The 72,089-nt window shown below is 38.6% G+C and overlaps 1 long non-coding RNA gene across 1 annotated transcript; it reads left to right on the forward strand.

Annotated features, from left to right (window-relative positions):
- Positions 1-5,759: 5,759 nt before the first annotated feature.
- LOC131480366 (uncharacterized) lies at positions 5,760-23,690 on the forward strand. The gene is made up of 3 exons (XR_009245439.1): positions 5,760-6,034; positions 22,859-23,011; positions 23,603-23,690. It is a non-coding gene; the product is annotated as an uncharacterized LOC131480366 (long non-coding RNA).
- Positions 23,691-72,089: the final 48,399 nt, after the last annotated feature.

Raw genomic sequence — 72,089 nt, forward strand, 5'->3', positions numbered from 1 at the left:
CATGAGGTCACGGAGGTATTAATATCAGCATCACAAATAATGCTAGTTAAAGATCCACAATTCAGATTACAACCAACCTTTCTTGTAAGCCAGGGTTACATCAAGTGATAGCCCATTTTTTTGCTGATAGAATACTGACAGATTGTCTCTAGTTCTGTGGTAAACTGAACTGATGCAGGAAGCCACTGAGCATTTTAGCAAAGACGGGCTGCTCTTATCCCAGCTCCCCAGTTGCCACCATCTTTAGAGAATTGTCCAGTCCTGATTGGTCCCCTGCTAGACTTTTGGTGTTAAGTATAATTTGTGGTTATTTCATAAGTTTAAAACTTGAGGAATTTGGGAATGCCTTTTTACTTTTATTATGAATGTTTGTAGATGGTTTGGTACAATTACAAAAAAAAAGGTCTCTACTCTGTTTATTTATGATTTGTCTCTTTTTGGAAACAATAATCTTTCTGCGCCTTAATCTAAACTGAACTACAATGTTCCAATAAAACAAATCACAACATAGAAAGTAAATTTTCTCTGTATAAATAATTAACTCTGTAAGATTTATTGGCCTTTCTTTGTTTCCCCCTTTCTCTGAGTGGTGTAATCCAAATAAAATGTTGCATATATTCTTGTCTGATAAAATATTCATAAAAGAAACCACTACCTTTGAATTTGGATGAAGAAACCATGAAGAAAACATGATCATGTACGTTGACCCTTGTCTAAGTATGACCTGAAGCCCATTAGCGGAAACCAACTGTCTACAGGGAATCTACCTTTATTTTTGCTCCTTGGTTCTTGTTAAAACTTTCAGTGCCTTTAAACCAGTATGTAAGGATTGTGAAGCAAGCACAAGCAAGTGCTGTGTGTGTTTTCAGCATGTATGAAACATGATGATAAGTGCACCAAGATGAGGCTAGAAAATCATGTTGATCATGTGGGAGGCTTTGAGGGCACTTGGGAAAGAAGTTCCTTTCTGTCCCAGGTCAGCACACTAGCAGTGAGTGTTGCTGTTTTTTTTTTTTTAAGATTTATTTTATTTTTATTGAAAAGGCAGATTTATAGAGAGAATTCGATACAGAGAGAAAGACCTTTTACCTGCTGCATTACTCCAAACAGCTGCAATGACCGGAGATGATCCATTCTGAAGCCAGGAGCCAGGAGATTCTTCCAGGTCTCCCACACTGGTTTCAGGGTCCCAAGGCCTTGGGCCATCCCCTACTGCTTTCCCAGACTGCAAACAGTGAGCCGGATGGGAATTGGAGCAGCGAGGACAGGAACCGGCATTCCTATTGGATCCCAGTGCACACAAGGCAAGGAATTTAGTCACTAGGCTATTGTGCTGGGCCCAACACTAAGATTTTGGTCTCTCTGTTTTGGATCTTTGTTGCTTGGAGGTAAAAGGCATCTGTCTCTACTCTCAAGGCAAATTTATGACACATCTTTTGGTGTCATGTGTTTATGTTCTTGTGCAAGATAGTAGGGTTGGCTGTGACATAGACTAAAAGATTCAAGCTGTATCAAGGCCTTTTGGTACTTAGCTAGGAAACTCAGTTTGCTTCAGAATTGATTCTGTTATAAGCATTATAAAAAATCTCAAAGATTGTAACAATGGCCAGTAAGTGTTCTCAAGAGAGGTGAACTCCTCTCCTCTTTTTGCAATCCATAAAAATTTCTAATAAGTTACTGTATTACAAGATTGTTTTGCTATTTCTTCAGGTATGTCCATTCTGGGGGAACAAATAAATCTCTGTGCCTTGGCTAATTTATATGATAAAATATCTCAGTGGTGAAACCACCTTTGTCTATAGGGGAAAGCCTTTCACTAGAGTCACTGGATCATTTCTGGTTGACTAGAATTTTCCTGGCATGGTGTTACTTGTATATTTAGTGAGTAGTTGACACATCACTTATCAAGCAAAAGCCTAAATCACTTATTTTGATATCATGTTGTTTTTATTTTTTTCATGTGACAATGTGCTTTATTTTTCCAAACAGTGGTGAATATGGAAGGTAGCAAAATAAAAGTTTTTCACAGTGTAGGTTCCTTGTTTTTTTTTTTTTTTTGCTTGAATAGTTTAATTCAGAACATTTGAATGTCTAGGACTCAATGAACTGAACAGCGTTAGATCTAGAATGAGACCCTTGTTCTGCATGTAGTCAGACTTCTTGATTCTTATTCTGGGGGCTTGTTGTCTTGGTGAGGCTCCCTACCAATAACTGTCTTCTTCCTGACAGAATTGTAAGGGTTAGGGCTCATTACAGTGTTAGCTTAAAAGCTGAATTAAACTAGATTAGAACAGCAAGCCTAAAGAGGATCTGAACCAACAGGAACTGACATGGTCTTCGCAGTTGAAGTGTCAGCATTTGACTGCCTGGTTGTGGGATAAACACATTTTAGTGTTAACGTCAGGGTTTTGAGAAATTCTTGTTTCCTGACCTGGATGAGTCCCTGTATATTTCAAGAGACTTTTCTCTGTTTAATTGGTGATTGAGAATGATTGAATGAATGTCTTAGTTCTAAGAAATGATTGCCTTCACTGGTTAGACTTAGTAAACCCAGTAAAGAGATATAAGATTTTGTGGAAGTGTGTACATTACATATTTTTAAATTGTACATCTAGAGAGAAAATTTAGAAACAAGTGAAGAAAGGAAAAGTTAATTTTAGTGCCCAGAAATGACAGTTGTGAATATTTTCTTGCATTTGCTATAGGTGGTCATTTGTACACACAGTCATAAACGTGGGAGCAGTCTGTATTATATTTTGTAATCTGACTTATTATTACTATTTAAAAGCAAACAGGGACTTATTCTATCATTTTTCAATCTTCAGCAGTCTTATTTCTAATGACTGTGTAACACTTTGTTTTATGAACCATCTTGCTGGATATTTAGCATGTCTACAATGTTTCACATCTGCCAAAAATGCTTTGATGAGCATCCTTATTCCCATCTTCGATTTTTTCCCCACTTAGGATGGCTTCCAAGAAGTGGAATTCATTCCTGCTACTGGGTTAATGGATATAAATATTTCCATGACTTGAAGAAAGATTTGAACATTTTACAAGAGGGTACAATAAAAGTTAGATGCTCTTTTTGAGACACATAAATCACAATCCAGATTAAATGGTTGACTTGAAAGCATTGATGTTTTTGGGTGGAACTCCTGGGAGTCTATGAAACAGAGTAATGTGAGGAAAGAATAAAGCACTGAACCACAGCCTGAGAGGGAGTATAGTAATGTGACAGAGAAGGAAACTACTGACTTGCTCGTCCTTCAGTGAGGTTGGGCATGTTGACAAAGATGCACACATCTGATGGTGTCATCTGTATTGATGGATTAAGAGCTGCTCCACAATAAAGTGGGCAGAAGATTAGTCACATAGTATTGACTATATGACATTAAACTTACACACACTTAAGAAATTCCAGCTTCCACCCACTGAGATTTTGTGCCTCACAAACTATAGAAATAGAATTTTATAGCTTTGTAGACGCTAGCTCTGAGTTCCATTGGTGATGGAGATTTTATTAAAGAGGTAACATGATAAAATGCACATCAGCTATCAGATATTATGTAATTGATGACTTGTTTTTTCATGTTATTTTAACCTGCGGTTTTTTTTCCCTTTTTAACCTATACCTTAACCAGTGAAACATGATGTGAGTGAAACATGCTGTGTAAACATTTCACTGTTTACTGCTCGATATGCAATCTGATCACACCTCTAGCTTGGTGGACTGTAGCTATGGCTTTCAATTAAATTACCCGACTGACATAAATCTGATTTTGGACTGATTTCCATGTGTTTAAAATACTAAACTACTATTTACCAATCCCCAAATGAGGAATAATCAAGTTATTCAAACAGCAGTACAAATGCTTGTATTTAACTATAGATAGAGCCAAATTAAATAGAAGTACTTCTTTATGAGAAATATGTACAAACATAGCTCAAAATTGTTCACTCTGTTCTATTCAATAGAAAGTCTTAATTGATTTTTACCACCGTTATTTGAGACATTACTGAATTTCTAAATGGAATTAACACCTCCTTTGACTTGAGCTCCCCTAAAACAGTATCTGTTTTGAATGATTTGCTAGATCATCAAGAATGGCTAAAAGCCCACTCACTTGATTTTCAGTCTCAGTAATCTATGCTATTTCTTTTGGTAACTTGTTTATAGGCAACCCATTTTGAAAAGCTGTGGACTTGCAGGATCAGGTATTGACTTCAGTTGTCTTGTTTTCCAATTTTCTTGCATAAACAGATATTTTAAACTGACTATTTAAATACCTGCTACATATTGCAGTTCATAATTTATTAACTTTTCAAGCAATCTGAATGTTTTTGATTTCAAAGAAATGCTCTGAGATTATTTTCTTTTATTTCTGATTTATTTGCAAAGACAGCAGGAAAATATCTTATTCTCCAAATCTCAGTCATATGTACTACAATTTGTAGTTGCAACTTGAATGCTCCAGGTTTGGGAATAATGAAGGAAAAGAGTGAGTATCATTAAGAAATGCTAACTGAAACCTTTTCACAGGTTAGTGCTTTTCACTATTCCCCACAAATTAGAGCAAGTAAGAGAACTGACCATAAGGAGTGGAGATCATAACAGAAAAATACAGCCTCTCTCAAGCATGTGAAGGACTCTTCCTGTTTAGTGCATTTATCTGTTGAATTGTGTCTTTCACAGTTGCCAGTGTACCTGAAAACAGAGCCTGGAATATCACATGAAATTCTAGACCGTTGTCTCAGAAGTTGTGCATGTTACTTTCTTCAGTCTCAGCTTATTGGTCAGAAGTAGGCACAGGGATTTAACTAGCCAAAAAGGAGAATGGGAAATCACTTGATGGTTTGTAACTGATGAACATGAATGTCTTCAAAGGTCAAAAAGGAGAGAGAGATTCCATCTGTTGGTTCACTTCCAAAATGCCTCAGAATCAGGGGCTGGCTGGCATGGTTACATTCTGGTAACCAGCATCTCAATCCTGACCTTCGACATGGGTGGCAGGAATGCGTGTACTTATCTGCCTCTCAGCACCTGCATTGTCTGGAGGCTGGAACTAAAGACCAGAACTGGGAGTCAAACCCAGGCACACTGATATGGAAAACAGGAATTTTAACCAACAGCTTAACTGCAGGACCAAATGCCGATTCTGGCTTCCCATTTTTAAAAGCACAAAATTGTATACACAGAAGGGTTTCATTTAATAGCAATGATTATGATGAAGAGGAGATGGTGGAAATCAAATAGTATTACCGTGCACTGGGCTCTGTGCTTAGGTCCTTTAGAGGCTGTATCCTTTTAAAGACTTACAATCTGGGGATGTACAAAATAGACAATATTGGCTTTATCATTTCACTGGAAGAAACCAAGGAATAACAGATTTAAGAAACTTGCTCCAAATCACATAGCAAGTAATAACAGAATCAGGGTGGGAAGGATGCATTGACTATCCAGGACATGAGGTTAAATTCGGTTGTAGCTTTTATCTACAAACTACATTGAATCTGTTCTTTTTGTATGAATGCTCTCTTACTGTGAAAAAGTATCAGATAGAACAAAATTTTAACATTATGTAATAGTGAAAAGTACCTGCTTCCCTATAACTTCATCAACCTGGAATTGGTATCAGCTTTGCTTTCCTGACATGTGAAAAACTCTTGTGTGAAATACTGTGTCAGATGATATTTCCTGAGTTGTGAATTAGAACATGAAAAGAAGCAAGAAAAATGCTAGACGCTTCTGGGAAATGATACGTATTTTGTAAGAACCTCTTGCATCCTTACTGTCTGAGAGGAAGGATTTGCCCTGATGAGTAATGCATCTTTGCTTCTACCTAACTGTGCATGTGTCATTTATTTGAGCAGATTCTTTCCAATGTCATCAGCAACTTCATCAATCTTCAACCCTTCTGTTACTTTTTGCTTTGAGGATTAAGGACAGAGAACTGGAAGAAGTATTTCCTGGTGTTCATGATGAAGATCAGGTTTATCTGTATGCTGTGGCCTGTGATATGAAAGCCACAAGGTAAATGTAACCTTAGTGTGTGCATACATGTGGTGTGGAGAGGGCTTCTATAGAACAGGATCAAGGCAAAGGACAATCTCCACTAAATCTAATTTAACAATTATTTTCTGTTTGCCAGATTCTATGCTAAATGATGGCATTACAGGAAGAACAAAAAAGAGATAATATCTTTATGTTGCAAGCTTATAATGTGACGTTAGAGATGCAAAACAATTATCCTACTGCAGAGATCAACTGAGTCAAGGCACTTGCTCGAGTAGTACAGGCTACTGTAAAAAACTGAGTAGTAATGAATTTCTGCTCTGAGAAACTGGACGATGTTTGATTAAAGCATAGACAATGAGAAGCAGTTAAAAAGCTTCCAGAAAGAATCAACTTGATCCTTTTAAAAGATGGTTGAGGGCCCGGCACAGTGGCCTAGCAGCTAAAGTCCTCGCCTTGAACGCCCCTGGATCCCATATGGGCGCTGGTTCTAATCCTGGCAGCTCCACTTCCCATCCAGCTCCCTGCTTGTGGCCTGGGAAAGCAGTTGAGGACGGCCCAAAGCTTTGGGACCCTGCACCCACATGGGAGACCTGGAAGAGGTTCCAGGTTCCCGGCATCGGATTGGTGCGCACCGGCCCATTGAGGCTCACTTGGGGAGTGAATCATCGGATGGAAGATCTTCCTGTCTCTCCTCCTCTCTGTATATCCGGCTTTCCAATAATAATAAATTAAAAAAAAGATATGGTTGAATGCAAGGAAGATATTGTTTGGAAACTTATAATCAGGGTACAGAGGGACTGATGATGGTTAAGGCTTGGGTGTTGGTGATGGATATTGACAAAAGGCACATCCAAAATGCGTAGGAAAGAAAACCTGTAGTGCTTGTTGATGGCTTAGATTTTAATGAGGGGAAGAGTAGTGCTAAAGATTATTCCAGGCTGTTGACCCGTCTACCATTTTGGTGGTGCTGTGCTTAGATATGGGGCCACATGGATAGGTCTGCATTTGGAGATAGGAAGGATATTATGAGACTGGTTTTAGACAGATCGAACGTTCAGTGCCTTGGAGACATCACAAAAGCAGCAATCTCATTGTATTCCTTGTTGAATCTCCACATCCAAGAGTCATCCTGCACATTTATAGTTATTAAATATTGTTAAAATTGTTGAAGAAATGTCTTCTTGATTATTTAAGTTACTCTGCCATTCTTTACAACATTTTGATATTTTCATCAAGCAGACTTTCACACAACTCTTACTACTGATTTTCATTTTTTTGCTACATATATAATAAGATTCCCTCCTGATACCATATATATATATATATATATATGTGTGTGTGTGTATATATATATATATATATATATAATATATATAATTTTTTTGATGGCAAGTGCAGTGGAACAGCCTGTATGGGAACCTGGTGCTTCCAAGTTAAGGATTTAGACACTGAGTCATCACACTGGGCTCATGATGGTATTATTTTCATAAAATTAATTTTAAATAAATGTAACTACCTACTTAGTGTTGATTGTTCTAATGGAATTTTAAAGTCTTTTCTCCTGTTTCTTTTGGTTACAGAGTCTATTCTTTGAAAACAAAGATAATTTTGCTCCCTAGTACTTTTTAGTAGGAATACTATTAAATATTTTATCTTTTAGTCCCTTTCCTATTATAAGTTCAACAATTCTGATACACTTCCTTTTTAGGTGAGCTGGTCTATACTTTCATACGACAAAGTTACATTCTGTTTCACAATGGCTATGTCTAAATCAGTGTTTAACAACTGTTCTTTCCAAAGTTGATTGTCTTGACACCCCATTAAGAGATCAAATGCAAAGTATGAATGAATGATGTCAATACCTAAAGGCATTTCATTCATTCAGTCATTCATAAGAATTTACTGGCAACATGGTGCACACCAGAAACTGTTTTATGTTCTGGGGATACGATATATATTTTTAAAGATTTATTTATTTTTATTGCAAAGTCAGATATACAGAGAGGAGAAACAGAGAGGAAGATCTTCCGTCCGATGATTCACTCCCCAAGTGAGCACAACGGCTGGTGCTGTGCCAATCCGATGCTGGGAACCTGGAACCTCTTCCGGGTCTCCCACATGGGTGCAAGGTCCCAAAGCCTGGGCCATCCTCGACTGCTTTCCCAGGCCACAAGCAGGGAGCTGAATGGGAAGCGGAGCTGCCGGGATTAGAACCGATGCCCATATATGATCCCGGCGCGTTCAAGGCGAGGACTTTAGCTGCTAGGCCACTGTGTTGGGCCCTCAACGGTAATTTTTTTAAAGACTTATCTTATTTTTTATTGGGAAGTCAGATATACAGAGAGAAGAGACAGAGGAAGATCTTGCATCCACTGATACACTCCCCAAGAGATTGCAACAGCCAGAGCTGAGGCAGTCTGAAGCCAGGAGCCCTGAACCTCTTCTAGGTCTTTCAAGTGGGTGCAAAGTCCCAAGTCTTTGGGCTGTCCTCTACTGCTTTCCTATGCTACAAGCAGGGAGCTAGATGGAAAAGGAGGTTGCCGGGATTAGAACTGGTGACCATATGGGATCCAGGCAAGTGCAAGGTGAGGACTTTAACCACTAGGCTGCTGCGCTGGGCCCGATAGGGCAATTTTATTTATTTAGTTTTTCACCGTTTAATTTTTTCCTTTATTTTTGACAATCTTTACATGGTTAATTATGGCACAAAATTCAAGGGCTACAGGAAAGTGGGTAAGACTATTATTTCCACATTCTCTTTTTTCTGTATCTGGGGTAAAGGGGGAAATGAAGGGAGAAGCCCTAACCAGCCGCCCACCTATCCCAGGTCCCCAATGTGGAGCAGGCTCTGAGAGTCTTGCTCAAGTGGTTGTGATAATTCAGCAGTTATGAATTGCCGCCACTTTCGCCATTCCAAGCACGATGAAGTCGCTGCAGAATCCAGTGACTGACATAGCCCACCGTAGAGTCTCCATTTATCTAGTTTTTCACTGCCAACATATGGCTGGGGTAGTTGATTGATTGGTTCTGTCCTCTGTTGTGGTGCCAGGTGTCGTCTGCAGGTTTCGATAGACTGCCATATCCTCCATGTGCACCTGATTATGCTGTCCACTGTTCTGTCTGAGCCTCTCAGGAGGCTCGGCTCTGGCGTTTGCACTCCATGGTCAGACCATGGAACTTGCACTTTTCTTCATGGTTGCGGTTCTGAGACTGGCAGTTCGATTGGGGAGATCCCCAGAGAAACTTTGCCTGAGATGATCCCAGACCAGATTCTGGTATGTACTTGCAAGTAGAGGGCCCGGCACAGTCCATCACCCTAATCAGCTGGTGGTTGCAATTGCTGGGTCAGCTCTGTTTCCAGCACTGTCTTCCATTGAAACCAATGGGTGTTGCAGTCCAGCCTGATTCTGCCCAGCACACACTCGGCCCTCACATAAACCAGTGGGAGCTGCAACCTAGTCAGAGCGACCCACAATAACCCCCACCAGATCCGCCCCCCTTCCCTAGTTCCCATGCTTGCCAGTATGTACAGCAGACTAGTCCAGCCTGTCCTACATCCCATTCAGCTCTCATACATATCAATAAGCATTGAAGCCTAGTTCAATCCAACCAGCTCTACTGTCCGGTCCACACCCATGCTGGTGGGTGCCATTCTGTCCACTCACCCCTGCCCCAGTCCTAGTTTTCATGCTCTCCAATGGGAGTGGAAACCCAAGAGGGAGGTGCCCACTATTTCCGTCTTAGGCCACTTCCACTCCCGGATCATGCACTCTCCGGATGGTTCTGTAGTTTAACTTGACAGATTGAGCCACCAGTGCCAGCATTTGCTATCTGATGCTGCGGCAATGCCCAACCAACCCTCACCCATTCTGCTTTATGTTTGCACCAATAGCGACAGTCAGCTAAGCCTGGCTCTTCCCTGATCTGGCTCACATGAGGCTCACAGGTGTTGTAGCTCTGCCCGGTCTGGTCTGTCCCCATCCCAACTCATGCTCTCCAGTGGACGAGGTGTTCCAGCAGGGGGGCCCTCCACATTCTCCCTACCAGCTTTACTCCCTCCCTCCCTGGTTCCTACTAGCGCTGCGTCCCAGTCTGGTATGGCCCGCATCACCTCCCCCTTTTTCTAATGGGTGCTGTTGTCTGGTCCTGCCCACCCCAAACCCAATTCCAGCTGGTGAGGGTGACAGTCTAGCCCAGCCCAGCGTGCACCCTATTCCAGCTGTGATGTGTATTGGTTTGTGTTGCGACCATACCTGGCCCTACCCCCACTGGGGGGTGCAAGGTGAGGACTTTAACCGCTAGGCTGCTGTGCTGGGTTCGATAGGGCAATTTAAAAAAAGGTAAAATCCCAGTCCCAGAGTGATGGCTCAGTAATTAAATCCTTGCCTTGCATGTGCCAGGGTCTGTATGGGTGCTGGTAGGTACCCTGGCTGCTCCACTACCCATTCAGCTCCCTGCGTATAGCCTGGGAAAGCCGTAGAGGATAGGCCAAAACCTTGGGATCCTGCACCTATGTGGAAGACCCAGAAGAAGCTCCTGGCTGTAGTGGTTTCTGCTTAGGGAGTGATCCAGGGAGTGATCTCTCTGTCTTTCCCTCTCTCTGTAAATCTGATCTGCCTTTCCAAAAATAAATAAGTAAATAGTAAATTCACTGCCTCGTATGGTAAAGCTTACATTTTTTGTGGAAGTTGCAAACAATAACCTGGGCACAAGATACATTTTTTTTAGTTGTTGGAGAGTAGTGGTTGCTAACAAAGAAAAATGTCAGTTGACAAGCAATATTACATCAGGGAAGGATAGTGACAGCTTAGGTAGGATGGCAAGTGAAGGACTTAGTGAAAAGAAAATGATTTAGAATAGAAGTCTGGTCTTTCCAGGCATGCCATCTGGCCACCTGGGAGGTGATTCTAGGCAGGGGAACATGTTTTATGCAACTACAGGACAAAGTTCTGGAGTAGTACCATGACATGGTGCCTGTAGCCAAGAACTGGGGGCGCAAGCATAATGCAGACGAATGTAGTGAGTATGAGCAGTGGGGTCGTGATAGATAGTGTAGGACATTGTAGACCATGGAACAGACATTAGGATTTTTCTCTGAGTAATACCAAAAGCTATTCATGGTTAACAGTGGGAGGTAGAACACATAACATGGCTTGGGACTGAAGAAATCACATTAAAAATGGACTTAGAAGGATATGATAGCTGTTACAATTATTTCAGCACAAGAGGCAATGGTGACTCAGGCTCACTTGGTAGCAATGGAGGTGGTAAGAAGTGGATGGATTCCCAGCACATTGTGATTTGATTCTCCAATTGATTAGATAAGAAGTTGAATGGGAAGAGGAACATTAATTATATACTAAGACTTTTGGCAAGAATAACACAGGATGAACCCATTCTTAACTGTGATGGGAAGGCAGTAGAAATATTTCTTTAATGTTGGGGAGAGTTTGTTAATAGGAACCATAGTTATAGCTGCAGGGTTTTAAGGGTAGGCATATGAGCTTTGCGGAGACTCACTGCCCCATCCCTTGCTCAGTTCTGACACATAAATTTCTTACTCTGGCAATCTGCTCATAAATGGGTGATTTTGGTGGAAGCAAGATGAGAATAGAGAGGGGAAGAAAAATACCTGGATATGTAGTTCTGTGGAAGAGATAAACAACTTTGCCTAGTACATAGTATTTATTGCTGAATTACAGAGTGCATTATATTTTATAAACAACTATGTATCTTCTCTTACCTTCTATTTTTAATTTTTTTTATTTCTACCTATTTAACAAACACTTTCTAAGTTGCTCATCTCAGTCAAATTCTGTGCCAGGAATTGGGATTAAAAGGAAGTATGATTTGGTTCTCTCACTGAAGTTTTTCTTATCCCAGAGGGGCTATATGCTTTAATTAGTGATGAAAAATGTTATTGTAGGAGGGTGGTCCCAAACTATGAGTTTAAAGAATAGGGGATGAAGAATTGCAAGATTAGCTTGGCTCCTTCGTGACATAATTCTGGGATTCTACTTTATTTGTATCTTTATTTTCCTTCATGAATCAGGAGGTTAGCTACTAAAATTGCAGAGTATTGTATCATAAGACTCTGTTGCCTGAACTGAATTTTCTTCAGGACTTGCAAAATCTTGGGTCATGGGATTCCAACCTAAGATTTAAAAAAAAGTTCAAAGTTTCTGTTCCTTGTTTGTAATTCTCCTAAACACAGTTATCTAACTTCTTCTCTAAGTATCGTGACAAAGCAAAGTTTTTTTTCAAGAGAGGTGCAGTTCTAAATTGATGGAGGCCCTTTCAATCTTTGTAACCAGGTGCTTGTGAAGGAGCATGGCTTACAAGATTTCAGCAGTGAACAAATCAAGGAGAGCTTCCACTGTTGGCAATGAGTTGGACACCTGTGTGTGTTGTACCTTTATTGCTTTTCTTTTGAAAGAGTTCTATGAGCAACATCATTCATATGGACAAATGCCACATGTTTTCTGTAATGTTGAGTACAAATAGTACAAGCATGAAACAGAGAGCTTGTGACTTGATAGTTGTTTTCAGTGCTTGTATATACTCCTGCGGAGCTGTGTTCTTTCTGGTTGTTACCTGTTGAACATTATTGGTGAGTGGTGGATTAAGTCTTTGACTAGAGGGTTGACTGAAGTTATGTTTTTGTTAAAATTAAAGAAAATGAGAAAGGAAGGATGGAAGAGGATTGAGCGAGGGAAATAGGGATGGAAAATGTGATTAGCTTAGAATTTTACCTGTGAAACACACAAATCCTGTTCTCTTTGTATTCATAATATATTTTTTAATTTGCTCTTTTTTATTAATTGCATTGCATTATGTGACACAGTTTTATAGGTACTGGGATTCCCCCTACCCCTCCCCAAACCCTCCCCCCATGGTGGATTCCTCCGCCTTGTCGCATTACCACAGTTCAAGATCAGTTGAGATTCTTTCATTGCAAGCATATACCAAGCATAGAGTCCAGCATCTTATTGTCCAGACAAATTCAACGGCTTGTTGGGGAGACCATCTCTGGTCTGAAGGTAGAGCTGGCAGAGTCTCATCCCCATCAATTAAAAGCCCCGACATAACATCAGCAACAATTTACAACGTTATGGAATTTTTGAAACCAATTTCTTCCTCTGTTTCTCTTGTAGAGGAGAGATCAAGCATGGCGCAGCATGCCCATGTTTTGTAGCAAGATATCATTTGAAAGAAACAAATCATCTTTCTATTTTTAATTTAGTTGTATTGATTGCATTGAAATCATAAAGGACGGCTTGTATGCTTTTTTTCCCCCCAAGCCTATGATTGTTACATCTTAGACTTATTTTCTCTTTGTGTCTTTTGATTTCTGAAAAATTAACTAGAAGGTAGAGAAAAGAAGGGAAAACATGGCAACAGGTAAATTCCTGAAGTGGTGTTTTAATATTATTTGTGTAACAATAATTGCTTTTGATTTTGCTAGTACATGGAGTCTGTTTGGGTGGTGGTTTTGTGAGGACGAAGCATTAACTTCGCGTGGGGGCAGGTTAGGGATTTCAACCTACTAGGTTGTGTTTGGGGAAGTGTGACTTTGCTTCAGTGCCTCACCACCCTTACAGAGCCCACACCCCTGTAGCTACCAGGAATTATAGAAGTAGTGGCTTGATGTTCTTGCTATCAAATTCTCCTCCCACCACCTTGCCATCTGGAGCTAACCTATGACTTCTGTTATACCACCCACTCAGTGTGCCTATCTTGGCTGGAGTCACCTAATTTGTTATTACTGCAAATGAAATGATTTTGCACTTGTAGCAAAGAATTTTCCTTGAGCACTGCAGAGTGTAAAAAATAGTGATATTAAGAAATCAGTTATTTAAAAATGTGTACTGCTATGAACTTGAGGTGTATTATAAATTAGAAAATGGAGCAACTCGATTTATTTTTCCTCTAATAAATGACAATCAAAGACATATTATAAGGTTACTCCCTAGAAACTGCTTTTCTAATTAATGGCTTCTAAATAGAAACAAAAATATTCTATTTCATGTTATTTTAAAGGTTTCGATTTCCTTCATACCTGTAGTGGTGCTTATGGAGAAGTTGTAAGTCACAGAAGGTAAAAATCCAAATATCAAACTGTTACTACTGGAGCATCACTTTCTCACCTGTTAACTGTGAAAAATAATGTAAGTCTTACAAAAGTATGAAAGTATGATGGTTAAATACACAAAAACCTTTAAGCAAAGTTTCTGATGCACAAAAATTGGACTTTTATGATAGCTGACATTATTATATAACAGTGCTGTCAAACGACGTAGGTGCTACAGAAGGGCAAATTCTGTTCTCAGCCAAGGATTCTTATGCATTATCTAAGTCAGTGTTTTAACAAGTGTTTATTGAATAGAAGAGACTGGATACATACTTCCAAATACATGTAAAATACTTTGAAATAATATGTGAAAAATTTTATAATGAATTTATTGCTTAAGCAGTCCAGAGTCAATTGCAACTTGGTTTCGTTTATAGTACACCTCAAGTTTACAAAGCAATATTATCTCTCAAGGGCAGTCATGTAGACTACATGTAATCCATTGCTATCTGTCAGTGTCCAAAGTGTTCTTGTGTGTCCTGATTTGAAGGGTTTTTTGGGAGGGTGGGGGATGAGAGGATTTTTATTCCTCACAGAGCCAACCTTCACATTTAAAACACTTTTTTTTTTATTTGAAAGAAGATTTGATCAATTTATTGGCTGCCTTGGCTCCAGAAAACTTTGGAAGCTTACTAAAATCAAATCCTCTCTGTAAAGAGAACAACTTGCCACATGTGACATTTACAATAATATGAGGCAGGTTTTCATGGCAAGTCCACAAATATTCCTTGAGCAATCAGTAGAGTCAACATGCAGTTTTCTAAAGTCATAACTTGGCAGGGGCTGCCACTTGTTCATTGGTTTGAGATCTTACATTTTTAATGGATAGTTACTTTGTAGTTCTATGGCATCCAGGCAGATTCACTGCTAGGAACTAACACATTAAGAGTTCTGGGGTGCGTGTGTTCACTTATTCTAATTCTTGCCCACAGTCACTTCAGGTGACACCTTCCCCAAATCAGAATTTACTTTAAGAAAAGAAGGATGGAATGAATGAGATTGAGAGCAAAAGAGGGAGAGAGAAGTCATCAAAATGAGGAAGTGATTCCTTTAATTATCAGAAACTGGAGCAAAGTAACAATGGCTGAACTTCACCTCCCTGTGTGGGAATGAATCATCAAAATAACCGGTGGAAAACAAAGTTGTGCAACCTTGACCAGCATGTGTCACCGGCTGGCAGAATTTTTAGAAAGGCAGCAGTTTGGGTTCATCACTGTGGTTCATGATTGCACACACCTGTTTGGGGCATGGATTTTGCAACCCCCCAAAAAGGGGAAATTGAACTCGCTGCTCCTCCTGAGCTGTGCAAAAAAGCAGAAAACCACAGCTGCTTGAGCAGTTAACAGATATCAGTAAAATACCCGTGTTACATAATTAAGGATAACGTTCCTGAAGCATATGGGCTAGAGGTATTATGCTCTCATTAAAACTTTAGGTAGCAAATAATTTAGCATGTTTTCATTCATTTCTGAGGTTGAATTCTATAATAAATGTTTGTAATTAGACATGCTCTAAGCAGTTTTTTAAATAATACATGAAGAAGATGGTTGATGAACTATAGGCAGCTCTGAGGTTTATGTATGAGTGACAAAGAACCACAGAGATGAGATGTGAAGGATTTCTGCTCATTGACTTGATAACAGGTCACTTTGGGCAGGTTTAGTAAGAGGGGAAGAGGCTTCATTTGTTCTCCCAGCCTGCCAGCTATCTTAGAGAAACAAGAATTGATGATTTTGGGATTTTTCTTTTTAACCACAATATATGTGTAGTAGTCTACATCACACTACTCTTGGACAGAAATAAGTGCTTTTGATCAGAACAATGTAAGAATCATATGCACTTGATTTCAATGGGGATAGATCAGCTTCATAATGAATGCAGCTAAACATGACCCAAATTAGCCTTTTCAAAATTAAACCCTAGCTGAGAGGTTATTTATAAATTGGTGAGGAATTGGAACAGAAATCCCTTGAGAGTCCCCAAGGCAGGTGTTTGCTCTCTGGGGTAGTAGTAGGAAACCTGCCCCTAAGATGAGGTTAGTTGCAGAAAGAATTCTTATGGCTCTGCATCGTTGTTTCTTATTCAAGTGAGGTGTTTAATTGCTATCTGTTCTTACCTGAAGTGAAAAATGTGTGATCTAGAGAAAATGAGCTTGGACAGCCTCCCAGGAAGTCCCCAGTGCAAGGATGTGCATTTGAAGATCATTAAGATGTTTGGTTTTCCAATGCACAGAAATAAGAAACTTGTAGCAGAACAAGCATGACATTTGGAATGGCTTCTAGGACATACTTGGGGAAACTGGCAAAATGGATCTAGCTTTCCCTGATTTGTCTGCTTTGTAGGTACACGGGGCTGCCAGTCTGACAGTTTGCGTTGGCAATAAATCACCATCAGATATTTTGTTTCAAAATTGGCACTGACTTGGTGAAGGTAAGGGATTGTCAATTCATTTTTATTTTGAGGCCAGGCGATGATAACACACAAAAGTCACCTGGAAACTTTGGCCCACCTGGAGAAGCACGGCTGACCTCTCTGCAGCTGTATTTTTGCATTAGGACAGTTGCAGAGATAAACCTGAATCTAAAGATCTTGACCAGAATGGTCCCCACAATCTGGTAAGGCTGGCCACATCCCTGATGGAAATCAGGCTGGTCCTAGAATAATGATTTAGGAAGGGTACCATACAAATGTCATAAGCAAGAAAGTGGGTAACTTTGCGTTTTATTTGGTGGGAAGCACTTGAAGCCCACTCATAGAAGCCCATGAGCTGTGCACTTTAAAAGCCACCTCAACATTGAAGAATTGGTGCCTTTCTCTTCATTTCTGTCTTATTTTGCTTGGAAGTTCACTTGCAGCGTTGTGGTACACTGAATCAAAAATTTGAAAGAAAAAATATATTGAAATGAGAGATCATGCAACCATTATCCTTGTATCAACAATTACTATGTAGTCATTTTTTTTTTTTTGAGAACAGCTGGAATTAAAAGGGTAAGATGAAGAGAACAAAAAGTTTACAATGGTCCTTTCTTTCTCTTGTAATGGAAACAAGTCAAGATGAATTCCCTTGTTTTCATTTGTGTCATGATGCCTTGATTATTTTCAAAGCTTCACAATATCCCCAAAGTTTTGGGCTTATCCATCAAAAAATGTGACAGGGCCTGGAGCGGTAGCCTAGTGGCTAAAATCTTCACCTTTCAAACAATAGGATCTCATATGGGCGGGGATTTGTGTCCTGGTAGTCCTGCCTCCCATCCAGCTCCCTGCTTGTGGTCTGGGAAATCAGTCCAGGATAGTCCAAAGCCTTGGGACCCTGCATCAATATGGGAAACCCAGAAGAGGTTCCTGCCTCCTGGCTTCAGATTGACTCGACTCTGGCCATTGTGGCCACTTGGGGAGTGAATCAGTGGATGGAAGATCATTCTCTCTGTCTCTTCTCCTTTCTGTATATCTGATTTTTCAATGAAAATCAAAAAATCATAAAAAAGTGACAGTTAGTGCCTTAGAAATATTATGACAATAATTTTTTATTTAACAAATCACCAGTTTTTTTGTCTGTTTATGATGTTTACAAACTTTTTAAAGATTAATTTTATTTTTATTGGAAAGCCAGATATACAGAGAGGAGGAGATACAGAGAGGAAGATCTTCCATCCAATGATTCACTCCCCAAGTAGCTGTAACAGCTGGAGCTGAGCCAATCCAAAGCCAGGAGCCAGGAGCTTCTTCCAGGTCTCCCACACGGGTGCAGTGTCCCAAGGCCTTGGGCTGTCCTCAACTGCTTTCCCAGACCACAGGCAGGGAGCTGGATGGGAAGTGGGAACACTGGGACATGAATCAGTGGCATATGGGATCCTGGCACGTGCAAAGTTAGGACTTTGGTCACTAAGCTATGTCGCCAGACCCTATGTTTACAATCTTAATTTTACTTAGTATTTTATCAAGAGAACTATTAGAAAAGACTTGGTAAAGATAGAGTTGAACTAATTTAACCATGGCCTCGTAAGTAAATTTGCTTGCTTCTAGGATATATTCAGTTTATTTTTGTTATTGCACTGGATTCAAGTTGTCCTTCGGAGATTCTGTATTTCCTTTCTTGGATTTCATTTGCATATAATTTTGATGACACTATCTACCAACAAAGTAGGGAAACTACACCTGTGGGTTTCTGCTTGGTGAAGTCACCAAAAGTGACACAAAGGGGCAAGAGGCAAGGAGGAAATGATCCAGGTCAGGTGCTGAAGCATTGGGCAGTGTTCCTGGTATTCAGGATATGGTGATGTTTAAAGAAGTGTGGTGTCAATTACTCCTAGCATATGAAGCATAGAATCCAACAGAATTCTGCTTTGTTTTAAAATATAAAATGCTTCAGCAGATATTTATAAAAGTCTTGTTATCAGTGCAATGGGATCTGAATACCTTGTATCACTCTGTTCTATAAGCTGTTGCTGAAGAATGAAAATACTCATAAAATGTTAACAAACAAAGAAATGCAAAAGTGACAGCCTGGCACCATAGCCTAGTTGCTACAATCCTCATCTTACATGCGCCAGGATCCCATGTGGGCATGAGTTCAAATCCTGGTGGCCCCACTTCCCATCCAGCTCCCTGCTTGTGGCCTGGGAAAGCAGTCGAGGACGGCCCAAAGCTTTGTGAACCTGCATCTGCGTGTGAGACCTGGAGGCAGCTCCAGGTTCCTGGCTTCAAATTGGCTTTGCTCCAGCCGTTGCACCCACTTGAGGAGTGAATTACTGGATGCAAGATCTTCTTTTCTGTTTCTTCTCCTCTGTATATCTGACTTTCCAATAAAGTAAAATAAATCTTTAAAAAAATAAAGAAAGGCAAAAGTGAGAGACAAGCAGAGAGATGGAGTGTGAGAGAGAACTCCCCCAAAGCTGTGATTAAAAAAACTCCACGCTTCCAGTTTGAGCACACCTAATGCCTTACTCAGTGTCATATTAACAACTCTTCACTCGAGGAGCTGGTAATATGGCACAACGGGTTAGGCTGTGCCTGCAATGCCAGCATCCCATCTGGACACTAGTTCGAGTCCTGATTGCTTCACTTGTGATCCTGCTCACTGTTGGACCAGAAAAGGGTGGACCGAGTGTTTGGCCTCTGTACCTGCCTAGGAGCCTGGATGAAGTTTCTGCCTCCTGGTTTTGACTTGACCAACCTTAGCCATTGCAGCCATTTGGGAACTGGGCTAGAGGATGGATGATTCTCCTTCTCTCTCTCTCTCCCTCTCTGTGAGTCTTCTTTCAAATAAATAAAATAAATCCTTTAAAAAAGTTCACTCAATAAGACCAAGATGTAGCATATACAAAACTTAGGTTAAAATTATGAAGTATCTTGGGTGGCCTCCAAATGATGCAGATAATTAGCAGGTGTTTATATATTTTTATTTTCTCACAGGTACTGTTTTGGAAACAGTCATGTAAAAATTCCATCTTGGCATGTGTCTCTTTAACATTTGTTTGGATTTAATATACACATTAATTTGCACTGAAATATTCTGATTTGGATTTTTCATACTTGATGGCTCTGAAAGCAAATATGTGACTTGTTTAGGGGTTTCCAGTTCATCTCTTAATTAAGGACGAGAAGTTTCTAGCATTTGTCTTACAGTTCTTAAAGGGATGCTTATGTTTGTGTATTTCTGCGTGAAGAAAGTATTCATTTACCTCGTGGCTTCATACTTTTTAAATTTGTTTTGACTGTTGTGTTAAGAAAACTCTTTTCATTTTGAAGTTTTGAACTCAGGGGCATAGTTTATTTAAATAAAATCAAGGAGGGATGAGATATATTGAGGATACAGAGAAAACAATATATTTTTTTAAAAAGGCTATTCATGAAAAAAGTAGTGAGTGTTCCGAGTTCTTTCAGCACAGAAGGGCACATTCGTGCAAGTACATTCTCGCACTTGCTCACTCACTTGCTCTCTAACTCAAGCAAAAATAGTCTCTGAGGAAAAGATCTTCAAGGCTGGTGCCAACTTCCCCAACATACCCCAGAATTTCTTTATTTAGAACCTCCCATGTGCGTTTTTTAAAAAATATATATAATCTCTGGAATCTCAGGGATTTTCCCATCCCTGTGCATGCTTGAGGCATTTCAAAGCATGGTAACCCCCTGCTGGAATCATCTAGCTCTTCTGTTTTATTGTTCAGATATGGCCAGTTCTAGCGTAAGAGGAAGTGGCAGCTCCTATGACACGTGAAGGTGAGATTCCCAGTTTGCATCCTCTGCCTCTGAAGATAAGTGTTGGGGAGAGAGACCGACTCTGGGAGTCATCAAGGACTTGATTAATGTCTCCAGGAAGATGGAGAGAGTATAAGAAATAATTTACATCAACTTTTTGTGAAGGTGGGAGGGGTAGTGTGTAGAAGCAGTAATAGAACTCCTGTTAACCTTTGTCAAAAGCCCAGGATAAGATAAAGTTCTCACTTCATTTTTTTGCCTTAAATTTTGATAGTCATTCACAGAGAGTCTGAATTTTGGTAATATGTGTACTTTCAACACAAGTGATGATAACTGAAATCTCTTTTGGACTGGACTGTGATAAGCTGTGAAACAGTTATGCTAGTATTGTCCCTTGTACAGTGTTTGTGAAACATTAATATGTAGTTTAAAATTATATTACATTTACATACTGTGGCTCTGATATAAACAGAGTGCGGCCCTTGCAATAAGGCACAATGTGCAGTCACAGAAATCTCTTTTTCACTTATGAACGTCTGAGTCTGAGTCTCACACAGACCACACTTTTGTTTGACTCCAAAATGTGGGTGCCAAATGAATCTACTGCACTAGGCTTATGAACACTACTGCAACTGTGCAGCCACTATTTCTCTACTGGGAGAATTGTTTCAGCAGATAAACCATCTGGCTTGAAACACAGCCTTCTTTGAAAATATTTCCCATTATGTTAGCTCTGAAACAATGTGTACAACTATGCTTCGGTGGAGGACATGGTTAACAGAAATGCAATGTCAAACAATATCTACTCTGTAATCTTTTCCTAAATGCAAAAAAAGAAGCAATCAAAATGCAAGATTTTAATTCTTTAGACTCCTTGTGAATGTAAAATAAGTGAAGAAAATTCAGGGAAACATTTAATAAGGAGCCATAACAGGAAAGTGTTTAACATAGTGACTTCCTCCTGTTAGGATCAGTCATGGAGAATGTGGCTCCTTTTGTTTGTAGGTCTCAAGGAGATGGTGTATTAGTACTTGGTTTTCATTAATTTCCTTTTTACTACTTTCAAATATGAATTGATTCTATTTGGTGGGAGAATTGTTGCAGGTCATTTATAACTGGAGATCCTGAAGGGGTCTGTGGAAATTCTATGTGACTTGTGAGTCAAAAACACTATGAAAAAAATTCAACAAATCATATCAGCTAGAAAAAGGGGTATGTGATAGGAATTGGTAAAGTCTATAACCAGACAAATGGAATTTAAGAAACCAAGTCAAGATGTGGTTACTATCACAGAAGCAAACTGAAAGAGGAATGAAATGTTCACATTTCTACCTGAGGTGAGCATTTGAGCAGTGGCGTACAAGCCTCTCAGGATATGGATACATCCTGTTTCAAGACCCAGCTCTAAATCTGATTCCAGTTTCCAGCTAATATACGCCCTGGGAGGCGACAGGAGTGACCCGTGCTGGGGGTCTTGGTACTCATGTGACTTGAGATCCTGACTCCTGACTTTGACCTGGCCAAGCACTGGTTGTTGCAAGCATTTGGAGAAGCTGAACTTGTAGATGAGATTATCACACTGTTTTTGCTTGAAAATAGTCTAAACATCTAAATTTCAATTCATTTGTCATTATATTAAAAGTGAAGACTAGGGCCCGGCGTGTAGCCTAGCGGCCAAAGTCCTCACCTTGAATGCACTGGGATTCCCTATGGATGCTGGTTCTAATACTGGCAGCCCCTCTTCCCATCCAGCTCCCTGCTTGTGGCTTGGGAAATCAGTTGAGGACAGCCCAAAGCCTTGGGACCCTGCACCCGTGTGGGAGACCTGGAAGAAGCTCCTGGCTCCTGGCTTTGGATTGGCTCAGCTCCAGCTGTTACAGCTGCTTGGGGAGTGAATCATTGAATGGAAGATCTTCTCTGTATCTCCTCCTCTCTGTATATCTGACTTTGCAATGAAAATAAAATAAATCTTTTAAAAGTGAAGACTAGAGTGACTGTAAAATAAAAGAACTATAAAAATTAATCACAGCTGAGTCTGTCACATCAGAAAAATCTATGGGGAGATTAATAGGTTGATGTAATTGTGAGAATAGTCAACATATTACTAAAGTGAAGTGAAATAGTACCAATTCCTGGGAATTAGCAGAATGTGTATAGGATGGGAAAAATCTTAGAGAACAGAGGCGTTTGGCAATTGATAGGGAAAAATGATGTCATGTGATTATAATTCCCATTAGGCAAAAAGAAAAGGATTCACAGATAAGGAACACTGAATTGTCCCTCTTATCACAAAAAGTCTGATTCATCAAAGATTTCATATTTTTAGTTTTTACTAGATGAAGTTTTTCTTTTTAGGTTCTTCTTTTGTTACTCTGGCGTGAGCTATGCAAGCACATATCACTCAACGAATTTCTCAAATGCACACCTACAAAGAACCGTTTTTTTTAGGACTTACACAGATGAGTGGACTAAAGTCCAAGAGTTAAATCATGTTTTTCTTTGTTTTATAGTTTTATCATCCTTGATAACCCGGAAGTTGCATTAATCAAAGGCTTTGTGACACATTCTGTGTCCTGAGTGGTGGTGATTCAAGCCAAGGGACTGATAAGGTGCATGAGCCAACCAAAGGGCCAAGCGAATCTTCATGAAGGTTGGCTTCTAAGGTATTATAAATATAGATAGGAGACCAGACGTCTGTCCTTGCAGTGACAGGAAGCTTGTGTTTAGTGATGAGAACATTCAGCAGAGAAAAACATTTTGGTCCTCATTATAGAATCAAGTGGTAGATAGTGAGTGGAATATACATTAATCTTCTTATGTTTATATTTTATATTTACCTTAGAAAATTGTAAAAACTGCTTATCACGTTGGAGCCAGTATCAGTGGCTACAGAAAACAGACTGGTAATTCTATCATTGTTTCCTCCTGAAAGAGAAAGGATACTTAGATTTTTCTGCATGCTGGGAAATGTATGATATAGTCTAGGAACTCTGGAATTTTCTCAAGGCCTTCAGGACCATTAGCTACAGGAGGCATACTATTAAATTCTATTGTGCCTGTGTTTATGACTGGGGAGTGAACTCGGGACTATGTCTCTAGCAGGCAAAGAACCATCAGCAAATTAATGTATTGGAGTTGTATGAAGTCTTCTTTGGTAAAGGTTAATTATCACTCGAAAATTGCAAGGTCTGCTGCCAGGAGGAGAGCACTTCATGCAGGAGCTTGTTTGAATTTCATTTTTTCCTCTTCACCAGAGAGGAGATACAGTGCCACGTAGCAAGAACCACCTGGGAAGGAATTTGAGGTCTTGTAAAGCATTCACAGGTCAGCTGAATTTCAAAAAATTCTAAGCCTCCTATTTGTGTGTGTGCGTGTGCGCACGCATACACGTGTGTTTATGTGTTTCCATGTTAAGTGGCCAAAGCTCTGACCACGTCTAAAAATACATCAGAAGAATTTCGATTAAAAATAGAATGCATCTTTAATAGTTTAAAAGGTAAAATCTTAGTGCTTTTCCCGGTAAAACAGAAGCAATGTGATAGGTCCAGAAGATGATCAGAATTGGATAAGAAAAACACTTGACATTACATACAAAGCATTGGACTTCTGTGTTCATTTGACTAGCAATTTTTAGAGTCCTAAAGACAGTGTAACCATTGGCCTTGGCTCAAGAATGGGATTTTGTAGAAATCTGAAGTGTTCTTGTCCCTTCCAGCCTAGGTAAGGAGACAATAGTGAATCATTTACTTCCTTGGTGCCTCATTCCTGTCTTCAGGTAGACAATGTCTCTTGACCCTTCTAACCTTGACCAGGGAAAGTCAGCACAGCAGGGGCAGGTAGCTTCTCTCCCTGTCTTAGATGATTCAGCCTGAAACCCAGTAATCCAACGCAGAGTTTATAACATGACGATCGTCACTGTTTATCCAAGTACATTAAGCAATAGTTGAAGTTTAAAAACACAAGAACAAAATCCAGTTCTTCTCACTGCACTGAGGTGCTGGTGCTCAGGACAGGTAAGGTAGATTAATAACAGACCCCTCCTAGGAAGGTTTAGGTTTTCACTGTCATGGGTAATAATTAATGATCAAGTGTTAATGGAGACACTGGGCTGTTGATGTCATTAATTCAGCTCAGTGGAGCCAGTGCTGCCCATGACCTGTCACAGCTGTCACTGCATTTGCTTAATTATTCCAGTGCCTTTGGGCTCTTTTCCTTTCATTTTTTTTCCCCTTTACCCTTTTCTCTTCCTATTAACTATAGGACATTCTGTTTACTGACGCAGAATTGTTGTGAAAAGTGTCCTGCTCTCTGGGCAGCGCCAGGCCCCAAATACGTGAAAGCTCAAAGACAACAAAGGAGATTGAAACTTTTTACTTAGATGAAAAGATGGAAAATGCTGGAAGAAAGGCCATCTTTAAATAGCGTGATTGTGCTGATATAATTTTTTGGGTTCTTTGAGGATTTGGATGTCGCAAGTGAACTCTTGAGTTGTGCAAAATGTCAAAGTGCTCACCCTCTCCCACAATCAAACAAAGAAAATACAGAGAAAGTGGCGCCAGAGTGTTGGTAAAACACAAGGCTGCCGTACAATCATTCATCCAAGTGGGACCCAGAAGGTTCGCTTTGCTGGGCAAAATGAAGACAGGGGAAACACCGGGAGGGAAATGTCATTTCTATTACAGTTCAACTGTAGGAGTATCTGAATGTGCCTGCTGTGCTTCCAGAACCTTCTTGCATTTCTTTAACTGTGTACCTCTTGTATAGATTGCCTTGCCTAAAGTGGAAGGAGAACCATGCTTTGCTTTTTAATACGTTTGGATCTTCCCTGGCCCAGCTTAGAAATTGACACATTTCTCATATGAGTGTTTGTTGATCAGAAGGGAAGTATCTATTTGTTTTTTAAAAAGACCTTCACTTTTCCAAAATAGGTTATTTCAACAGCCACTTCCTTGCTGTGTGGGTATGCATTTCTGGTTCTGAGGAGTCAGACTATTCCCATGTGTCCCTGAACCTCCTGTCCCGGCTGGAATGCTGCTTGACTCACTTCCAAACTGAAGTGCTTTAAAAAATGTGAGGCACTACAATCATGCTAAATCTCTCTCCACGCTACACATGCTGATTTAAAATAATTGAAGCTCTTCAAATTTTTATATGCTTTCAAATTTGGAAGTGATCAGTTTTGAGTATGTGCAGGATACAGTGATTTAAAGTTATTAGAGTCCCTCCAATTTATCTTGAGAGTGACAGGGAACCTGGGCTTTGGCAGCTAACAGTGATTTAAAATATCATTACATGCAGATGGTATTGGGGGGATCAGGATTCCGGACACTTGCATATATTTTGCAAATCAGTGCTGAAATGACTTTTTTTTTTCTGATTCGAAAATTATCATTAGTCCTTCAGAAGAAGTACTTAAATAAACCACTTACAATGTTTCACAATGCGGTTTTACTCGCATTATCGTTGTCCATATTGATCACCTGAATAGAATCATGGTTGGTTTTAAAGCCAAATGCTCAAATTCGGCAGAGCAAATAACTGTTGTCTTCAAGCTTAGATATGAAAATGTAAGTATTCAGTAGAAATACCTGATGTAATTTGATGTCAACACGTGGAGTTTGTACTACCCTGATAAATTATACTGTTTTGCTTTAAGCAACAAGTGGCTTTACAAATTATTGCGTAAACTGTCACTTTTAATACATGACTAAATATGTTTTTTACTGAAATATTTCAAAATGACCTTAGACATTATTTGACTTAAAAATTTGTGTTATTCCATCTCTTAGAAGAAATACAGGCATTAATATCTTAGGCCTTTTGAACTCAAACAAAAAGGTGTGTAATCACTAAATACTAAGTGGGAATCCTCAAGTGATTACTTGGTCATTGGATGGCCATTTTAACATTTTTTAGCCAGAGGATATTCTCTGGCTAGGGACATTTAAACTTTTGCTCAGTGCTTTCATACCAAGATTCCAACATGTAAGACAGATTTCTGGTTCAAAAGTTAATATTATATTAGAAAAAAGTCTAGTCGTTAAGAAGTCAATTAAAATACTTAACATGCTTTATTTGTATCTTTGAAAGCCACACTGATGCTCTTTTAGCTGATTTAAATGAAAGTGACAAAGGTGAAATTCCGGCATTTTTCTTACTCACTTCCTTTCCTCAGTAATGTTTTCATTTTGATAAAAATTAAGATAATTTGATTATGAATTTGATTTTTTTTTACCCAAACCTGCACTTTGACTTTGAAATATTTAGGCACATGAAAACCATGTGATCTGATAAACTAGTCTTATAAATTTCCATATTTTTATTAGAGCATAAAGTTAACAGGATTAGAAATAGAAAATGCTAATAATAGAAAATATGTTGTATTGAGAGTTTCTGCATCTTTTGGGATTCAGACACTACATCCTGAAATATAAAACGTCCCATATTAGACAAAGTTGGTAACTAGCTCTCAAATTCATTATTAGCTTCTAAAGTTTAGTAGATTTTTCATGTTTATATATCTTTAGTCTCCACTATTATTTTGACAAGCTGAAAAAAAGAGCTTGGAAAATTTGTTCAATTATATGTGGTTGTGCTAAATTAGGAACATGTCAGTGGACTAGTGTTATGCTATTAAATAATTGATTTAAGCCTTATTTAGGTCACAGGTAGAATGAGCACAGTCTTTGCTGAACACATAGCAAGGTCTGGAAATGATCAAGTGTTGAAGTATGCTTGTAACAAAATGAAGTTCTTTCTTTCGTCTCTGTCAATTTGGATGTACTGGACAACCAGAGAGATTAGTTTTGAAGACCAGGCACTGTCTGTGCTTGAACTCTAATTCCTACAGTAGTAGTCATCAGTGAGCCCGTTTAAATGAATGTTTAATGTATAGTGAGACAACTTGTAAGTTTAAGAATGCCTTTAGCCCATACTCTTATTACCTGTAGGAACAATGGCCATTGGCAACAAATTCTAAACATGGGCTCAGGCACGCATTTCTTAAGGACATAGAATTTGCTTTGGAATGGAGTGAGGAAAGAGTGACAGATCAAAATAGTCTCTGAAGAATCAACCAAGTATCCACTGCTGCTAGACAAAAGATAAGAAAAATTGTTAGATTTTTCAAGAATCCACTGGGCTCTGAATCCTATTTGTATAATTAATAGATACATAGTACTTTTCAGGAGACCTGAGGTGTTAAGGCAGAGTTTTGTAACCATGAAAAGGAGGGACAAGGATGCTGAGGCACAGGTGTATATGGCTTGGCTGAAGCTGCATGAGGGTGAGGCAGGATCACCTTGTCTCCTGATCAGAGCTTATGCTGAATCATAAGCATCCCCATTCTACTGCAGAAGTACAGAGCAAGAGTACAGAGAGCAAATCATGGGTGAAGTTGACCTTCACGGTTAGGTGGAAGTTGATGGGAGAACAGGAACACTGAAAAAAAAATCTCTTCAACATGTTACTCTATATTCTGAACCCAAACTGAGAGCAGGAAACTGAGAGGAATCTGAAGCTCATGGTGTAGTAAGACCGCCTCGTTAGCTACTGATAAAACAATGTAAAATAAGCTCAGATACCCAGGTTAGCTCAAGCTCCCATACTTATCATTCTGTAGTAGAAGAATGATGTTTATTTCCTGACAAGAGTAACATTTCACTTCAGTCTACAATATTTGTCTGCAGACAACGTCTGACATCCAATAAAAAAAGTTACATGATACACATCCACACAAGAAAAAGCCAGTGTCAAGGGATAAAACAGTAAGCAGAATGAGGATCAGGTAAGACAAAGATGTTTGATTTAATCAGAAAGATGTTCTTTTTAAAGAAATAGAGATAATATGTTAGAAGTCTAGCTGAAAATTTGGATAATATGTTTGACCAGAAACTACAGGGAAAAAGTCAAAAAGGAATGGTGAAAAAAATATATGTGTGTTTAAGAAGAATAAGAGATGAATTCTTGTGGGGGAGGAATTTGAGACACAATGGACATGGAAACACTAAAGCTGAAGAGAAGATGACAGAAATTATGCACCATAAGATATAAAAAGGAAACTAAACATAATGGAACACGTAAATTTTGTGCAATATTAGGTGATCGAATATATATGGAAGTGTAATCTCAGAGGGAGGATGAAGAGAATGGACACAGAAGTATATTTGAAGAGATAACAGCTAATAATTCTAAAAAGCAAAAATATTCAATGGATCAAATTACAAATCCTAGAAATTAAAGGATGCAAAGGAGGATAAAAACTAAAAGAAAACAAAACTTAATTTTATCATACTGAAAGTAAATAAAACCAAAGGCAAAGAGAAAATGTTGGGAAAAACAGGAAATTTACATAAAGAGAAACAAAGTTAAGAATTTGAGGGAAAGTATAGTAGCAATATAATGGAAACTATCATATCCAGGTGTGAAGATACAATGGAGTGCATCTCTACTTCCAAATCAACATGGACTCCAAATGAAACTTTTGGATGTATATATTGACAACAGCATGCTGGACTATCTAGTATTGTCTGTACCAGCCATGTCAGGATACATTTAAATAACAGGCTGATGGATTTATGACTGCTTATGAAGAACTGTACTATTGTAATAATATGGAGAAAATCAGACAAGAGTTTGGGGAGGGGGCTGGCAAATCCTAGACCCTGTAGATTTGTACCATAAAATTAAAAAATGATAATAAAATCAAAAATTAAAAAAAAACTGCAAAAAAAAAGAGAATTGTATCAGAATAATTGTCAGAAAATATATGTGTCAAAAGTAGTGGATTACCATTCTTAAAATATTAATAGACAGAAAAAGGGTCAACTCATACTTTCAAAAATGGTTTATTTGAAAAAGATCATTTGAATATGTTATTTATGGCAAGCTTACCAAACATCAAGTCTCAACTCTCTATGTGAAATTCACCTTATGAACCTACAATTTAAAAATCTGTAATTTGAAAAAAATATGCTATGAAAACTCTAGTTAAAAAAATAACTTACATTAGGGGCCTGGTGGTGTGGCACAGTAGCTGAAGTCTCTGCCTGTGATGCCAGCATCCCACATGGGTTCTGGTTTGAGTCCGGGTTGCTATGATTCCTATCCAGTTCCCTGTTACTATGTCTGGGAAAGTATCAAAACAAGGCCCAAGTCATTGAACCCCTGTACCTTCAGGGGAAACCAGGGACAATCTCCAGGCTTCTGGCTTCCGATTCCCCAGCTCTGGCTATTGCAATCATTTGGGGGAGTGAACCAGCAGATGAAAGATCTCCCTGTATATCTCCTTCTTTCTCTGTAATTGCCTTTCAAATAAAAATGAATAAAAATTAAAAAAGGAGACATACACCACTAAATTTATATTCAGCCAACAATAGGTCTTCCAAATAGAAAAACTAATGGATGTGGAAGAATTGGTTAACCCTTAATTAATTGTGTTAACATCTTTTCTTCTGTGGTGGACAAAAAAAGCAAATGCAAATCCAGTAAATACATACTTGGTTTCAATGATGTTGCCAGCCCGTCTGATACTAATAGACACTTGAATACTGTACCTAAAAGCAGAAGACTATGCCCTCTTTAAAAGAGACTTATAGACTGTATTCTGGGTCATAATAAGCCTAACTCATTTCAAAGAATTGAAACTTCATGCAGTAAGTTCTGTTTCTAGAGTAGAATTAACTAGCAACCAGTAAGAAAATTATATATAGAAAATTCTTCAAATATTTGAAAATTAAATTACATACTTATAAATAACTCATGTGTCAGAGAGAAAGTCACTATGGAAATTGGAAAATATTTTGAATTTAATTAAAATAAAAAATAGAACATATAAAAATTTATAGGACAAAGCTAAAATAGTAATAGGAGGGGGAATTTATATCATTAAATGCTTGGGTTAGAAATCAAGGGAGGTTTTAAGTTTTACCTAAAGAAACTAGAGAAATAAGAACTAAACTCAAAGTAGGCAAAGGGAAGAAACTTAATCAAGATAAGAACTACAAAATAATAATGCCAATAAATACAAAAGCTCATTTTTCTGAAAAGGTAAAAAAATTTAAAAACATCTAGGAAAACTGGTAAAAAAAAAAGAGAAAAGACAAATTATCACTATATTGCAAATGATCAGATATGATAAGTAATTTAACACTAAAGAGACAGTAAAGGTCATCATAAACTTTTTATACCAATAATTTTGGTTAAGTGGAATGGAGGAATTTCTTCAAAAATATAAGCTACTCATGTTTACTTCAGAGAAATAGCTAATTTTGTTGTCTGTAATTATTAAAGAAATTAAGCCAATTGGTAAAAGCTGCCCAAGAAAGAAAATGCCAATCCTTTATGATTTCATTGGTGAAATATTCTAAATATTTTAGGAAGGTACAATATTCATTTTACTTCAATTTTTGAAAAACTGGAAGAGGGGGAAATGTATCAAGTCATTTTGTGAGGACATCATTTTCCTGTAAGTAGTATCAAAAAAATTACAAAATTGTACATTACAGATCTTGACCAATGTGGCCACACAAGGGGTTGACATTAAATCCAGTAAAATCAAGCTTATTTCAATGCTTGAAAAATCAATTAATTTGGTTTATCATAATAATAGCCAGGATATTATTAAAAGATAGTAATCTCAATAGATGCAGGAAATGTGCAAGTCTTAGTAAATTCAACATCCATTCATTCTAAAATAATCAGGAAAGATTATCTGTGAAAACTGTACTTGTAGGGCAAGCTGGTAGGGGTAGGCAGTTAAATTGCTGCCTGGGACACCTGTGTCCCACACTGGTTTGAATTCTGGCTACTCCACACTTCCAATTCAAGTTCCTGTTAGTGTGTGTAGGAGCAAGTGGAAGACGATGGCCCGTGCACTCTGATTCCTACTGCTCAATGGGGATCTTAGCACAGGGGTCCCGTCTTCTGGTTCAGCATGGCTAAATCAGAATTCTGGAGCCAGCAGATGAAAAATCACTCTCTGCCTGTCCTTCTGTGTGTGCACCTTTCAAATAAAGAATTATTTGAAAACAAAACAATATATATGTGTTTAATGTCTACATTTGAAGTGAATATGACAAAATGTTAAAAATGTGAAATAATATTTAAAAATATGAAAAATAAGTTTATTCTTCCTAAATTGTTATAGGGACTCAACGCAACTTAAAGATTCTTAATTTTTTTTGATCTCAAATACAAATTTTAAGGCATTTTATGTTGAGATCGACAATTTATCCTTTTCCTCGGCAAAGAAATGCAGTAATTCTTTTTTTTAAAGATTTATTTATTTATTTATTTATTTATTTATTTATTGGAAAGTCAGATATACAGAGAAGAGAGACATACAGGAAAATCTTCCGTCCAGTGATTCACTCCCCAAGTGGCCACCATGGCCAGAGCTGAGCTCACCTGAAGCCAAGTGCAAGGAGCCTACTCCTGGTCTTCCACATGGGTGCAGAGTCCAAAGGTTTTGGGCCATCCTAAACTGCTTTCCCAGGCCACAGGCAGGGAGCTGGATGGGAAATGGGGCCACTGGGACATGAACCAGTGACCATGTGGGATGCTGTGCGTGCAAGGTGAGGACTTTAGCCAGGATCAGAAATACATTAATCTTTGTTTCCAACTTTATTCGTAGGCTTCTTTAGGTTAATTAGCTGGAAAGAATGAATTGTACTTAAACAAAAAGTGAGAAGAGCTTCACTGTCTATGGGACTTGAGCTTCAAAATGTTGGAGAGCTGGATGTTAACAGGTCATAAGCAAAATAGCAACTCCTAGGAATGTCTTCACACATTTTACTTTCTTCAGAAGTTGATTACATTCAGTTTATCTCATAGTTAGAAGCCTTATCGAAATCTCCACAAGACCTTGAACTTCATTATTCTCATCATCATCATCCTCTCCAGCAGCCAATGGTACATTTTCATGCACAGAGTATTTGGGTAGAGTAGTTCTTCAAACTAGTCAGGCTGTCCACACTGAGCTGGCTTGGGAAGATTCAGCTTTTGCTAGCTGCTTGGTCTCAGTGGGGCTTGCATTGGAAAATATCTGTTTCCAGAGAACCCTGAACTGGTTCGCCTTAATTTCTTCTTTTTTGAAAGATTTATTTTTGAAATTTAAATTTATATTGTATAATATGGATAAGATCCTCAACAAAATACTGGCCAATAGAATACAAAAACACATCAGACTTATCATTCACCCGGACCAAGTGGGATTCATCCCGGGCATTCAGGGGTGGTTCAACATATGTAAAGCTATAAATGTGATACATCACATCAAAAAAACTCAAGAACAAGAATCATACAATAGTCTCAATAGATGCAGAAAAAGCTTTCAACAAAATCCAACACCACTTCATGCTAAAAATACTAAACAAGGTAGGCATAGAAGGAACAATCTACAACATAATCAAAGCGATGTATGAAAAACACGATGCCAACATCATATTGAATGGGTTAAGGATTGGAGACCTTCCCACTAAGATTTGGAACCAGACTAGGCTCTCCACTATCACCACTGCTGTTTAAGAAAGTACTGGAAGTACTCGCAAGTGCTATTAGACAAGAAAAAAGAATCAAAGGAATTCAAATGCTAAAGGAGGAAATCAAATTGTCTATGTTTGCAGATGACATGATCCTAAATATAGGAGAGCCAGGAGACTCAATAGAGACTGCTACAACTAATACGAGAGTTCAACAAAATGGCAGGGTATAAGATAAATGAAAAGAATTCAACAGCCATAGTGTATGCAAACAGCCACAAGGCTGAAGAAGAACTAACGAGCATGGTGCTTTCAAAATAAAAGCAGAAAATGAAATACTTAGGAATAAACCTAACAAAGGATGTGAAAGACCTATATGAGGAAAATTACAAAACATTAAGACAAGAAATAAAAAATGAATTCAAAAAGTGGAGAAAAATACCTTGTTCCTGAATGGGCAGAGTAAACATCATGAAAATGGCCATACTAGCAAAAGCAATATATACATTCAATGTAATTCCAGCCACAATACCAAGAACATGCTTCACAGAGCTGGAAAAAAATGATGCAAAGGTTCACCCGGAAACACAAAAAACCATGAATATCCAGAACTATCCTGGAGAATAAGAACCTAACAGGAGGAATCACAATCCCAGATCTCCGGACATATTATAGGGCAATAGTAATAAAAACAGCCTGGTACTGGCATAGAAACAGGGAGGTAGATCAATGGAGTAAAATAGAAAATCTGGAAGGGAACCCACACATGCACAATTCCCTAATATTTGACAAGAAAACAGAAAATAATCCGGGAAAAAAGGAAGGTCTTTTCAATAGATGCTTTTGGGACAACTGGCTACTAGCATGTGGAAAGTAGAAGCAAGACCCATACCTTTCACCATACAAAAAGATCAAATCTAAATGGATTAAAGATCTAAATCTACACCCAGAAATCATCAAACTTTTGGAAGAAAATGTTGTACATACTCTGCAAAATATAGGCATGGGCAAAATCTTCCTAGAAAAAACACCAAAAGCAAAAGAAGTCAAGACCAAAATAAACAAATGAGACTGCATTTAGCTAAGAAGTTTCTGCACAACAAAGGGAACAATCAACAAAGTAAAAATGAAATTAACAGAATGGGAGAAGATCTTTGCACACTACTAAGAAGACAAAGGGCTAGTTTCCAGAATATACAAGGAGCTCCAGAACAACAATAACATTAAAACAAACAAACCAGTCAAGAAATGGGCATGAGAAATGGGCAGACACTTTACAAAGCAACAAATTCAAATGGCTAAAAAACACATGAAAAAATGCTCAAGCTCTCTGGCAATAAGGGAAATTCAAATAACAACAACACTGAAGTTCCACCTAACTCCAGAAAGAATTGCCCATATACAGAAAACTACCAACAACACTTGCTGGCAAGGTTGCAGAGAAAAAGGTACCCTCCTCCACTGCTGCTGGGAATGCAGGCTAGTACAGCCACTATGGTCGTCAGTATGGAGAATACTTAGGCAATTAAAAATTCACCTAACATATGACCCAGCAGTTCCACTTCTGGGAATATATTCAGAAGATTTGTTACATGACAAAAAGCAGCATGCACCCCAATGTTCATTGAAGCACAATCAACAATCATCAGAACATGGAGGCAACCTAAATGCCCATTATCAAAGGACTGGATAAAGAAACTGTGGTTTATCTACACTATAGAATGCTACTTGGAGATTAAAAAAATGAAATACATTACTTTGTGGCCAAATGGGCCAAACTAGAAATCATTATGCTAAGGGAAGTGAGCCAAACCCAACAGTTCATATATCATGTGTTTGATATCATATCATATCATATCTAGAGATATTATACATGAATCTTACTCTATGTTGCTTCATACTTACCTGTACCTAATGTAACAAAAACTTGTGATGTAATTCATTAATTAACCATTCATAAGAGGTTGATTCTTTATAATTACCTGAGATGGTCAATGTCCCCTTTATCACTGTTATTGATACTGCCCATAAACAATGAAGACCTAATCCTCACTGTACTTACATTAGGGCCTCAGTATACAAGAAAGAACCCACAAAGAAATGACAGTCTCCTACATGGCTGTGAGACACTCCATTGGAGACATAATGGACTTGGGAAAATTCGCTATGGACACATTATGAACCTGGAGGGAAGAACAGAGTAGAGGGGAAGGAACTTGGGGGAGGGGAGGGGGAAAGCGCAGTGCCCACTAAATTGTATCAGAGCAATTAAAAATAAATTTAAAAATATTTATTTTGAAATTTAAATTTATATTGCATAATATATTCATATAATAAACAGATGTATATTTATATGTATAATATTTATATTTAGATTGATTAAATTAATAAATAAATCATTTTTAATTTGAAAGGTAGATTTTTACAGAGAAAAGGGGGAGACACAGAGAGAAAGATCTTCCATCTGCTGGTTCACTCCCCAAGTGGCTGCAATGGGTGGAGTTTGGCAGATCCAAGCCAAGAGCTTCTTCCACATATCCCCCATGTAGATTGCAGTGACTCAAGTACTTGGCCCATCCTTCGCTGTTTTCCTAGGCCATATCAGGGAGCTGGGTTGGAAGTGGAATAGTGAGGGCATTAATTGGTATTCATATGGGATCCAGTATTTGTTTGTGGAGGATTTGACAGTTTAGCCACTATGCTGAACCAACCCTTAATTTCTTTAAGAAGAATTGAAATTTTCTACCACTTGCTCTTGCTGTTCTATAAATCATCTTATGTGAACAATTTCCTTTTCTATTAATGCATGCATATACCTGCAATTTGGCAAGTTTTTCTTGAGTCACTATAGTTTCATTCATCTTCTCTAAGAGAAAAATCGGGCCACACTAGTGTCTAGGGTTGGTGCTCATGTGGTCAGGGCAGACCATCTAAGATTAAGTGCACACACACGGGAATGCAAGATGGTAACCAGAGGAAACATTGTGTTTTGGAATTGAAAAAAGGGGACAGGGTCGTGGTCCTGTAGTTAAACCATGTTCAGTACTGGAGTGGCTGGTTTGATTTATGGTTCCATTTCTAGTCCAGATTCCCGTTAATGTGCATCCTGGGAAATGACTGAGATGGCTTAAGTGGTTGGTTCTCCATCATCTGTGGCTAGATTTAGTTCTTTGCTCCTGTCTTCAGCATGTTTCAGTCCTGGATGCTGTAGGCCACCAGGATTAGAACCTGCACCTCTGTGGGATCCTGGTGTGTGCAAGGTGAAGACTTTAGCCACAAGGTTATCACATCGGGCTCGTGAAAAAAATTTCTAATACACATTTGATAATGAATTCATAGTAAGAATTTTTAGATGTAAAAATTTTCACAATTCAGTAGTAGTAATAATAACAACCAAATAGAAAATAGGAAATTGATTTGACCACTTCACCAAAGAAGACATGCAAATGAGCAATGGATATGCATAAAGTATTCAACATCATTAGTCAATAAGCAAATGTAAAATAAAACCACAATTAGATATCACTTTATACCTATTGGAAATGCTAAAATTAGGAAAAAAAGAACAAAAACAAATCACAGCAAGTCCTGATAAAGTTGTGGAACTCCTGGAAGTCTTTTATACTGCTGTTGGGAACACAAAATGCTTTTGGTACTTTAAATTTTCTTATGCAATTGTTGAATGTTCTTATCAAAGTAAGTCTATACATCTTATTTGGCATAGAAATTCCACTCTAAGGCAATTGCCTTAGAGAAGTTAAAATGCATGTCTAAATAAAATGAACTTATTAAGAGTACTTATAGTACTTTAAATGCAAAAACATGCACACATCTTCCATGAACTTTCTGACTAACCCATATATATCCAGTCCATTATACTTTTCTTTCTTTTTATTTTTAAAGATTGATGTATTTTCATTTGACAGCAGAGAGGATCAAACAGAAAGGTCTTCATTGCAAATGGTTCACTAACCAAATGGCCGCAACAGCCAAATCTGAGCTTATCTGAATCCAAGGTCTAGGAGCTTTTTCCCATTCTGACCCTCACTCTTCTTTTTTGGGTGCAGAGTCCTGAGGATTTGAACCATTGTCAAAGAATTGGGTTGGAAGTGGAGCTGCTGGGACTCAAAAAAAAAAAAAATACCCAATATGTGATACTAGCACTATATGCAGAGGATTAGCCTGTTATGCTACCATGCTGGATCCCATCGTGACATTTCTAATCTCAAAATCTATAATCCTCTTCCTTGGTAGCTTTATTTCCTATGTTTTCTGCTCAGGATTGAAGACATTATCTAAAGCAAGACACTCATCTTTCACTTTATATAAAAGTCAGCTCAAAATGGATAAAGAACCTAAATCTGCACCAAAAAACCATCAAACTACTAGGAGAAAACATAGGAAGCATTCTACAAGATATAGGCAATTGTAAAGATGCAATTAGAAAAGTCACCCAAAGTGCAGGCATTTGCCAAAACAAGCAATTGGAATTGCATCAAACTGAGAAGCTTTTGTACAGCAAAGGAAACAATTAACAAAGTAAAGAGGCAACCAACAGAGTAGGAGAAAATCTTTGCACACTACACAACAGATAGGGGACTAATATCCAGGATTTACAAAGAGCTTTAGAAACTCAATGACAACAAAATACGTACAAACCCTGTGAAGAAATGGGTGACGGAAATGAACATTTTCAAAAGAACAAAATCAATTGATAATAGACATATAAAAAAATTCTCAAGCTCTTTAGCTATCAGGGAAATGCAAATAAAAACCACATTGAGGTTCCAATGAGATTGGCCTCTATTCAGAGGTCTGCTAACTACATTTGCTGACATGGATGTGGGCAGAAAGGCAGCCTATGTCACTGTTGGTGGGAGTGCAGGCTAGTACAACCACTACAGAAGTCAGTATGAAGAGCATTAAAAGAACTGAAAACTGGGCCTGGTGTGGTAGCCTAGTGACTAAAGTCCTTGCCTTGCAAGCACCAGGATCCCATATGTGTTCTAATCCCAGCGTCTCTGCTTCCCATCCAGCTCCCTGCTTGTGGCCTGGGAAAGCAGTCAAGGATGACCCAAAGCCTTGGGACCATGTACCTGTGTGGGAGACCCATAAGAGGCTCCTGGCTTTGAATGGGCGCAGCTCCAGCTGTTGTGGCCGTTTAGGGAGTGAATCAACAAATGAAGATCTTCCTCTCTGTCTCCTTTTATCTGGAAATCTGACTTTGCAGAGTAAAAATAAAAAAGTAAAAATAAAACTTACAAAAAGAGAGAGAGAACTGAAAACTGATCTGCTATATATAACAGCTATCCCACTTTTAGGAATATATGGAAATGAAATAAAATCTGCATGTGAGAAAGTGATCTGTAATTTTATATTTATAACAACACAATCTACAATAGTGAAGACATGGAAACAATCCATCAAAAGAGGAGTGAATAAAGAAACTGTGGTACATCTACTCTATGAAGTACTACTCAACTATTAAAAAGTATGATATTCTACCATTTGCAACAAAATGGTCCCAACCAGAGACCATTATTGCTCAGTCAAATAAATCAGTCCCAAAGGGACAAATATCTTCTATTCTGTCTGATAAAATAGATAATTAGATATATAGATAAGATATCGATCTATATAAGCACGTATATATGTATTTACTTATTTATCTAGAGGATCTGTATACCACGAAGTGGAGGTATATTGCAGTATGCATCTCTATTCATGAATAAAAGATGGACTTACAATGAAAGTGTCAAATATATCTTGACCAGAATGCTGGACTTTATACCATTATCTATATCCACAATGACAGGATGCAACTTAAATGGCAAAATGACAGACTTGTGACTGTTGTGTTAAAAAGCTGTTTTTATAATATGGGGAAAACAGTGGGGGAGATAGAATATGGGGAGGGTGGAAGAGGGAATCCCTGGGTCCAGAGAACTGTATCATGGAAAATAATAAAAAGAAACTAAAGACATTGTCTGTTCCCATATTACTCATCTTTGTATATCACAGAGTTCCCCAAACATCCTATTTCAAATCAATTTAATCTCTCCCCAACACACTCAATATTGTGCCTTAACTCTTGTTCTTCATGGTTTGCCCTGTGCTTTAGTTTCTTTTCCGTTTCTGTATCCTATTCTCTTTTTCGAATGTATGTCAAATCTCTTCCTTTTTAGTGCATTTTCCTTTTTCCCCAATGACAATGAGCCTTTTATTTATGGGCTCTGGATAGATTGAGCGTCTGTTTTGGCGATATACAGTTGTTTCAAAATATGTTAATGATATTTAACCAGGTAACATGTCAAAATTATTTTAAGCAATTAACCTACAATAGTTGTATCTTCTGTCTTACAAAGCATTTTTGTGCAAGCAAAATTTAATATTCATTTCTGTTTTCTGCATAAAAGACCATGTGATAAATCTTTGGTACCAAATTTCCATTGGTTATTTTTTAATACGTTTTTTGAGGAAGAAGAGAAGAGTAAACACATTGGACTCTATATTCACAAAGACTGTATTCTTAGTAACTAGCATTTTGTAGAATATGATTGGTGCAAAAGGAGGAAAGTGTTATCATCTTTGATTTCCATATCACTGTCTTTTAAATTTGTTAATCTGTTTCCCATGGATCAAGGATTTATCTAGCATGGAAAGTTTGGGAATAGCGTGAGGAAAGCTAATATGCTGCAGCAGTGGTAGCATTCATATGGGAACAGGTTCAAGTCTCAGAAGCTTTACTTCAGATCCAGCTCCTTGCTTATGGCCTTGGAAGCAGCAGATGATGGCTCAAGTGTTTGGGTCCCTGCACCCCATGGGAGGCCCAGGAAGCTTCTCTCTCCTGCTTTGGGATTGGGCTAGCTCTGGTCATCATTACCTTTTGGGAAAGTAATTTAGTGGATGGAAAGTCTCTCTCCCTCTTTTCTGTTTGTAATGATGGCTTTCAAGAAAAAAACGAATGCATCTTCAGAAAGCAAATAAGCCTGAAGTTCAAGTCACTTGCCTCACACTGATTATTTCCTGGAGTATGTCAGCTCACGAGAGAAGCCTGTATGATGACAGTGTGGTGCTTGACTGATGTCTTTTTCCTGCCATCTCTTGTATTACCATGAGTCCCAAAACATAAGCACATTGTGTTTATAGTCCAGAGATAGTCCTAGATCTTTTTCTTTACTACAAATTTGAAGACTACATACTCCCTAGGCTCTAGCGATAGAGTTATCTAATCCAAAGGGAACACGTGCCAACGCACCAAAATTTTAAGCTCATTAAGCCTCTCCATTTATTTTACAAACAGAATGTTTCCAATAATATTTCAAATGCTTTCTATCTCAAGTATTTTCTTCTCTTCATTATTTTTAAATGATGTCAAGGAAATTTCATCCATATGCATTTGCTTTCAATATATTTACTGAGTCAATTATTGTTTATAAGGACTGATGCGATATTATCCACTTACAAAGGCAGGGCTCCAGATACGTGTTTAAAATGTATTTCTCCCTGTTAAATAGCAAATTTTTGTTTAGGGCAACTTCATTTATAACCAACATTTGTGTTGTAAGCAAAACGAACACTTCTGAATCAGCTTAGAATTTTTTTGTCTGTATTACTTTAATCTTAAAATACATGAAGTACACAACTAAAAATATTTTTTAAAAGATTTACTTGTTTATTTGAAAATCAGAGTTACAGATAAAGGGTGTAATATAGAAAGAAGATACACAGGTTGTTAAATAGAGATCCATCTTCCACCTGCTGGTTTTCTCCACAAACACTGGCAAGAGTTGAACAAAGGCAGGAGTCTGGGGCTCTTTCTTGGGCGTTCACTTGGGTGCAGGGGTTCAAGAACTTGTGTCATCTTTTGCTACTTTCTCAAGTACATTAACAATGAACTGGATTGGAACCACAGCCTACACAGTTGCAATGTCACATGTCGTGGATGGTTAACTCACTATGTCAAAATGCTGGCTCCCAACTAGAGACATTTTATGGTTAGAAGTGGCCTTAAATAATCTGTTGCTAGCTATTTACTGTTATAAACACATATAAGATCATTTATAACCAGAATAAACATAGTTCTAAACTATTGCTTGCCTTTGAGCAATTATTCCTCTGTAAATTCCTTGAAAATTATCTTACATAGTAAGGAAAAATATATTATATGGAATACATGACAAATACATGGATGAATGATAAATTAATTATTTGAAGTTGTTACTCTATGCGTAGAATTCTAAAATATTTTTGTATTTGAGCTCTTCTATCATATATATTGGTAGTTATTGTGTAAAAAGCAAGGGAAAGGTTTTACTATAAAATCATTAATTTAAAATATTCAAATCTGGGCCCAGCAGCGTGGCTTAGAGGCTAAAATCCTCACCTTGAACGTGCCAGGATCCCGTATGGGCGCCGGTTCTAATCACAGCAGCTCCACTTCCCATCCAGCTCCCTGATTGTAGCCTGGGAAAGTAGTTGAGGACGGCCCAAATCCTTGGGACCCTGCACCTGCGTGGGAGACCCGGAAGAGGTTCCTGGTTCCTGGTTTCGGATCGGCACAGCACCGGCCCGTTGTGCCCACTTGGGGAGTGAATCATCAGACGGATGAGCTTCCTCTCTGTCTCTCCTCCTCTCTGTATTCTGACTTTGTAATAAAAATAAATAAATCTTTAAAAAAATAAGATAGAATATTCAAATCTGTGGATATGAGGGGTCTTCAAAAAAGCATAGATTTATGAAAATTTCCAACAAAATTAGCTTATTTAAATCTGTTTTTTGCTACTTTTTTGAAGTATCCTCATACCTTAAGTTGAAAAATTTTTTTAAGTGTGTTTCTAAGTATATTCTTGTATGAGCTTTCTTAATTATTTTTTTATTTATTTAATGATTTATTTATTTTTGTTGGAAAGTCAGATTTATAGAGACAAGGAGAGACAGAAAGAAAGATATGTCATCCATTAGTTCACTCCACAAATGTCTGGAGCTGAGCTGACGCAAACTCAGGATCCAGGAGCTTCTTCTGGGTCGCCTACGAGGATGCAGGATCCCAAGGTTTGGGCCATCCTCTACTGCTTTTTCCATTAGCAAGGAGCTGGATGGGAACTGGAGCAGTTGGGATATGAACTGGCTCCCACATAGGATCTTGGCACTTGCAAAGGGAGAATCAGGCAATTGAGCCAACATGCTGGGCTTTAAGTTGAATTTGTTTAAACATTCATGTAACAGCTGGATAAAGCTTGTTTATCTACTTAAATTATTCTGGGTGAATAAAATCATCCTCTTTTTTTCTTAAGTAAAGGATAGAATTTGCATTTTTCTTTTGACGTTTATCCTAGTTTAATGAGATATCTGAAATGGTATGTAATGGTCTCTGCATTTCCAGGTTGTGGAATATTTAGCCAAAACTTTTTCTTTAAGTTTGAAGCTATCACAGAAGATGATTGACTAACCAGTGTCTTGTAACAGAATCTGCTGGTTAAAGCTTTTCCAGGGAAGAAAGAGCCAAAATTATTTTGTCATGGATGAAAGAGCTGCCTATTGGCCAGAAAGTACAGGAAATTAGAAATTATCTGATAACACTACGTATGACAGCGGCCAATAGATGTGTATCTGAATTTTAAACTGTAGTTTGATTTCTGTCGGCTCTGGGGAATAGCATCACAACACAATTTTTGTTGTGCCTTTGAATCCCTTTGAATCTTTTGCTTTTGAATATTCTAAATATTTATACACAAACTGTAGTAGGTTTGACAGAATCATTGTAATCTGTTAGATAAGTGATACTACGTAAAATTTTCTCTTTGTAGTTTAAAGGCAAATTCTATTAGTACAAAATAAAATTAGTATTCTCAGTTGGACCAATAATGTGATGTGCTTCAAAGTTTTTGATGAATATTTGCATAATCTGCATTTCAAAAAGTCCATAAATAAGTATTTACACATCTTTAGACCCTTTACAGTATATCATGCCATCTCCTTTACACATCTATGAGGAATTTCTTCTATTTAAAAAAAAACTGTGTTAAAAGGAAATTAGCAACTTTTAAATAATACATTTAGAGAAAAATCTCCAAAGCTGGGGAAACTCAAAGTGAAGGTTAACACTTAATTCCTCACTTCTCTTGCTTATTCCTATGTGTTGGAGGGATCTCAGATCAGTATGGTTCGAGCCATATGTGCTGTAATAACGAGATACAATGGAACAAGTTACGCATGGAGTGTCAGCTTGCCAACCTCCCTTCTCAAACTCTTCCCTCTCCCCTGTTTCGTGCAAATGTAGGAAAAGGCATTTTTGAAATGTACACCTATTGAGCTCTTGACGTCTTATAATCCCAGTTGTCTTGGCTTAAAATCTCTGTATAGAGCATAACATAAAGCTCATTCATCCAGGAAGTTAGCATGGCTAAACATGTTCAGCTGAATTATTAATTTCTGTCTTGTTAAGTACTCGATTCATGGCTGGAAGTGAAAATGCATGCAATGTAAAAATATGCTGGAAAACAGTTGGAAAACCATCATTAGGTCTCAGTATTGCATGACTTCTTATGAGATGGAGTGACAAGTTTCTTAAAACAGGATCAGCTGTCATTTTCACAGGTTTACCCAAACGGTCTATATTGTAAATTATATATTCTAAAAATTTAGGTGACAGAAGGTTCACATAAGATGACTTATACACAGCAAATTCTGGGTGCATCAGAGGGAAGTTGAGTCTAATTTTGTGGAGAAATTATTTAATATTATCATGGAGTGTTGACCAGTGTTGAACAAACTCTTTTTGATGCTTGAGGAGTTCAACATTCACTAGTGTTTGTTTTATATCACAGACCCATAGTTTTATTTTTTTAATACTTATTCTACTTTGCTATACAACTCGCTGTGCCAAAGTGGTAAAATGTCCATAAATGTAAAGAAATAAGAAAAGAGTAGTCACTACTTGTGGTTATTTATTTTGTTGGTTTGGTCTACATCATCACAGTGTGTCTTACATTTACATTTTTACAATTTGTTTTGGAAGAGCAAGTACAAAATATTTTATTAGAGACCTGTAAATACAATAAATTCACTTTTTTTTTTTGCTTAAGCTGAGCAAGAAATTAGTCAATTGTTAAAAAATATGGTAAGTAAAAAGAAAAATTGAGGCCATTGACTATTTCTGGACACAGTACATTCTAAAACTAATGTTTTTACCATATCAAAACTTGACTTTCTAATAATGAGCCACAGTTCATTTAAGTGTTTATTCGTAGCTTGTTATCAAAGTCAATAATTCCCTCCAAGGATACAAAATATAGAGTTGACATTATTTGCCTTAAGAAAAAAAGAAGGTTAGATTCTCTCCTACATCATAAACAAAAGTAGTGATGTACCTGAGGTAGTCATCAAATTTTAATGATGATACACAATCCAAATTATCTCTGAATTTTAGTGTCCTCACAGCAAGAACACATGAATTCTTACTGGTAGTCTTTTGGTGAGGAATTCACTGGCACTTTTCCAGCTGCCAGATAAAGTCCACTGCCGACTAGCTCATATCACTGCTATCATCCACATTATCATTCTCCTTATTTCCATTGTAGTCTTCAACAACCTTATTCTGAATGCCAGATTCCATTGTCATTTATGTAGTTGTTTCTTTTCTTGTATCTGCTTCATTGTAGAATTTCTAGTAAATATTACTCATTCTGCTAAAATTGACTTGATATTTAGAAAAGGTTGAAATGGGGACTGTCATTGGTCATGAAATAGACTCTCCATTGTCCTCATGACACTTACCTCCTCTGCATTCATACATTTAATGACCACATGAACAATTTTCACAACTGTATTAAGTGCTACAAATTAAAGATGCAGGCATGTTGTGCAATCATACAGGGAATTTGAGTCTGTCAGTAATTCTTGGAATGCTTCTCTGAGGAAGTGACATTGAAAATCAAATCTGCAGAAAGAACTGATTGAAGAAGGATGGGAAAACCATGTGATGCAGGGAAGACATGGCATGTTACAACAACCAAGAACATGTCTTGTTGCCAGTGGCAGGTGATATGGTGGGATATATGCTGATGATCTGTACAGAGGAAAACCATTAAGGGCTTTAATGTTGAAGTGGCCACAGTCTGCAGAATAATGTCATATACTGAGTAATGTAAGCCACTTCATTTGCTTAAAGATCTATTTAGTTATTTGAAAGGCAGAGTTGGAGAGAAAAGAAGGAACAGAGAGATAAAGACAATAAAAGATTGATTTTCCATCAACTGGTTCACTCCGCAAATAGTCACAACAGATGAAGTGGGGTCTGTCTGAAGCCAGAAGCCATGAGCTTCTTATTGGTACAGGGACCCAAGCACTTGAGCCATCCTCTACTTCCTTCCCATGCTCATTATTAGGGAGTCGTATTGGAAATGGAGCTGCCCGGACTTGAGTCATCAGCTGTATCAAATGCCAGCACCACAGCAATGGCTTTACCCCTTACTCTACAATGCCCACTTGTATTTGCTTATTTATTTGAGTTACTTTGTCTTTGTTTTGAATGGGGCAAGCATAGGAGTGGAAAGGTAAGTATTCAGTCTAATGGTTAAAATGCTGTTAAAATGTCTGGATTTCAGGTTAAGCCAGTGCAAGGCTGGCATTTCATATGGTTTCTGGTTGGATTTCCACTTGCTCCACTTCTGATCCAGTTTTCTTTTAGTGTTGCTGGGAAAGCAGTGGAAGATGACCCAAGTCCTTCAGCCCCTGAACCAGTGTGCTCCTAGCTCCTGGTTTTGGTTGGCTCACCCTGCTGATTTTGACTATCTGGAGAGTGAAAGAGCAGATGGAAGATCTCTCTTCTTATTCAACTCTGCTTTTTAAGTAAATAAAATAAAAATTCACAAAATGGCTTTTAGATTTCTAGGTTGCATAACTTTACCAGTGTGTATTACCTGTAAACACTAAGAAAAATCCAAATTTAGAATAAAATAATGCTGTGACTTATCTTGTTGTACATCAGGTTTCCTGCTACCTGTGGTATTGACATCACTTATTGGAGTGCCAATTTGTGCCCTGGCTGCTCTGCTTCTGATCTAGCAGCCTCTGGCTGTACTTTGGAAAGCAATAGACAATGGCTAGACTTCTGGGACAGTGACACCCATGTGGGAGACTCAGGTGGAGTTCTGAGTTCCTGGGTTCTGCCTGGCTCAGACTGGGCCATTGTGACTCTTTGCGGAGTGAACCAGCAGATGAAGATCTCTCTTTCTGCTTCTACTCGAATTTTTGGCACCTTGCCTTTCAAAACTAAACCTTAAGAATACAGAGCTACTCCACAATTGGTTCTGAATATCCAAAATATATAATTCTGTAATATAACTAAATGAAAATGTCTAAACAGTTGATAACCTGAAATTGCAAATCTGGACCAATGAGGTAAGTTTGTGATATATATTAAAATATATATATAGTGAGTTTCTCGTCCATTTTTTTTGTGTTCCTTTAAAACAATGCCCAGGAATAGGTAATTTATAAGGAATAGAAATTAATTTTTGTCTCAGGAATGGAGATTAGGAAGTCCAAGAAGTCCAAGTGCATTGTTGCCGGCTTCTGCTTGGCTTCTGTTGAGTTTTTTTTTTTTTTTTTTTTTTTTTTTTGCCATATCATCACAAGGCAGAAGGACATCACAAGGCTAAGTGGAGTAAAATTTCCAGAGACTTGTTTTATTGGCAGTCAATCCTTGAGACCCCATTAACCATGAGTCAATTAATCTATTTGTGAGAACACGGCCCTCATGACCAGATCACCTCTCAAATACCTGTAGCAGGTGAGTTGAGGGATTATGTTTCTGAGACAAAAAATTTGGGCAACATATTCATTGCATAAAATGCTACAAAAAGGTTGTCTAGAGAGAAAGTATCAGCAGAAGAGGTGATGTCACACCAAAGTGAGAAGAGAGAAGAGGGCCTGGCGCGATAGCATAGTGGTTAAGGTCCTAGGCTTGAATGTGCTGGGATTCCATATGGGTGCCGGTTCTAATCCCGGTGGCCCTGCTGCGCGTCCAGCTTCCTCCTTGTGGCCTGAGAAAGCAGTCGAGGACGGCTCAAAGCCTTGGGACCCTGCACCCGCGTGGGAGATCCAGAGGAGGCTCCTGGCTTTGGATTGCTCAGCTCCAGCTCAGCTCCAGCCCTCGCTGCAGCTTGGGTAGTGAACCATCGGAAGGAAGATCTTTCTCTTTGTCTCTCCTCTCTGTATATCCGCCTTTCCAATAAAAATAAATAAATAAAATAAATCATGAGAAGAGAGAAGAGAAAGGGTTGACAGAGAAGAATGCCTGGAGTAGAAGGGCAGCAGCAGAAGTGACGTATCACTGAAGTCAACACACGATAGTATTTCCAGAGGAGGGTAGGAAAGAGTGGCAATGGGCTTTTGGAGGAAGGTAAGACTGAAGATCTGTCTCTTTGACAGTCATTTTTATCAACAACAACCTCAATGGGAGCTGCTCCCATCCAGTGTGTTTGTGTGTGTAGGTGTAGAGGAGCGGGAAGCAAAAGAGAGTGGTCTGGGTTGATGGTCGAGGCGGAATGATCAGAGTTACCCTTATTTTGCACAGTTGGAGAAACAACGACTGCTTTCAAGGTATATAGACTTGGATTCTTTGCTATTGAGATTTTTCAAAATTCTTAGAGTTGAAAAATGATTAGTAGTTTTTTTTTTTTTTTAAGATTTATTCATTTTATTACAGCCAGATATACACAGAGGAGGAGAGACAGAGAGGAAGATCCTCCATCCGATGATTCACTCCCCAAGTGTGCCGCAACGGGCCGCTGCGCGCCAACCCGAAGCCGGGAACCAGGAACCTCTTCCGGGTCCCCCACGCGGGTGCAGGGTCCCAATGCACCGGGCCGTCCTCAACTGCCCTCCCAGGTCACAAGCAGGGAGCTGGACTGGAAGCGGAGCCGCTGGGATCAGAACCGGCACCCACATGGGATCCTGGGGCTTTCAAGGCGAGGACTTCAGCCGCTAGGCCACGCCGCCGGGCCCCGATTAGTAGTTTTTTTAAATTTATTTTAGGAATATCCCAAAATGAAAGCCACATTGATACTTTGGTAGGACTTTTTCTTCTTTTTTATCATCTCTGATAATGGACATAGCTCTAGAAATCACTAAACTCATCATCTATAGACTACATTTTTTTTCTTCCATGTCAGTAGGCAATCCCAATTCATGATTAGATCAGATTTCACTATAATTGACTATTCTATCTGTGCATCTCATAATTTACGTAATAGGGATGTCTGTGATAACTTCAAGTAACACAGTAGTCAAGGCACAAGCCCAGGGTGATGACCTGGAGTTAGGCCATTAACTACTTTTATTGGGCACTTTACTTTTAAATAATACCCAGCAGATTTTCTTATACTTTGATGTATAGTATGAAAAGAATAAATTAAACAAATTGCAACTAAAGTGAGTGATAGATGTTTCTTAGAAATTCTATAAAGTTTGTTTTTTTTCAAATTTGGGGTTTTTAAAAATGGAGGCTTTTATGTTTTCAAGTTCATAAAGACATTTCCTCTTAAAATGAATCACTGCTTTTTAAGGGAAATTTGACTTAAAAATAGGTTTCTTCCTGTACCAAGTAGAAACTTTGGTTGTAAAAAGAATTCAGTTTTTTTGTTTATAAATAACTGTTTCCCTGCTTCTGGTTTTACCAGGCCTGCCAGGGGAATAAAATGCAAGAACAACGGTCCGTTGTTGCTCAAATTTCTATGGTGCTCGTGATGAACAGAACAACAGAGCTTAAACTTCTCTTAAAAGGACAGCCCTGGTTTGAATGGATTCCCGAACTCCTTTCCCTCTTTGGCAATGTCAACATGTAATGTTGCAAGCCCCAGCACTGTTAAACCAGCAGAGCTGTCTGTAGCTAATGGTTATGCATTTCTATTCTGAAGTTTGAATGAATGGGCTGTGGTATCAGCTTTAATGACTTTGGAAAAGTGAAACAAACTCCTGTGTCTCTCAGGAAGTAATATATTAGATGAAGATTTCAATCCCTGCATGACCATAGCCGTATGTACATGCAAAATTCCAGCAAGTGACTGCAGTGTCCTTTATAGTTTTGCGAATCTCCCATTATGTCCTGCAGATTGCAACAGAGTTCGTGGGAAAAGTAGGAGGAACTGATCTTCCTGCACAGGGATTTCTCATGTGGGAAGGCTAATCTACAGGTTCCCACAAGAAAGGAGAAACACATCCGGTACATTTCTGGAACACATCATAGAATAGTTATTTTGTATCTCATTTCACACACTGGAAAAGTATTTGGAACAAATAAAATCCTAACAGATGATGTTGGTCTGTCTGTTTACACATTTCACCTGTTTCATATGAAGGAAGATACTTCCAGAAGAATGGCTACAATCTCTGCAATACATATATATGGTCGTTTCTCTAATTGTAGGTTTTTGAAGCAGTTAGCATTGGCATCGTGAGAATATGACATGCTTATCCTAAATGAATCAGCTTTTAAAAGGGTGTTCCCCAACAATATAATTGGTGAAAATATTGGTATAAATGAAAACATGTGGAGAGGCAGTGTATTTTCCCTTTCTTACTAAGTAGCAGAATAAAATGCAATAGAGCGTAAATAAAATTTCTTTAATCTGCCAGTTATTATTCTTCAATTTACTTCTGCTATACAAGGTGGAAACTGGGTTTCTAGCAATAGTTTCATTTCTATGCCTCTGCAAGGCATTCCCCAAGTAGGATGCATTTAGCAATAATCATTTGTCCTTTTCGTGTTTTTTCCTTCTTAACAAGGGCAATTGCTCTCTACTGAAAACTTTTACCTTCCCAAGTTGAGTTTGACATAATTGCCCCACTGGAGCTAAGATTCATAATCCAATTGCCAATGTCAACGGAAATGAAAGCCTTCATGAAAAACAAAATCTGTTAAGTATACTCAAGGCCCAGCACCAATCCCACCCAAGACTCATTAAAATATCAATTTATGATGCATTTGTCTTTTGCTAGTAAATCTAGGAATCTTATGAATGTTTTTCTTCAGATGTAGATGCCTGAAGGAGAATAAATTCCAAGGACAGTTATATAGATTTAAACTTTGGTTTAGAATATTCCACAATATTTTTTTTTGGTGTGCTTAATGTATGTGACATTGCAAAATTAAACTGAAATAGCTTTGTAATGCTTAAGGTTTCCTTAATTCTGTAGAAAAAGAAATTTTGCAGCTTATACTGATTTAGTTTCTTGTTGATTTTTTTCTTTTGCTTGTAAATGGGAGTGCGCTTCAATGCTGATCCTTAAAGGAAGAAAAGTGTTAACAATGTTTTCTATATTTTGCATGTCCTAAGGATCCATGCTAGTGGCTTTCTAGTAACATTCCCTATTTAGCACATGCATCAAGTCATTGAAGTGCTTCTTGTTACCTCCATTGTGAAGAGGTTCATAGTGTGAAATGACTTTCCAAAGACTCACATCATTATTCAGCTGTAGGATATGGTTTGTTTGAGAACATGCACATGGGAGCATCTAGTTTGGAAATAAACAGGCTACAGTTCCAAGAGTTTGGGGACCTTGGTTTATTGTATCAGTAGGAGTCTGTGCAGCATACATGAATAGCCATTAAGTGTATTAAGCCAATAAACAAATATGGTTAATATGACCTAAATTTATCTATATAGTTGCATCTATTTGGGTTCTGGAATTCAACCTGTTCAGTCAGTCATCTTTGGAGTGGTGGGAATACAGTGAATCGAAGATCAGACTCAGTAGTGACGTAGAGGTAATGAGAAAAATGCTGAAGCTTCCTCATACTGTTGCAGTGGACAGAGTCCAAAGACTGAGGGAGATGTGGATGATAGGATGAATGTTTGAATGAGATTCACTTCACTGCATGTTAAACATACCTCTGAGAAGACATTCCCTTCGAGTAAGTATTAACTTATAAGTATAGACTGATAAGGAAGAACACCTACATCTGCTGTAGCTGTGCCTTGTAGGGTGGAGATAATAGGAGTTGATGCATTGGCACCAGGCTCCTGAATTTCAAAGGAACAGTGGGATCACAGACAGAGGCCATGTATCACTGCTAGACTAGCAGAAACAAGATTAGTTGAACTGTCTTAGTAAGTTGCAAGGATTAAGTGGTAATCAGAATGTTTGAGCTACTTTTCCTTAAGTTTTAGCTTTTCAAAAAGTCTAAAAAATAGGCCCGGCACAATAACCTAATGGTTAAAGTCCTTACATTGCATGAGCCAGGATCATGTATGGGAGCCCATTCTAATCTTGGCTGCTCCAGTTCCCATACAGCTCCCTGCTTGTGGCCTGGGAAAACTGTCAAGGATGGCCCAAGCCTTTGGGAACCTACACCCGCATGGGAGACTTTGGAGAAGCTCCTGGCTTTGGTCAGCTCAGCTCTGGCTGTTGTGGCTGCTAGGGGAGTGAACCAGCAGACAGATCATTCTGCCTGGGTCTCCTTCTCTCTGTATCTCTGCCTTACCAATAAAAATAAATAAATCTTTTTTTTAAAAAGTCCAAAAAAATGCAGTGGTATTTCTGCTCTAGATGATAGCATTAACAAGGTGATAGGGAGAATAACTTTTTTTTGCATGTGAATTTAAGAATTGCTCGTAATGATGTCCCCTTAAAAAAAAAGGACAAACTTTCTCTAGACAGGTATTTTGAGAAGAACAAGATTAACATCTACTTTTCTATAAATTGCTCTTCATGCTGCCCTCCAGGTCTCCCTATCTTTCTTCCTTTCTTTCACTCTTCCCTTCTCTTTTGTTAGCATCTCTCCAGATAATTTTTTTTAATGTAAACTGTAACAAAGCTACTTATGAGCTTAACTTAAAAAACAATCATTTACAAAGTTATGGGTAAAGTGGAGTAAACACACTCCAATTTGTCACCAAATGAGGCTAGAGTATCAAGACAGAATAATGAAACCGTTATTTAGAGACTTTGGCCAGAACTGGACGTATCTTATCAATGAGGGTGAATTTACCATTTTAGTGTTCTCAGCCCAGATTCAAGTAACTCAATGGAATTACACTTTAGCACTGTGAAGGGGTGAAAAGTTCTAGGAGCAGGAGATGGATCCTATTCTAGCAGCACCAACAGTGGCAACATGGGTCCATAAGTGCTTCAAACTTTGAGACAAGAAGGTACACTGAATATTTTGTTTTTTTTCTTTCCCCGTCCTCCTTCTACTTGGTGGTGGATGCAGGTATAGTCCTGGCCAATGTGTACATGCAAAGATCTAATCCTAAATATTATATTCGGTATTTGGGAATGGAGCCAAGAAATAGAAAAGTGTGCAGGTTATAGATTGGTCACTAGATGACAACCATACAAGGCAGATGTGAATGGTACTACAAAACACTGGAATGTATATTGAAACCAACCACAAACCACAGTAGGTGGGTCAGAATGCAGGGTTGGAATCTATGGGGGTTTGCCCACTAGAGCGAAATTTTCCATTGGCCTTAAACAAAACTCTGAGTCTCAAATAATATATTCCATTTTCCATTGGCCTGAAATAAAACTCTGAGTCTCAAATATTATATTCCATTTTCCATTGGCCTTAAACAAAAGTCTGAGTCTCAAACAATATATTCAGTGTTCAGAATATACCACATGATTGAGGAGTAAATAAAAACTTATGAAAACGTCAACTCACATAGGTCAAGACAGCTGAGATGCTAGAAATTTTAGAATGATCTGACCAACACATGAAAGAAACTGTTATAAAGTGCTCAAAACAAGAGCAAAGAAAGGTCAAGCAAAATCAGAGGGCACAACTCAACATTGTATGACTAAAGATATAACCCTTCCCAGTAAAGAAAAAACATGACAAACCCTCAGAAGAAGTTCCTGGCTCCTGGCTTCGGATTGGCTTAGCTTCAGTCATTGCGGCCCCTTGTGGAGTGAATCATTGGACGAGAGATTTTCCTCTGTCTCTCCTCCTTTCTGTATATCTGCCTTTCTTATAAAAATAAATAAATCTTTACAAAAAGATTATGGTACAGAAAAAGTGTTAATAGTAGCTAAAATTTTCCCAAACATGGTGGCAGACATGGACCTATAGATTCATTAAGATCAATAACACTTTCACAAGGTTTCCTGGGGAAATTCAAACCCAGCAACAACATCTTATAATTGACAGCTAGTAATTTCAACAGAAGTGTCTTAGAAATAGGCAGAAAAACATCTCTCACAGAGAAAATTAAAAAGAATACAGATTTCATATCCTTCCACTTAACTCCTCAACTGAAATCTTAAAGCCTGAAAAATAAGTAAAGATTTGGTTCTATATCTGACTTCATTTGGTAGAATGCCAATTCCGAGTAAGAAGTTAAGTTCAATATTTTGCTGCATTATCATTAGACAATATTTCTTGCCTTTAAGACATTGGAATGTACCCTCTGCTTCTAGTGCTTCTCAGTTTCTCCTACCTCCTATGCTGTATCAGCTGTGTATCCATGTAAAAGATTAATGCTCATCAAATATGATTCAGAATGAGCTGGTGCTGTGGCAGGGTGACTTAAATCACCACTTGTGATTTCATATCAGAATGACAGTTCAAGACCCAACTCTCTTCCTTTGACATGACTTCCTGCTAACGTTCCTGCAAAGGCAGTAGAAAATGGCCCGAGTATTTGGGACACTGCTATTCTTGTGAAATACCTGAATGAACTTTCTTGTCTCTGGCTTTGGTCTGCTCCAGCTGTAGCTGTTGTGGCTACCTGGGGAGTGAATTAGAAAATGTGTCTCCTTTCCTGTCTCTTTCTGCCTGTCTCTTCCATTTTCTGTCATGTCACTTTGAACTCAATAAATAAATCTTAAAAAATAAACATTTAGGCTTATCTTGTATTTTTCCTGATTGCCAAGTTAAAAAAAAATATATTTATTGGGCCTGGTATGATGACTTGGTGACTAAATCCTCACCTTGCAAGTGCTGGGATCCCATGTGGGTGCTGGTCCATGTCTTGGCTGCTCCGTTTCCAATCCAGCTTCCTGGTTATGGCCTTGGGACACTGAACCTGTATAGGAGACCCAGAAGAAGCTGCTGGCTTCGGATAGGCTCTATTCCAGCCATTGTGGCCACTTAAGGAGTGAAGCAGCAGATAGATTTTTTTTTCTCTGTATCATCTTCTCCCTATAAATCTGCCTTTCCAATAAAAATAAATAAAATTTTAAAAAGATTTTATTATTATTGGAAAGCCGGATATACAGAGAGGAGGAGAGACAGAGAGGAAGATCTTCCATTCGATGTTTCACTCCCCAAGTGAGCCGCAAAGGGCCGGTGCGTGCCGATCCGAAACCGGAAACCAGGAACCTCTTCTGGGTCTCCCACGCAGGTGCAGTGTCCCAATGCATTGGGCCGTCCTCGACTGCTTTCCCAGGCCACAAGCAGGGAGCTGAATGGGAAGTGGAGCTGCCTGGATTAGAACCGGCGTCCATATGGGATCCCAGGGTGTTCAAGCCGAGGACTTTAGCCGCTAGGCCACGCCTCCGGGCCCATATAAATATTTTTAATAAGTATTTTTATTTATTTAGTTGAATGGCAGTTACATAAAGAGAGAGAGTGAGAGACAGAGACCTTCTGTTCCCCGGTCCATGTCTCATATTTGAACTGGCCAGGTTAGTGCTGGGTTGAATCTAGGACCCAGATACTTCTTTCCCATCTCCCATGTAGATTCCAGTGACCCAAGCATTTGCATCATCCTCCACTGCTTTCCTAGGCACATTAGCATGGAGTTGGATAAGAAGTGGTGCACCTGGGTCAAGAACTGGTGCCCATCCATGGAATGCCGGCTTTAACTTGCTGTGGGTTCATTTGCTGTACCACAACTCTGCTCCCTGATTGCTGAAGTTTGATTTTTGCCTGAAAAGCATGTGAAGAAAACTTAATCTCCAATGTAACCATTTTGAAAGATGGGGCCTAAAAAAACAGTTCTAACTGGCAGACTCTGATCCTATGAATAAGTTAACGCCCCTTTTAAAATTCTGCTGAATTCCATTTAAGGATGAGCTTATATTTTTTTTTCTCTCTCTTGCCCTTCTGCTATGGGACAACACAGCAAGTAGGTTTTTACTATGTGCAGCCTGTTTAGTCTTGGATTTTGTAGTCTACAGATGAACAAATATATTTGTGATCACTTTGAATTGTCCACTTTGTGATATTCTAGTACTGTATTACAAGAAGGACAAAGATACTGGTACAGTATGCAATTAACCTGTATCCCAGGGAATGACTTTTGGAAATCAAATCCAGGATATTAGAGTGTTTATTGTTACTATTGAGTTCTTGTTTCTAAGCCTTATCAATAGTCATAGCCAGAAAATCTACCGATTGTTCAATATCTATCAATCCATTCATCTATATTTGTATATATAGAAGTACATATAGTTAATTATATATTTGCTCTATACCTATTTTATCATACACATGCTAATATATCTGTTTTTATCTCTTAATATGAATATATAGCTATGTATGATATATAGGTACATCTGTATTCATATATACACTTAACACATGCATATTTAAAATTGTAGCTTAATACCGATACTTGTCATTCAAATTCAACATCATAGTTGTTGCCCTGAATTTGTGGTTTATAATGTTTGTTTTCTATGCTATAACTTTAGCTATCTTCTTTGATTTGTACGTGTATTGACTCTAAAAACTGAAAAACAATGAGTACATTTTAGATTATTAGGGTATATCGGTTATCCAATAAAAAAAAATCTAGTGTGTTATGAACACTTACACACATTACATTTGTTGACCCAATGTAGTTGGCTTTTTCTACTCATAAGACAAAGTTCTCAGTGATATCTGAATGAGTTTTGCCCTGTATGCCCTTTTATTAATTTTGTTAAATCTTGAGATTTTCATAACCTTACAGATACTGCTAATGATCTGCTGTCAACGTCTCACCTCCAGTTTCCTTTGTGATTCCACTTTATTGACCTATTGATTTTCCCACTCTAATCAAATCTCAGAGTGCCTATCAAAACATTTGAGTTAAGGATGCTATTTCCTATTCGGGTTGCTCTCTCTCTCAGTTTGTGGAATACATGATATGAAAAGGTGATATACATTTTCTGAATGCTTGAATGTTTAGAAATTCTTACTCTCTTCTGAAACAAATTGCAAGAGGCTACAAAACTTAGATGAAAAATAACATTCTATTGTCCTTTAGCATCTTGTAATGACAATGAGAAGTCTGGTGCCAATTCAAACTTTTTTTTTTTTTTTTTAAGATTTATTTTGTTTTTATCAGAAAATCAGATTTACAGAGAGAAGGAGAAACAGAAAGATCTGCCTTCCACTGGTTCAATCCCCAAGTGGCCACAACAGGTGGAGCTGAGCTGATCCGAAACCAGGAGCCACAAGCTTCTTCTGGGTCTCCCCCAATTCAAACTTAATTCCCTCTAAATTATTTTGTGGACATATTTAAATCTTCAGTTTTAGTGTCCTAATGTTTCATAATATTGAGCATTGGTGAGATCATCTTAACCAAACACTGGAATTCAGGATTGCTTTTCTTTCTTTTTTTTTTTCATTCTTTTTTTTATTATTTATTATTTTTAATTCATTAATTACATTGTATTATGTGACACAGTTTCATTGGTACTTGGGTTCTCCCCACCCCTCCCCATACCCTCCCACCATGGTGGATTCCTCCACCTTGTTGCATAACCACAGCTCAAGTTCAGTTGAGATTCCCCCATTGCAAGCATATACCAAACATAGAGTCCAGCATCTTATTGTCCAGTCAAGTTCAACGGCTTCTTAGGTATACCCTCTCTGGTCTGAAGACAGAGCCAGCAGAGTATCATCCCAGTCAATTGAAAGCTCCAACATACCATCAGCAAAAATTTACATCATTATGAATTAATTGACATAGTAATGAGTAACCAATATGTTAAACGTAAATGCGAGTTCCTAGCCACTTTCTGTGACCACCTCATTGACATTTCAATTTTAGTTTATACACAACATATAACATTCAAAACATAGCATGTTATACATAACATCATATCATCTTAAATTAAGGCAAACATGTGGTATTTAACCTTTTGTGATTGGCTCATTTCCCTTAGCATTATGGTTTCCAGTTTGGCCCATTTGGCCACAAAGAACTGCATTTTGTTTTTTTTAATAGCTGAGTAGTATTCCATGGAGTAGATGAACCATAGCTTTCTTATCCAATCCTCTGCTGATGGGCATTTTGGTTGCTTCCATGTTTTTGCAATTACTGATTGTGCTGCTATGAGCATAGGAGTGCATGTTGGTTTCTCATAAAACAATTGTTCTGGATATATTCCTAGGAGTGCTATTGCTGGATCATACGGTATGTTGATTTTGAGTTGTTTGAATATTCTCCATACTGATTGCCATAGAGGCTGTACCAGCCTGCAGCCCCACCAGCAGTGGAGTAGGGTTCCCTTTTCCCCGCAACCTCGCCAACAAGTGTTGTTGGTGCTTTTATTCATGTGGGCCAGTCTTACTGGCGTTAGGTGGTACCTCATTGATGTTTTAATTTGGATTTCCCTTATTGCCAGGGAACTTGAACATTTTTTCATATGTTTATTTGCCATTTGGGTTTGTTATTTTGTAAAGTGTTTGCCCATTTCCCGTGCCCATTTCTTGAGTGGCTTGTTTGTTTTGACATTTTGGTTGTTTTGTAGCTCTTTGTGTATTCTGGAGATTAGCCCTCTATCACCTATGTCATGTGCGAAGATCTTCTCCCATTCTGTGGGTTGCCTTTTTACTTTGTTGATTATTTCCCTTGCTGTACAGAAGCTTCTTAGTTTGATGAGGTCCCAATTGTTTATTTTGATCTCGATTTCTACTGCTTTTGGAGTCTTTTTTAGGAAGTGTCAGATATACTGAGAGGAGGAAAGATAGAGAGGAAGTGGAGCTGCCGGGATTAGAACCAGCGGCCATATGGGACCAAGGCAAGGACCTTAGCCACTAGGCCACTCTGCCGAACCCCAGGATTGCTTTTCAATCAAAAAGTGCTACTTACTTGACTGCTCTGAGATTTTTTTTTAAAGATTTATTTATTTTCATTGGAAATTCAGAATTACAGAAAGAAGTAGAGACAGAATGATCTTCTATTCACTGGTTCACTCCCCAAGTGACTGCAGTGGCTGAAGCTGAGCCAACCTGAAGCCAGGAACCAGGAGTCTCTTCTGGGTCTCCCACACAGGTGCAGGATCCCAAGGCTTTGGCCCCCCCGGAACACTTTCCCAGGTCATAAGTAGGGAGCTGTATGGCAAAAGGGACGACTGGGACACGAACTTGTGCCCTTTTGGGATCCCAGTGTGGATCTGGCCACTGAGCCATTGTGCCTGGTGTCTGATTTTATTTTATTTTATTTTATTTATTTATTTAATAATTTCTTTCCCCCCATTTTCTTCTATTCTTTCCATGGTTTCTATTAATCATATATTAGGATTTGTTGATCTGTTCTTTAATATGAGAATAAGTTATTTTTTGTTTAATTTTCTCTGTTTTTGACTAAGACTTTGGTATACATGTAGCATATACCTCTCCTTTCCCCATTCTTTTACCAGACCTTAGTAGCTCTCATTCTGATCTTCCATGAAGTCTCCTTTTTATTAGACTCCACACGTGACTGATATAATTTGATGTTTGCTTTTTTGTGCATATGTATTGTTTCACTTCACATTTTGACCTTGGTTCTACCTATGTTGTAGAGTCCATTTCTGAAGTTTAAAAACCAGACTATGTTTCACAGTTGTTGAGATTTTGAAGTTGAACATAAATCTATATTATTTTTTCTTAAGGAAACATTTAAAAGGCGATTTTTAAAAAATTTTATTTGAAAGGCAGAGTTAGAGTGAGGACAGGCAGAGGAGAGAGAGAGAGATCCTCCATCCACTTTTTCGCTCCCCAAATGGTGACAGAAGCCAGAGCTTAGTCAGTCCGAAGCCAGGCAGCAGGAATCCCCTCTGGATCTCCCATGTGAGTTGCAGGGGTCTTCACACTGGATCATCTTCTGCTGCCTTCCCAGCACATGAGCAGCAAGCTGCATTGGACATCGAGAACTGGCTCTCATGCTGGATGGTTTCAGCTTAAACATCAGCTGTTTCAACACTGGCAACTCTATTGCTATTGTTCTTTCTAAATGAAGTCTCAAGGAAAAAGGCAATTGACCCACATTTCTTCTCTCATATGTTTAATCAAGCTCCTGTGTTTCAAAATTTTGAAGTTTTGAGCAAGAAAATTAGTCCTGTATATTTTGAAGTCACTGTCAGAATGTAATTTATTCCAACTAATTGGATGAGCACTTTTTAATGTTTTTCTTTGTGATGAAGTTAAAGGTATTGGAAAAGATTGAGTACAGACAGTATCTGGAAAAGTGTTCACATAGAATATGATGAAACAAAAAATAAATGAGTGAGTTTAAGGAAAAACAATGATTTCTGCTCTTATTCTGAGGATTATGTTCTGCATAATGGAATGGATTCTTATGAAGCTTGTCTGTGTTCCATGGGCTGCAGAGTTACTACGTATCTCTACTTATTAATCTAAAATTTTCTTTATAGAATAAATTTGAGAAATATGGTATCTGTTTCTTCTGCGTAGTTGTAAAATTCATCAGCTTGTTGATGACTCTTGAAAGTGGTTGAATATTAGGCCTGGCAGGGTAGCTTAGCGGCTAAAGGCCTCATCTTGCATGCACTGGGATCCCATTTGGACACGGGTTCTAATCCTGGTGGCCTCACTTTCCATCCAGCTCCCTGCTTGTGGTCTGGGAAAGCAGTCAAGGACAGCCCAAAGCCTTGGGACCTTGCACCCACATGAGAGGCCAGGAGGCGGCTCCCGGCTCCTGGCTTCAGATTGGCACAGCTCCTGCCGTTGTGGCTGCTTGGGAAGTAAATCATTGAAGGGAAGATTGTCCTCTCTGTATATCTGCCTTTCCAATAAAAAATAAATAAATCTTTAAAAAAAGAAATCTAAAAAATATTACTTAACCCAATGTATTCTACATTTTGTTTATGAAATTATTTTTTGGTAATATATAAACTTAAAGTCTTTATTTTAAAGTGCAATCAGACATCTGAATGGTATTTCAACAAATATCCATGAATGATACTGTCATGATGCAAGAAATGCATATTTCATTTTATTCTGATCCAAGCATAATTAATAAGGCAATTTTATTGTTAGTCATTTAGTTTCTATTTCCTCAACTATTAACTGAGGTCTTGTTTTCCATTTACATTAGCATTTTGTCTTTTTGTTTTAAAAACTTTTCGGTAGCACAGAAAAGCATAGAAAGGAGTTTACTATGTAAGCATAGATTTAAAAACATTTATTATTTTGTCATGTTTACCACATATGTGAATATCATACACACATGCACAACACACATTTTTATTTAAAAGCAAGGGTAGATATATTAATATCACACAATGTGACACAGGATTCATGACAAAGGTATCAAGGTTAGGAAAGAGGGTATGTTACTATCTACTATGGATAATTCTGTGAAGACAACATTTACAAATACTTAATATGATGAAAACTATACCATCTATGCCTTATTTTATGGTAAATAAATGTTTGCATGAGCTTATAAATAAGAAATAGATATTTTTCTTTCTGTGTCTAATTTTACTTATCTCCAATTCCACTCATTTGGTTGCAAATATTAGAATTTCGATCTTTTTTATGGCTTAGTCATATTCCTATGTGTAGATATCCCATTTTCCTTACTTATTCATCCTCTGACATTTGATTCTTTATTTTTGTTGCTGTGAATACAGCTGCAATAAATATGGAAATGCAGCCATGTCTTCTATATATTGGCTTCACTTTTTACATGGATTCCCAGAATTGGGAGAGTTTGGTCATATGTAGATTTTGCCTCACTTTTGGGAGAGATCTCCACACTGTTTTCTTCATGGCTGCACCACTTTGCTTTCCCACCAGCAGGGTACTAAGATTCCCTTTGCAGCACATTTGCCAGCACTGGCTATTTTATTGTTTTTACTCTTTGATTTTTTGGTGATAGTCGTTCTAGCTGGAGTGAGATGGGACCTCATTGTGGTTTTGTTTGCATTTCTCCAATAGCTAGGGAAAATGAAGTTTTTTTCATGTGTAAAAATTATCTGTTCAGATCCTTTGCCTATTGCGTGACTTCCTTCTGTTGTTGACTTTTTTCATGAACTCATCTCAGTTCTCTAGCCTACCTGCAAGTGCAGAAGCCCAAGTCAGAGGAAAACCCCAGAAGTCATTCCTCTCCTGTCAAACATGCCCTCAGCGGCTCCCACTGCATTAAGTTCCTAAGCTCCTTCCCCTGGACAATCTGCAACCCAGCAAACTTAAGGCCTGAGTGGTATGTTCCAGCCTGAAGTTCCCTCCTTCCCTCCTTCCCTCCCTCCCTCCCTCCCTCCCCTCCCTCCCTCCCTCCCCTCCCTCCCTCCCTCCCTCCCTCCCTCCCTCCCTCCCCCCTCCCTCGCTCCCTCCCCCCTCCCTCCCTCCCTCCCTCGCTCCCTCCCCCCTCCCTCCCCCCCTCCCTCCCCCCTCCCTCCCCCCTCCCTCCCTCCCTTCCTTCCTTCCTTCCTTCCTTCCCTCATTCCTTCCTTCCCTTCTTTCTTTATTAAAGATTAAGTAACTGTGCTGGCACACTGGTATAGTTAACACAGATTTGGCATTAACCAGGCCCAGAATGCCTGCCAGCTACTGGCTGCTTTTCTGCCGGCAGTGTAATATTTGCCTAGGTACAAGGCAAGCTAGGAAGTTGCGTACATCTGGGGTAAATAGATTTTGTAAGTCATTGTTTCTCCCCCTATTCACTGAACACTCTCCACGCTTGAATATTGGTTTGCTCTGATCCTATCCCGGAGATGTCCAGCACTGCTAGTATACTGTCTTCAGCTGTCCATCCTCCTTAAAATGCACACTATCTAGAGTCAGCATGTTCAGACCTCCCCATAACAACTGTCATCAGTGTTTCAGCAGCTCCGCCGTGGACAGGTAGATTAGGCAATGCCACAGAAACCTTGGCAGTTTCATAGTGCTTCAGGTGTTTACGGGAGGCAATGGCAGGAACAAAACATCTTTGGGTGAGGGGGCAGGCACCCTTCCATTAGGACGGTACTAGGAATAGGATATCCCAGCTGCTCTTCTCTCACTGTCCCCTGAAGTGCAGAGTGCTGTGTTAACTTGGCTGCGCTGCTGTGTAGGCTATGGCACTGGGAATCACCATTGCTTTGTTGGACCAAGTTAGAACTTTGAAACTCAGTTTTCCTTATTAGAATGTAGGAGGGTGTGTGAGGCCCCTGGGAAGGAGGTATGCAAGGGCCTCTCTTCTGGACCAGTCACTCCTATTTCAAGAAAATACCATGCTGCTACACACTGTGATCTGAAGGTTGCGATTGGGAGCAGCGTGAAAGCTGTCACTGGAGTAAAGACGTTGGGAATTTTCCATCGATCAGTTCTTAGTGAGTGGCCTCTCTGCGCTAACTGGATTTATCTCTATTCAAGATTGTTGAAGGAAGGTCTTCAGTAGATAGGGTCTGCTCTGGCTTTGCCCTCAGTTAACAGAGACTCTGCCTTCTGTTGGACCAGCTGCCAGCTAGTGTGGTTCCTCTCCCTGGGCTGCTATGCCTGGTTTCAGCGTGGGATTGTGTTCCCAACGCTTCCTGCCTGCATTCAGGTTTCCGTCCTCTGGCACACACACCCCAAGATGTGTCTGCTTCGCTCTTCTGACTGCATGGAAAGGGGAACGCCGGGCTCCTTGTCCATTCAGTCACCTCACTCAAGTCTCCAGTTGAGGTTTGGTTTGCAATTTGTATCAGAAGTTCCTTTTTAAATTTCTGATTCTTCATCTCCCACAGTTAGAGTTGTTTGCAAAACTGTTTTTACTATGCTTATTTGTATTTCCCCACTGAAAGAATTTTGTTAGTTTTTTTTCCCATGGAATTCATCAAACAATTTCATTTTATCCTGCTTAAAGCATACTATATTCTCGGAAGTATATAAATACACTTGTAACATGAAATAAAGCGGTTGGCAGTTTTTCTGCAGCCAGTTTGCTATTTTCTGTTTAAGAAAGAGAGAGAAACGGGGTGGAACAATGCAACAAGGGATGCAATTACATGACCCTTGTCCTCTTCCTGTCTGTAGCAGAGAAAAGTATTCCTTTTGCAGCTTTCATTTTGTGTAAAGGTATTAGGCCTTTGCCTCAAAGGTGTAACATCAGAATAACGAGACAGCCTCCTTTGACTGAGGTCTGACCTCTGCATCCTACTCATCTTTTACGAAGAGTCAGCTGAACAGGCTGCCAGTCATTGTTCTCTTTTAGGAAATTCTTCCTGGAATCCTGTAGTAAACTTTCAGAGGCAAATAAAGTCAAGTTTCCTTGTGGAATGCTGAATCCAAGGAATATATTACTATCACTTTTGACTTGTTCCCAGAAATTTATCAGTTACTTCTGTAGACACATTCTGCTGTATTGATTTAAATTGTTAATTGTTCTCAATTATTCCTAGTTTGGGCTGAATGATTTTAACCAGATTCCTTTAAAACAGCAAGAGGGAATGCTCTCTTATCCTAAGGAGAACTAATTCTAACATACATATATATGTTTTTTTTCTCTTTAGAAATGAATGCTCAAACCAGTAAGTGATCGTAAGTTATTTGATCACTTACCAGGTAATATTTACGAGCAGTAAGTTGCAATGCCAGAAAATAGCTTATCTGCCACCGAGTAGCAATATTTTTGTGCTATGGTTACGTTATCAAGCAAACTAAAATAAGCAAATCTTCATGCCAGGGTCTTAGTTAATGTCATTTCTCTTGGCTGAGAAAATCTGAAACATCTCTGAGCAGACATATTTTAAGAGAGCATTAGGACATGCATATTTTTAGGATGCTAATACAGCCTCACAACCCCTTTTGGTTTGAGCTGCCAAAAATTATGATTCATAGTTCTTGATAACATAGAACAGAAAACATTGTAAAAAGGAAAGAAATTCTAACAGACTGCTCAGGAATGATTTCTGAGTGTCAGTTAATCAAACGTTTCTTTTTCATCCCTTTAGGAAAATGTACACTTCTATTTTGAAAAATGGGCCTAGAAAAATCTTTATTTTTACTTTCTAATAGCCCACAATTGTTGATGAATTCTTAGTAGTAGTGAGAAAACTGGGTGGTGAAAGAATTTGCAGCATTGTAATGATTGATAACCGCAGAAATGACAGAGGTAAAAAGTTGCTTGCAAAGAATATTTTAAAGCGACCAAAGAAGCTTGTTATTGTTTTTTTAAGATACAGAAGAGCAATGTATTACTCTTGTTAATTTTGCTGGTGTTTTGGAGAAAAAAAAAACTGTTAAAGCTGTACCTTTAGTAGATTTTAAAAAAAAACATTAGTATGTAAAATTTCAAAATCAACAAGGTTAGTTAAAACACTCATGAAAAATGGAAATAAAGGATAAGCTTATTTCGGTGTAAAAATTGAAATCCTCACAAAGTTTCATTGTATGATTTTCTATGACATTTCTGAACATGCTTCATATGCATGGATTTTATTTTTTTATATCAACATTATCCTTCAAGTTGCATTTTCTGTGAGCTTTGCTAAGTATTCTTTGTATGACAGTATTCTGAATTCTGTGTATTATTCTAGTAAGCTTTGGCATAATTTGTGTTTCAGAGCCAAAAAGGAATTACTTGGTATTAAACTTAATGGTCAAAGTGTCCAATATTGAATAGACATACGTGCAGTATATGTGCTGGCAGATTTTCTAATGTGACAGCTTCTTAAAAATAATGATTTCACTCCTTGCCTCATGGAGTTCTTTCACATTTACATTGTCATTACATTGAATTTCCTGTCCAACTCCTCGGATTTCTGTTCTCCCTCTTATAGCACATTTTGTCCTATACAGAATGTAAGGAGAGCACTATTGCCATTGAGAATCTTGTCGTGCAAAGGATATTTGACTTGTGAATGGACGTTTACAAAGAAATAACCATTCATGGGAGGTTTCAGGTATGAGGAAGCAGTTTGCTTCAAAGAAATTCCTGGTTATTAATTTCATCAGTCAGTGTTAAAAATGCATAGATGAGATACTACAGACTGAAGCATGCAAAGCATTTGTATTTTAATTAAAGTTTTAGAGGACAAATCTCATTCACATGAATTAACAGCAAAATTTTTAACAGGTTACACAAATGGTGACAAAATCTGTATTTTTGTATTCAAGAAGAGTATGGAGTTGCTTGGTGAGGATCACTACATATGTTAAATCCTTTCAACATGTGCTATAAATATTAAAGACCTGTGGATATTAAATTATGTGAGAGCAAATGACTCATGAGTAATTGCAAATACCTGTTCTGCTTCTACTTACTACTCATTTTCTAAAAGGTAGCATGGAAATGAAATGCAAACATAATGTAAGAGATTATAACTTCCTGTTAAATGATACTTTGTTATAGAATAGAATATGATAGCCTAATTTGATACAGGACTGAACCAATATTTGAAGAAAATGAAAATTTTGATGCCAGGAGCCTCCATCCTCTGAAGGCCCAATGCTTTGCCTGCTACTGATTTGTCTTTCAAATTTTTCTTTTTTTTTAAATTATTCCTGTGTAATAGCAAAAAGAAACTTTAAAGGGTTGCAAGCAAAATAATATAAAAATATCATCTATTTGTACAAAAATATTCATAGAATTTATGAATGAAATGAAACAAAGTTCAGCTTTGTTAAAAGGTTTCATTTTATATGTTTACTTATTCTAAATCTATTTTTACATTATTTGTTTGGAAGGCAGACACACACACTCAAGAAACAGGCGAACCACCAGGGTCAGGAGGCCGACTGACAGACGTCATGCATTCTTTGTTTTCACTCTCCAAATGACCACAGCAGCTATGGCTGGGTCAGGCTGAATCCAGGAGCCTGGATGTCCACTCGTACCTCCCATGTGGACGCGAGGGACTATCACCTGTTCCTCTCAGAAAATGTGAAGCTAGAGAACTGCAAGCGGGAGCAGAGCCAGACACTCCCATATGGCATCGAGGCATCCCCAGCAGCACCTTAATGATTATGCCAAGTGCACACTACATGTGTCTTTATTATCACTCCAATAGGTCCTTGTCTTTTTAGGGGAGTCTTCATCTCCGCATGTGTTAACCTCCTGAATTTTTTTAACCTGATGTTGGTGAGCGATGGGTGTATTCCTTTGAAATCATTAACCAAGGATAGAACCGATGCCTCCCTCACTTCTCTGGATACGTGAACACTTCATCATTTAGTAGGGTCTGTGTGTTAGGCAAAGTGTCATGCAGAATTGGAAAGATAGCCTGTGCTTGTAGCAATCCCAAAACATACTCTGATACTCAGAACTCCAGCTTTCCCTCTCAACAGATAGCTCAACATCGTTCTTTCAATGTTTACTTTATTTATTTATTTATTTTATTGCAAAGCCAGATATACAGAGGAGGAGAGACAGAGGGGAAGATCTTTCGCCCACTGATTCTCTCTCCAAGTTACTGCACTTGCTGGAGCTGAGCCAATCTGAAGCCAGGAACCAGGAACTTCCTCCAGGTCTCTCATGCAGGCACAGGGTCCCAAGTCCTCCTCTGCCTTCCCAGGCCACAAGCAGGGAGCTCAATGGGAAGCAGAGTCACCAGGATTAAAATCGGTGCCCATGTGGGGTCCTGGCATATTAAAGGTGAGTTCCTTTAGCCATTAGGCCAATGCACCGGGCTCAGAGAGCGCAATTTTAATGAGCACCATGTCTACCTGTAGACTCAGATGACCTCTGCTAAAGAATTTCTGCCTCTTCAAAAAACACCCCTGAGTACAGCTGGTCATTTGCGTGTGGAGTCTGAGAGTTTCAATGAAGCAAGGAAAGGCCTTGAGATCCTAAAGCTGTTCATAGTTTTCAAGGCAAATAAAACAGGAAGTGAGCCTGTTTTAAAACCGTTTAAGTACACAGACGAGTGAAGACCAGGAAGAGATGGGTGGTCACTTTGAATTGTCATTCTTGTTCTGTTCTCTGCAACACAGAGAGAATGGTAAGTTTTCGACTTCCTCTAGAGCAGGAGCAAGTCATTTTATCTGAGTGTGACAAAGGTTTGAACTTCATTGATTCCTGTTTCACAGTGGAAAGTGACAAAATCAAAGGATAATAAGCAGTGGGGATTCTTGCTCCCTCTATTTGGGGCTAGAGTGAAGGAGTGAAGACATAATCCTGGGTGGACTTGACTACTTTCAAAACCTCTTCTTTTTTTTTTTTGTAGTTCCTGTGTTTTCTAAGGCCAGAATAGGGTACAGCAACTGAAGTAGAACTGTTAGCCTTTTGGCCAGACTGAAGCTTAATTTCCTGGTCAGCCTTGTGGATTTCTGGCTGGCTAGCTCTGTTTCGGGGGGGACTGAGGGGGATAGGGATGGACGTCTTATTTTTTGATTGGTTCCAATGCTGTGGTGAAGAAGTCAGTTACTTAACTCTTAAAAAAACAAAAAAAACAAAACCTCAGTAGATTCATATTATTTGAGTTGGGAAGAAAACATCAAAGAATCAGACAAAGCTAAAACTATTATTTCCCCTGTTGGTATTTTAAATTTATGCTTATTGTAGAGAGTGTGTACATTAATAGAAATTGTTGCTTTTTGAGTCCCGAGCTGTAGGTAAATGCTTTTTGACTAGCTTACCCAGGGTGCCAATATGTTTAAGCCTATATACCCAAAGACCTGTATGATGTCCCTGCAGGGTTCAAAACTGGTGCTTGTGGCTCCTTCTTGCTATTGCTCGCTTCCTTACCTTCACCGTTAAATCGAGTAATCAACTACTGTTAATTTCATCTTCCAAAGAGCTTTGAAACCCATCTGTATAGCTCCATCATCATTGCCATGACCTCATGTTAATGTTTTTCCCCTGTGGAGTGTATCTGCATTGTGATAAATTTCTAATTGGTCTTCCTGTTTACTGTTTCCTCATAAATCCATTCCCTGCCTAGCAGCCAAGGTGATTAATTCACATTAGTCGCCTGTTTAAGTTCATGCAGGAGTTTCCCATGCCACGAAGGAAAATCTAACCCTCTTGCAGTGGCTCCCAGGATCTTTGTGCTGTGATGTTTGGTGAAATCACTATAGCTCATTGGCCATTCTTCTCACCAATGCGTATGCTTGATTTTCCTGTTGGCCTATACTGGGCTGTACTGGCTTGACTTGTACCTTGTTTAGAACCATCTTCCAGCTCTCTTACCCACAATCGTATTTTTGGCCCTTGTTTTCCCTCTAATGTGTTGCAGAGGACCCTTACTTTCCAAGGCATTCCTGCTTATTCAGTCTAACTTATGATCTGCTTCCCCCCTACTTGTTCTCTTTTATTTGCGCCTCAACTGTCAACATTTAAAATTTATTTGCATGACTACTTTCTGACACTAATTTGAGAAAAGTTCATCTTCAGCTATAGATCAAACTATATACAATGAATTAGCAGGTAGAAGCACTTACACATTGACTCTAGTGTGTCTAGTATATATAATTAAGTAGTATACACAAGTACAGTTAATGCCTATCTTAGGGTAACTAACTGTAAGTTCTTCCTTTCATGTTATTAATGAAATTCTTGGGAGTCTACATAGCAGTATCAACATAGCATGCTCTCCATGAGTGTTATGCTGATGTTGTACCCCATCTGTGTCTCAGCACTGCCCCATCACAGGTTAGATCGGATGCTCATCTACAGTCTTTGGCCTAGTTGCAGCTTAAAACAGAGTTGAATCTCGGAATAGAGAACTCTCAGCCTTTGGATTCAGCTGTTCTAAGCTGATTCAGATACACCGGTTTCTGTTGTTTGCCCGTTGGGTTGGCATACCGTTCTTGTTCTTCAGTGTAAATACTCACACATCACTGAAAATGCTAGAGATCATCTCTTTGACACACTGCCTTCAACTGATCCTTGTTGTTTACAGCACCTGTAAATGGTTATAAGGAGAGAAATTTTACAGCCCTCTTTGATTTTGGGGTTGGAAAAGGATACACTGAAATTTCTCCTTTTTAGCCAAACTATGTTTTTTTTTTTCTCTGAGTGCTTCTTACAGCATGAGAACAAATACTACTCTCATTAAAAAGTTTCCTTCCTTCAGCTCACATTCTTAGAAATGAGATTTCCTTTGGAAGGTTTCTGTATTCAAATGTAGCATTTATTTTTTCTTTCTTTTCTGTTGATTCTTTTTAGTTTGCATAAAATGAATAATATTTCATGTATTTCAGAAATATTTTGAAGTTGATGAAATAAAGTATCATTTGCTGTTGTTAATAGGTAGCAGTCTTGTTTAGGAAGTGTTAAATCTTTCATGGCTATCTCTGTCCTAGGCATTTTGCTTAGTATATATATTAAAACATAAGGATGGGGGTCTCCTAAGGAAACTGCTGAATTATTTTGGACAATAAGATGCTGGACTGTATGCATGGTACATGTTTGCAATGAAGGAACCATGACTGGATTTGAACTGTATTACTGCAACAATGTGGAGGATTCCATCATGGGGGGAGGGTTTGGGGAGGGGATGGGGGAATCCCAGAGCCTATGAAACTGTGTCATAAAATGAAATCAAACAAATGAAAAAAAAAACCAAAACCAAACCAAACCAAAATAAAACATAAGGATGGGACCCGGTGTGATAGCCTAGTGGCTTAAGTCCTCACCTTGCATGCACCAGGATTCCACTCGGGTTCTGGTTTGTGTCCTGGCTGTTCCACTTCCGTCCAAACTCCCTGCTTGTGGCATGGGAAAGCAGTGGAGAGTGACCTAAAGTCTTGGGATTCTGCATCTTTGTGGGAGACCTGAAGAAGCTCCTGGCTCCTGACTTCAGACTGGCTCAGCTCCTGCCATTGCGTTGCATCTAGTTAGGGAGTGAACCAATGAAGGGAAGATCTTTCTCTCTGTATCTCTTATTCTCTGTATATCTGCTTTTCCAATAAAAATAAATAAATCTTTAAAAAAAATTCCTCATAAGGATGATCTAAGAAAAACCAAAAAATTTCTTCCAGGTGTTTTTCAAAAAGAATGAGATTGAGCTTGACTTTTCAGTAAGAGTTCCCTATTTTATAAAGTACAAAAATCTATGTCAACAAAATTTTCAAACAGAAAAATTATGCTCATGATTAAGTCTTTTAGAAATGTTATTATTTACTTGAAAGAGGGAGAGAATGAGAGAGAGAAGGTGAGAAAGAGAGAATGAGAGAGAGAGGGAGAAGGAAAGAGAGAGAGAGAAGGTAAGAAACAGAGCATCTTTCATGTGCTGGCTCACTCCCCCAAGTACCTGTGACAGCTGGAACTGGATCAGCAATACCGTGGCCTTCATGGATGGCAGGACTTCAAGTACTTGACCATTAGTAGGAAGTCGTGCGCATTAGCAGTGAGTTGGAATGGAGAGCAGAGGTGTAGCTGGAACCCAGGCACTTCCACAGGGATGTGAACTCCTCAAGAGATGTTTCAACCACTGCGCCAAATGCCCACCCAGGCAAAACTTTTTCTTCCACACTCTCAACAATTAGAGATCCATTGACATATTTAGTCTATCCTTCAACTTCCCACTCTGAAGTTTGATGTCAGTTGAACACCAGGAGTGAATACGTTGCTTAGAACAAATGACATGGACTTTCAGAGTGCTGTATTGCTAAGTTAAAGTGAAAAATACAACTCAGAGCCTAGTAAACAGGCAGCCCTATGTCGGTGCCTTAATTACTAACAGAAATATTTTTGGTGAACCTGGATTAGCAATGAGAATAAGATTAACAAGAGTGAATGAATTTAAGATGATGTTTGCATGTTCATGTTTAGCGCTTCATTCAAAGTTTTGGGCAAGCATTCATCTCTTACAGGTGGAGCTAGATAATGTTTCTAATATGCACTTTTGTGACTCTTTTTGAAAAAGTATTTTTCAGGGATGATCAAGTCACTTCTGAAAGTTCACACATCCCCCCCCCCTTCTCTGTTAATATAGTTAATTCAAGTACAATGATGTCTTAGAGAACTTGGAAGTATTTCTTCTTTAAGGTAGTTATATATATCTTCTTTGACACATTGTGTGATCATGTGAAATTAAATTTCTCAAAATTAAATCTGAATTTTAAATATTGAAAACAATCTGTTTGAGAATACTGCATGAATCAGCACTAAATAACCTTTCTGTAGGCTAGCAAGTTATAAAAGTTGTGTTTCAGCCAATCACAGAAGAAAGAAGGGAATGTTAGGAATAACAGCTTAGGAGAAGAGTAGGGAGGCTAAAAATACCTAACCCCGTGAAGGTGGCTCTTCCACTTGAGGGACACTGATGTGTGCTGGTTTGCTTTCTGGTGGGGATGGATGGTTTCTGATGGTTCTGCTACAGGATGAATGCTTGCCTCCAAACTTCATGTTGAGATTTAACTATCAATGCAATATTAGAAGGTGATGAGGCTTTGCCTCCTGGATGAGACTGGTCTCCTTCTGCCCTCCCACCTTTCTACCATGTGAGGACACAGCATTTATTCCTTCAGGAAAATGCACTAAGAAGGTGCCATACTGGAAATAGAAACCATGCCCTCTGCTGACACAAAACCTTCTGGTATCTTGATCTTGGACTTTCCAGCCTCAAGAACAAGGAGAAAGAGACTGTCCTGAGTCCAGGTATTTTGCAACAGTACCACAAATAGACCACCACAGGGACTCTGCTTACTACAGATTTGTTAGGCTGAAAACTCTGTTTTCACATGAATTGCCTCAGTGAAAAATTTCGGTTCAGAATGTGAAGGAAAATTTTTAAATTATCTAATTTTGTCTATATTTTTTGTGCGTCAACTAGCTGAGACAAATGCAACTCAAGTGTCATTTAACTGATCCTCTTCACTTGCATGGTTATTTCTGTGTCCCATACAGGTTCCTTTATAGAGAGACATTTTAAGTTACTTGATTCCTTTTATTTTTGGGTTGTATCCTTTTTTAAAAGATTTATTTATTTTTATTGGAAAGGCAGATATATAGAGAGGAGGAGACAGAGAGGAAGATCTTCCATCTGATGGTTCACTCTCCAAGTGAACGCAACGGCTGGAGCTGAACCAATCCGAAGCCAGGAGCCAGGAGCTTTTCTGGGTGTCACACAAAAGTGCAGGGTTCCAAGGATTTGGGCCATCCTTGGCTGCTCTCCCAGGCCACAAGCAGGGAGCTGGATGGGAAGCAGGGCTGCCTGGATTAGAATCGGCGCCTATATG

The sequence above is a fragment of the Ochotona princeps genome, chromosome 5, assembly GCF_030435755.1.
Source record: "Ochotona princeps isolate mOchPri1 chromosome 5, mOchPri1.hap1, whole genome shotgun sequence".
Taxonomy (NCBI): domain Eukaryota; kingdom Metazoa; phylum Chordata; class Mammalia; order Lagomorpha; family Ochotonidae; genus Ochotona; species Ochotona princeps.